This window comes from Ranitomeya variabilis, chromosome 4, assembly GCF_051348905.1.
Source record: "Ranitomeya variabilis isolate aRanVar5 chromosome 4, aRanVar5.hap1, whole genome shotgun sequence".
Taxonomy (NCBI): domain Eukaryota; kingdom Metazoa; phylum Chordata; class Amphibia; order Anura; family Dendrobatidae; genus Ranitomeya; species Ranitomeya variabilis.
The window spans coordinates 760,586,120-760,658,208 of NC_135235.1; the positions used below are offsets into that span (position 1 = coordinate 760,586,120).

Sequence of the window (72,089 nt, forward strand, 5' to 3'; positions counted from 1 at the left end):
CCAGATGACAGACATCCTCTGAGAGACCGGAATATCCGAAATAAAATCCATGGAAATATGCGTCCAGGACCTCTTTGGGACAGGCAAAGGCAAAAGCAATCCACTGGCACGAGAACAGCAAGGCTTGGCCCGAGCACAAATCCCACAGGACTGCACAAAAGAACGCACATCCCGCGACAAGGAAGGCCACCAAAAGGACCTAGCCACCAAATCTCTGGTACCAAAAATCCCAGGATGACCCGCCAACACCGAACAATGAACCTCGGAAATAACTCTACTGGTCCATCTATCAGGGACAAACAGTCTCTCCGGTGGACAACGGTCAGGTCTATCGGCCTGAAACTCCTGCAGCACCCGCCGCAAATCAGGGGAGATGGCAGACAGAATCACCCCCTCTCTGAGAATACCAGCCGGTTCAGAGACTCTCAGGGAGTCAGGCACAAAACTCCTAGAAAGGGCATCAGCCTTCACATTCTTAGAGCCCGGATGGTTAGAAACCACAAAATCGAAACGGGAGAAAAACAGCGACCATCGAGCCTGTCTAGGATTTAGCCGCTTTGCAGACTCGAGATAAATCAAATTCTTGTGATCCGTCAAGACCACCACACGATGTTTGGCTCCCTCAAGCCAATGTCGCCACTCCTCAAATGCCCATTTCATTGCCAACAACTCCCGATTGCCAACATCATAATTACGCTCGGCAGGCGAAAACTTTCTAGAGAAGAAGGCACATGGCTTCATCACAGAGCCATCAGAGCTTCTCTGAGACAAAACAGCCCCTGCTCCAATCTCAGAAGCATCAACCTCGACCTGAAAAGGGAGAGAAACATCTGGCTGACTCAAGACAGGAGCCGAAGAAAACCGACGTTTCAGCTCCTGAAAGGCCTCAATGGCCGCAGAAGACCAATTCGTCACATCAGCACCCTCTTTGGTCAGATCAGTCAAAGGTTTAACCACACTATAAAAATTAGTGATGAAGCGACGGTAAAAATTAGCAAAGCCCAGGAATTTCTGAAGACACTTCACAGATGTAGGTTGAGTCCGATCATAAATGGCCTGGACTTTAACTGGATCCATCTCAATAGTAGAAGGGGAAAAAAGAAACCCCAAAAAAGAAACCTTCTGGACTCCGAAGAGACATTTAGAACCCTTCACAAACAAGGCATTGGCACGCAGGACCTCAAATACCATCCTGACCTGCTTCACATGAGATTCCCAATCATCAGAAAAGACCAAAATATCATCCAGGTATACAATTATGAATCTATCCAAATACTCTCGGAAGATGTCGTGCATAAAGGACTGAAACACAGAAGGGGCATTAGAAAGCCCAAATGGCATCACCAAGTACTCAAAATGGCCTTCGGGTGTATTAAATGCCGTTTTCCATTCATCGCCCTGTTTTATACGCACAAGATTATACGCTCCTCGAAGATCTATCTTGGTGAACCAACTAGCCCCCTTAATTCGAGCAAACAGATCGGACAGCAGAGGCAAAGGGTACTGAAATTTGACCGTGATTTTATTAAGAAGGCGATAATCTATACAGGGTCTCAGAGAACCATCCTTCTTGGCCACAAAAAAGAACCCTGCTCCCAATGGTGATGAGGACGGGCGAATATGCCCTTTCTCCAAGGACTCATTTACATAACTCCGCATAGCGGCATGTTCTGGCACAGATAAATTGAAAAGTCGACCCTTAGGGAACTTACTACCAGGAATCAAATTTATAGCACAATCAGAATCCCTATGAGGAGGTAGGGCACTGGATTTGGGCTCATCAAATACATCCTGGTAATCCGATAAAAATTCAGGGACTTCAGAAGGAGTAGAGGAAGCAATTGACACCAAAGGAACATCACTATGTACCCCTTGACAACCCCAACTAGACACAGACATTGATTTCCAATCCAATACTGGATTATGAACCTGCAGCCATGGCAAACCCAACACGACAACATCATGCAAATTATGTAACACCAGAAAACGAATATTCTCCTGATGTGCAGGAGTCATGCACATGGTCACTTGAGTCCAGTACTGAGGCTTATTCTTGGTCAATGGCGTAGCATCAATTCCCTTTAGTGGAATAGGGAACTGCAAAGGCTCCAAGAAAAAACCACAGCGCCTGGCAAATTCCAAATCCATCAAATTCAGGGCAGCGCCTGAATCCACAAAAGTCATAACAGAGTAGGATGACAGAGAACAAATCAAAGTAACAGACAAAATAAATTTAGGCTGTACAGTACTAATGGTGACAGACTTAGCGAACCTTTTAGTGCGCTTAGGACAATCAGAGATAGCATGAGTGGAGTCACCACAGTAACACAGTAAAAACACAACCCATTCTGACGTCTGTGATTTTGCCTTCATTTATGGTCAGAATCCTATCACATTGCATAAACTCAGGCCTCTGCTCAGAGAACACCGCCAGATGGTGCACAGGTTTGCGCTCCTGCAAACACCTATCAATCTGAATGGCCAAGGACATTGATTCATTCAGACCCGCAGGCGTGGGGAACCCCACCATTACATCTTTAAGGGCTTCAGAAAGACCCTTTCTGAAAATTGCTGCCAGGGCACACTCATTCCATTGAGTGCGCACAGACCACTTCCTAAACCTCTGGCAGTAAACTTCAGCTTCATCCTGACCCTGAGACAGAGCCAGCAAGATCTTTTCTGCCTGGTCTACTAAATTAGGTTCCTCATAAAGCAATCCAAGCGCCAGAAAAAACGCATCTACATTTAGCAATGCAGGATCTCCTGGCGCCAGAGAGAATGCCCAATCTTGAGGGTCACCACGTAACAAAGAAATAACAATTTTAACTTGCTGAGCAGGGTCACCAGAGGAGCGAGGTTTCAGAGCAAAAAACAATTTGCAATTATTTTTGAAATTCAGAAACTTAGATCTATCTCCAGAAAACAAATCAGGAATTGGTATTTTAGGCTCCAACATAGGATTCTGAACTACATAATCCTGAATGCTTTGTACCCTTGCAGTGAGATGATCCACACTAGAGGACAAACTTTGAATGTCAATATCTGCAGCTGAGTCCTGAACCACCCAGAGATTAAGGGGAGGAGAGAGGCAAAACACACTGCAGAGAAAAAAAAATGAGCTCAGAGCTTCTCTTATCCCTCTTTTGCGATGCATTAACACTCTTTGGCCAGCTGTACTGTTATGGACCTGGTGGTTAGGAACACTTGTAATGACCGGATAGGTAAACCTGAAATATAGGACAAGCTCTGGGGATGTGGGAACTATACTGACCGCAACCCTGATCCTATCACACACACTAAAGGCAGCCGTGGAGCGTACCTAACTCTCCCTAGACGCCTCTTCACAGCCTGAGAGCTAGCTACCCCTAGAGAGAAACAAAGCCTCACTTGCCTCAGAGAAATTTCCCCAAAGTAAAGACAGCCCCCCACAAATAATGACGGTGAGTTAAGAAGAAAATACAAACATAGGAATGAAATCAGGTTTTTTAGCAAAGGAGGCCCACTAATACTAAATAGTAAGAAGATAGCAAGGGAACTGTGCGGTCAGTATAAAATACTACAAAAATATCCACGCAGAGAATACAAAAAGACCCTCACACCGACTCACGATGTAAGGGTGCAATTCTGCACCCCAGAGCTTCCAGCTAGCAAGAAAATAGCATATAAGCAAGCTGGACTGAGCTTATCATATACAGAGAAACATTTTCCAAAAGCAATGAGCAAAAATGAACTAGCATGAACTTAGCTTCTCCAGGAGGAAACAGGTCACCAGTGAAATTCCAGAGAGATCTAAACCAATACTGAATACATTGACAGCTGGCAACAAGTAAAGATCTAGGTGGAGTTAAATAGGCAACCAGCATAGGAGAAAAAGAGGCAGCTGGGAGCCCAGCTAAAGACCAGCAGTATCACTCAAAGCCACCAGAGGGAGCCCACGAACAGAACCCAACAAAGTACCATTCATGACCACAGGAGGGAGCCCGAGAACGGAATTCACAACAGGTTTCTACTGTTTAGGTACATCAGGGGCTCTGCAAATGCAATGTGACGCCTGCAGACCAATCAATCTAAGTCTGCATTCCAAACGGCGCTCCTTCCATTCCGAGCCCCGATGTGTGCCCAAACAGTGGTTTACCCCCACATATGGGGTATCAGCGCACTCAGGACAAATTGTACAACAATATTTGGGGTCCAATTTCTCCTGTTATCCTTGGGAAAATAAAAAATTTGGGGCTAAGAAAATCATATTTGTGGAAAAAAAATTTTTTATTTTTACGACTCTGCATTATAAACTTCTGTGAAGCACTTGGGGGTTCAAGGTTCTCACCACACATCTAGATAAGTTCCTTGGGGGGGGTCTAGTTTCCCAAATGGGGTCACTTGTGGGGGGTTTCTACTGTTTAGGTACATCAGGGGCTCTGCAAACGCAACATAACTCCCACAGACTATTCTATCAAAGTCTGCATTCCAAAACAGCGCTCCTTCCCTTCCGAGCTCTGCCATGCGCCCAAACAGTGGTCCCCATATGGGGTATCAGCGTACTCAGTATAAAATGCACAATAAAGTTTGGCATCCAATTTCTCCTGTTACCCTTGTGAAAGTAAAAATTTTGGGGTGAAAATATCATTTTTGTGTAAAAAACATGATTTTTTTATTTTCATGGCTCTACATTATAAACATCTGTGAAGCAGTTGGGGTTCATAGTGCTCACCACACATCTAGATTAGCTCTTTGGGGGGTCTAGTTTCCAAAATGGGCTCACTTGTGGGGGGGTGTCTACTGTTTAGGTACATCACGAGCTCTGCAAATGCAACATGACGCCCTCAGACCATTCCATCAAAGTCTGCATTTTAAAACATCACTACTTCCCTTCCGAGCCCCGATGTGTGCCCAAACAGTGGACCCCCCCCACATATGGGGTATCAGCGTACTCAGGACAAACCAGACAACAAATTTTGGGGACCAATTTCTCATGTTACCCTTGAGAAAATAAAAAATTGCGAGCTAAAAAAATCATTTTTGAGATAAAAAAAAGGATTTTTTATTTTCACGGCTCTCCGTTATAAATTTCTATGAAGCACTTGGGGGTTCAAAGTGCTCACCAAACATCTACATAAGTTCCTTAATGGGTCTAGTTTCCAAAATGGGGTCACTTGTGGGGGGTTTCTACTGCTTAGGTACATCAGGGGCTCTCCAAACGCAACATGGCGTCCGATCTCAATTCCAGCCAATTCAGCATTGAAAATGTCAAATGGCACTCATTCTCTTCCAAGCTCTGCCGTGCGCCTAAACTGTGGTTTACCCCCACATATGGAGTATCGACGTACTCAGGAGAAACAGCACAACAACTTTCGTGGTCTAATTTCTCCTGTTATCCTTGTGAAAATAAAAATTTGGGGGCGAAAAGATCATTTTTGTAGAAAAAAAATTTTGATTTTTTATTTTCACAGCTCTACGTTATAAACTTCTGTGAAGCACCTGGGGGTTCAAAGTGCTCACCACACATCTAGATAAGTTCTTTAAGGGGACTAGATTCCAAAATGATATCACTCGTGGGGGGTTTCCACTATTTAGGCACATCAGGGTCTTTCCAAACGCGAAACATGGTGTCCGATCTCAATTCCAGCCAATTCTGCATTGTCAAGTCAAATGGTGCTCCTTCTCTTCCAAGCTCTGCAGTGCGCCCAAACAGTGGTTTACCCCCACATGTGGGGTATCGGCGCATTCAGGAGAAATTGCACAACAAATTTTGTGGTTTGCTTTCTCTTTTTACACTTGTGAAAATAAAAAAAATTGGTTCTGAAATTTAATGTTTGCAAAAAAAAAGTTAAATGTTAATTTTTTCCTTCAAAATTGTTTCAGTTCCTGTGAAGCACGTAAAGGGTTAATAAACCTCTTGAATGAGGTTTTAATCACCTTGAGGGGTGCACTTTTTAGAATGGTGTCAAATTTGGGTATTTTCTGTCATGTATACCCCTCAAAGTGACTTCAAATGTGAGGTGGTCCCTAAAAAAAAATGGTTTTGTAAATTTTGTTCTAAAAATGAGAAATTGCTGGTCAAATTTTAACCCTTATAACTTCCTAACTAAAAAAAAATGTTGTTTCCAAAATTGTGCTGATGTAAAGTAGACATGAGGGAAATGTTATTTAATAACTATTTTGTGTGACATATCTCTCGGATTTAAGGGCATAAAAATTCAAAGTTTGAATATTGCAAAATTTTACATTTTTTGCCATATTTCTGTTTTTTTCATAAATAATCGCAAGTAATATCAAAGAAATGTTACCACTAACATGAAGTACAATATGTCACGAAAAAACATTCTCAGAATCAGTGGGATCCGTTAAAGCGTTCCAGAGTTATAACCTCATAAAGTGACAGTGGTCAGAATTGTAAAAATTGGCCTGGTCAGTAAGGGGTTAAAGAGAACTGTGTATAATAGTGCAGAGCGGAGATGTCTTAAAGGGAACCTGTCAGCAGGATTGTGCTCAGTGACTACAGACACTGTCAGGTCGGTGCCGTTATACTGATTACACTGATACCTGGTGATGAAATCCGTCTTGTGGTTTTTGATTAATCTGTATTTGTAGTTTTTAGTTAATGAGATTCTCGTGCTCTGGGTTGGGGCTGTGGGCGGGGCTTTATGTGGTGCTCTGGGGCGGGGCTTTATGTGGTGCTCTGGGGCGGGGCTGTGGGCGGGGCTTTATGTGCTGCTCTGATTACATATTCATCTGTATTGGCTTATGACAGGTCGCTGATCCCTCACTACAGTGACTGACAGCCCAGCTGCCTTTGGATCCTAGACTCTGTGGCATGATGCGTGGTCCAGATCACTGCCATGGAGACCCGATGTCGTCATGATGACATCAGGGTCTCCAGACCTGAGAGGCTTCCTGTCATGCGCAGTGATGATCAGGAAGTCTCTCAGGTCAGTGTATAGAAGGAGAATGTTGTGGTCTAGAGGTAAAATGGTGATCATGGTAATACGGCCGGACTACACCAGCGATAAAGCAGCCACAGCCGGTGACTGAGGAGAATCTGTGACTTCTCTGCATTTAGTGGTCACTACTCACCTGGGTAGTCATATGTGGGAATCTCCTCTTTACACCACTCATCCCCCCTCACATTTGTCTCTGTAGTATTAATATGGGTCAGATCTTCACCCTGAAACAAATATCATAAAAGTCACCGACAGATGGAGAAGTCCCATCTATGATCAGCTCTAATCCTGCCATCTCCACCGTTCTCATTACACAAGTATAAAACATATAATACTGGTGGATAAAACAAGACTGAGCAGAAGACCTTCACCGGCGTCTACACATCATAGGGGAGATCTCCTGACACCTTCTCTCCATCTACCTGATGATCCTGAGGAGCATTGGGATCTTCTTGGTTACAGTCCTGTGGAAGAAGAGGACGGGGACATCTCTCTGGTGTCCTCTTACTGGATAGATCTGGAGGAAACACATACAGGGAGTGAATTCATTCTTTACATACAGATAATTATAGGCCGTGTGTATTTAGTCCTGTCTATTACCTGGAGATGTGAGGGGCTGGGGAACCTCCATTATGACGTTCTTGTACAGATCTCTGTGTCCTTCTAAATACTCCCACTCCTCCATGGAGTAATAGACGGCGACATCCTGACACCTTATAGGAACCTGACACATACAATGATACCGTCATCCCCGATCCCTTCATAGTGTTACTGTATAATGTCCCAGCATTCCCAGCAGTGTCACCTCTCCAGTCAGCAGCTCAATCATCTTGTAGATGAGTGCTAGGATCTTCTGGTCATTGATGTCCTCATGGATCAGTGGGTGAGGTGGAGGCCCCATGATTGGGCTCAGGGGTCTTCCCCATCCCTCAGACACAGGGTCCTGACAGCGATCACTAGAGGTCTTCTTCACCACTATGTATTCCTGGTAATGGAGAGACACATTAATAAATCTCTCTACAGACATTTCCAGAGTCCTCACCTCTCCAGTTCTGTCCATCTGTTATTGCCATAGATAAGAATGATGTAATGTGACGTCATCAGCATCTCTCACCTCTCCAGTAAGCCGGAAGAGGATCTCTAGGGTGAGGTGTAATATCCTCTCCGCCATCTTGTCTCTGTCCATATCCATCTTTGATGGGTAAATCAGGAAAATTCTCTTTTGTAGAAGATCTTCACTGAGAGGATCCGATATTGTAGAGACCTGAATGAGAAGATGAGCCGATGTAACATCATAAGAATCCTGTAATAATACAATTACTGGAGATAATAAGGGAAACATATGAGGAGATTTATTATTTTACAGTATTTAGTTTCCTTCTTTCCATCTACTAATAAATCCTATATATTTAGGCCACAGACAACAAGCAGTTTCCTCCTCGGAGTCGGCAGCTGAATACGTTTCTCATAGAGTCATCTTCCATAACGCTAATTCTCGTCTCATTTACCGACCCTGAAATCGGCATTAGTAATACTGCAGGAGATATTCATTACACACGACATGAGAAATAACTACTTCATGATGAGGACGACATCTTCATCTTCTACTACGGCTCTAGAGACATATTTGGCCAGAGTCGGTCACTGACCATCACCACCGGCCGTCTATATGAAGGTTTCCTGTCTTCCCCGCACTGTGTTCTTTTATCACGTTAGATCTCAGCTCTGATTCACACACACAAGTTTGTTTATAGCCTAGGAAAGGGGGTAATACCCGTGGAGCTTCCCAGACTAGTAATATCAGCTCACAACTGTATACTTAGCCTTTAGTGGCTATAAAAATGGGGGACTCCTCTAAAAAAGTGAAGTAGTTTGCCCCTATATTTAATAACCAGCAAAGCTATGCAGACAGTTGCGAGTTGATATTAATAGCCTAGGAAGGGGCAATAAATACTGTGCCCACAGGCTAAAAATATCAGCTCTCAGCCGCCTGGAAAAAGCACATCTCTAAGATGCACCAGTTCTGGCACTTAACCTCTCTCGCTTCCTACTTGCCCTTTAGCTGAAATTGTGATGATGGGAAGGAGAGGGTAACAATACCACACCCCACTGAGCCCTATCAATTCATAGGTATCATAGCAACCAAGTGGGCTATCGTTTTGGATGATACACTCCTGCCTATCCAACTATCGTATGGTAAATATCTCATAGATCCTGGGTTCATTAGTATTTGCACCAAGAATGAGGCTAAATGAGAATTTATTAATTAACTGTCGGTGGTCGGAGGTAGTCAGTGAGGTGGATGGTACCATATTGTGCATGTAGGGGGCAGTATTGTGGGAACATTAGAAAGTGGGGGGATGGCAGTACTGTGGGGACATTATACTGTGTGTGGGGGTATGGCGGTACTATGAGAAGATTATACTGTGTGTGTGGGGGTATGGCGGTACTGTAGGAACATTATACTGTGTGGGGGTATGGTGGTAGTATGAGAGCATTATACTGTGTGTGGTGGGATGGAGGTACTATGAGAACATTATACTGTGTGTGGGGGTATGGTGGTAGTATGAGAACATTACACTGTGTGTGGTGGGATGGAGGTACTATGAGAACATTATACTGTGTGTGGGGGTATGGCGGTACTATGAGAACATTATACTGTGTGTGGGGGTATGGCGGTACTATGAGAACATTATACTGTGTGTGGGGGTATGGCGGTACTATGAGAACATTGTACTGTGTGTGGGGGGATGGCGGTACTGTAGGAACATTATACTGTGTGTGGGGGTATGGCGATACTATGAGAACATTATACTGTGTGTGGGGGTAAAGCATTACTGTGAGAATATTATACTGTGTGGAGGGTATGGCGGTACTATGAGAATATTATACTGTGTGTGGGGGTATGGCGGTACTATGAGTACATTATACTATGTGTGGGGGTATGGTGGTACTATGAGAACATTATACTGTGTGTGGGGGTATGGTGGTACTGTAGGAACATTATACTGTCTGTGGGGGCATGGAGGTACTGTAGGAACATTATACTGTGTGTGGGGGTATGGCGGTACTATGAGAACATTATACTGTGTGTGGGGATATGGCGGTACTATTAGAACATTATACTGTGTGTGGGGGTATGGCAGTACTATGAGAACATTATACTGTGTGTGGGGGTATGGAGGTACTATGAGAACATTATACTGTGTGTGGGGGTATGGCGGTACTATGAGAACATTATAATGTGTGGGGGTATGGCGGTACTATGAGAACAGTATACTGTGTGTGGGGGTATGGCGGTACTATGAGAACATTATACTGTGTGGGGGGATGGCGGTACTAGGAGAACATTATACTGTGTGGGGGGATGGCGGTAGTGTGAAAATACCTTTTTTACGAGAGATGCCAGTACTGTGGAAACATTATACTGTGTGAGCGGCATCATATATATTACATAAGGGGTGTAAAAAGGAGACTCATAAAAAAGCCTCCTCAGGGCTGTGCTGCATTTGTACAGACTGCTATCTGCCGTCCAGACGGGACCATGTGACACCAATGGGAAGAGGGAGGGTTTCCGGAGGGAAGAGTCTAGAGGGTGCACCTGGTCAGGAGACCTTGATGGCGCAGTTACTGATATTATAAAGGCCGGAGCCCCAAAGGCAGAACAGATTTGGCGCCAACAAAGGAAAGGGGTGCGGGGAAGAATCTGAGGTACCAGCTCCTGGTAAAGTGCCCGAGGCAGCTGGGTGTGGGGCAGAACCTGCTTACAGGGCATAATGGGGGCATTACACTGTGTGGGGCCAAGAAAGGGGCCCTGTACTAGGAGAACAATCCGCTCCTCACTTCCTGTCCTCCATAGTTGGCTCGTATGTATCTATTACAGGAAACAGAACAACAACGTTATGGTTCTTATAAAGGGGCAACAACAACCCCAAAAGAGTCTCCTCCGTGCAGAAGGGGTTAATGTCCCCGGCTGCGCTCAGTACTGGGGAATCTCCACATACCTCCACCTGCAGAGCCGCACTCCACAGATATGGCTGCTCTGTGCGCACAGGACCTGTGATGAGGTCACAGGGGGAGGAGTCAGGGGTCACGTGATCCGCAGTGAAGACGCTACATGGAGACTTCTCCTCAGTCAGTGACATTCCCGCCATTATTCGCCCTCACTACTGGCACAATCACCTCGCGCCGCCTTTTCTACACAATGTTCTGTGTGGAATGTAACGTGTGATTTCTCTGGAGACAAATAGACCCCACACATGAGGGGATTATCACCGGTTACCGGACGTCTAGTATATGGCGGCATATGATTGTGCTATCGCCTCCACACCAGGGGCTAAAATGCCGAAATCTCGCTTATTTACCCCCTTCCAGTGTCCGGCTAAGGGCTCATACTCATTTGTGTGAGAAACGGACGAGTGCAATCCGATAAATAAAATCGGACTGCACTGGGACCAATGTTACTCAATAGGTGACGGCTCATTTGCAAGTTTTTTTTCAGCCAAAATCGGACTGAGATAAAACTCCCAACATGCTGCTGATTGCTGCGATTCTCGGACGAGAATGTCCTTAGAAAAGCCGGTAATTCAGTGCGGTGTCCAGTAAAATCGCACTGACCGGTTACAATAGAATAGATAGATACACATAGAATAGGTAGATATATATACCGTATATACTCGAGTATAAGCCGACCCCCCTAATTTTGCCACAAAAAACTGGGAAAACTGATTGACTCGAGTATAAGCCTAGGGTGGAAAATGCAGCAGCTACCGGTGAATTTCAAAATTAGAAATAGATACTCCATACCATTCATTATGGCCCCATAGATGCTCCACATAACTCTGTGCCATATATACAATGCTCTGCACCGTTGCCCCATAGATAGCTGTGCCATATATATAATGCTCTGCACCGTTGCCCCAATGCTGTGCCATATAGTGCTCTGCACCATTGCCCCATAGCTGTGCCATATAGTGCTCTGCACCGTTGCCCCATAGCTGTGCCATATAGTGCTCTGCACCGTTGCCCCATAGCTCTGCCATATAGTGCTCTGCACCGTTGCCCCATAGCTCTGCCATATAGTGCTCTGCACAGTTGCCTCATAGCTGTGCCATATAGTGCTCTGCACCGTTGCCCCATAGCTGTGCCATATAGTGCTCTGCACCGTTGCCCCATAGCTCTGCCATATAGTGCTCTGCACCGTTGCCCCATAGCTCTGCCATATAGTGCTCTGCACCGTTGCCCCATAGCTCTGCCATATAGTGCTTTGCACCATTGCCCCATAGCTGTGCCATATAGTGCTCTGCACAGTTGCCTCATAGCTGTGCCATATAGTGCTCTGCACCGTTACCCCATAGCTGTGCCATATAGTGCTCTGCACCGTTGCCCCATAGCTCTGCCATATAGTGCTCTGCACCGTTGCCCTATAGCTCTGCCATATAGTGCTCTGCACCGTTGCCCCATAGCTCTGCCATATAGTGCTCTGCACCGTTGCCCCATAGCTCTGCCATATAGTGCTCTGCACCGTTGCCCCATAGCTGTGCCATATAGTGCTCTGCACAGTTGCCTCATAGCTGTGCCATATAGTGCTCTGCACCGTTGCCCCATAGCTGTGCCATATAGTGCTCTGCACCGTTGCCCCATAGCTCTGCCATATAGTGCTCTGCACCGTTGCCCCATAGATGCTCCACATAAATCTGTGCTGCTGCTGCTGCAATAAAAAAAAAAAAAAAACACATACTCACCTGTCTTGCTTGCAGCTCCTCTGCGCCATCTTCCCGGCGTCTCTCTGCACTGACTGATCAGGCAGAGGGCGGCGCGCACACTATATGCGTCATCGTGCCCTCTGCCTGAGTGAACAGTCAGTGCAGAGAGATGCCGGGAAGATGGAGACAGCGCCCGCCGTGTGGAACGCAGACAGGTGAATATGCGATACTTACCTGCTCCCGGCGTCCCGCTCCTTCCCCCGGACAGCTGGTCTTCGGTGCCGCAGCCTCTTCCTCTGTCAGCGGTCACCGGCACCGCTTCATTAGAGAAATGAATAGGCGGCTCCACCCCTATGGGAGGTGGAGCCGCCTATTCATTTCTCTAATGAGCGGTCCCACGTGACCGCTCAGGGGAAGAGGCTGCGGCACCCGGAGACAGTGGGACGTGCAGGGGGAGCGCCAGGAGCCCCGGAAGCAGGTAAGTATATGACAGTGCTCACCCACCGACCCCACCACCGATCATGACTCGAGTATAAGCCGAGGGGGCACTTTCAGCCCAAAAATTTGGGCTGAAAATCTCGGCTTATACTCGAGTATATACGGTATTTATATCACCAGATGGCGGCCCACTTCTAACGCATCGGGTATTCTAGAATATGTATGTCGTTTATTTATGAAGATTTAACCCCTTCACCCCCAAGGGTGGTTTGCACGTTAATGACCGGGCCAATTTTTACAATTCTGACCACTGTCTCTTTATGAGGTTATAACTCTGGAACGCTTTGACGGATCTTGGCGATTCTGACATTGTTTTCTCGTGACATATTGTACTTCATGTTAGTGGTAAAATTTATTCGATATAACTTGCGTTTTTGTGAAAAAAATGGAAATTTGGCAAAAATTTTGAAAATTTTGCAATTTTCCAACTTTGAATTTTTATGCCCTTAAATCACAGACATATGTCACGCAAAATACTTAATAAGTAACATTTTCCACATGTCTACTTTACATCAGCACAATTTTGGAACAAAAATTTTTTTTTGTTAGGGAGTTATAACGGTTAAAAGTTGACCAGCAATTTCTCATTTTTACAACACCATTTTTTTTTAGGGACCACATCTCATTTGAAGTCATTTTGAGGGGTCTATATAGCAGAAAATACCCAAGTGTGACACCATTCTAAAAACTGCACCCCTCAAGGTGCTCAAAACCACATTCAAGAAATTTATTAACCCTTCAGGTGTTTCACAGGAATTTTTGGAATGTTTAAATAAAAATGAACATTTAACTTTTTTTCACACAAAATTTATTTCAGCTCCAATTTGTTTTATTTTACCAAGGGTAACAGGAGAAAATGGACCCCAAAAGTTGTTGTAAAATTTGTCCTGAGTACGCTGATACCCCATATGTGGGGGTAAACCACTGTTTGGGCGCATGGCAGAGCTCGGAAGGAAAGGAGCGCCATTTGACTTTTCAATGCAAAATTGACTGGAATTGAGATGGGACGCCATGTTGCGTTTGGAGAGCCCCTGATGTGCCTAAAAATTGAAACCTCCTACAAGTGACAGCATTTTGGAAAGTGGACCCCCTAAGGAACTTATCTAGATGTGTGGTGAGCACTTTGACCCATCAAGTGCTTCACAGAAGGTTATAATGTAGAGCCGTAAAAATAAAAAATCATATTTTTTTCACAAAAATGATCTTTTCGCCCCCAATTTTTTATTTTCCCATGGGTAAGAAGAAATTGGACCCCAAAAAATGTTGTGCAATTTGTCCTGAGTACGCTGATACCCCATATGTGGGTGTAAACCATTGTTTGGGCGCAGGGCAGAGCTCGGAAGGGAAGGAGCGCCATTTGACTTTTCAATGCAAAATTGACTGGAATTGAGATGGGACGCCATGTTGCGTTTGGAGAGCCCCTGATTTGCCTAAACATTGAAACCCCCACAAGTGAAACCATTTTGGAAAGTAGACCCGTTAAGGAACTTATCTAGATGTGTGTTGAGCACTTTGACCCAACAAGTGCTTCACAGAAGTTTATAATGCAGAGCCGTAAAAATTAAAAATCATATTTTTTTCACAAAAATTATCTTTTCGCCCCCATTTTTTTATTTTACCAAGGGTAAGAGAAGAAATTAGACCACAAAAGTTGTTGTGCAATTTGTCCTGAGTACGACGATACCCTATATGTGGGGGTAAACCACTGTTTGGGCGCATGGCAGAGCTCAGAAGGGAAGGAGCGCCATTTTACTTTTCAATGCAAAATTGACTGGAATTAAGATGGGACGCCATGTTGCGTTTGGAGAGCCCCTGATGTGCCTAAACATTAAAACATCCCACAAGTGACACCATTTTGGAAAGTAGACCCCCTAAGGAACTTATCTAGATGTGTTTTGAGAGCTTTGAACCCCCAAGTGTTTCACTACAGTTTATAACGCAGAGCCGTGAAAATATATATATTTTTTTTTCACAAAAATGATATTTTAGCCCCCAGCTTTGTATTTTTACAAGGGTAACAGAATAAATTGGACCCCAAAGGTTGTTGTCCAATTTGTCCTGAGTACGCTAATACCCCATATGTGGGAGGAAACCACTGTTTGGGCGCATGACAGAGCTCGGAAGGGAAGGAGCGCCATTTGGAATGCAGACTTAAATGGATTGGTCTGCAGGCGTCACGTTGCATTTGCAGAGCCCCTGATGTGCCTAATCATTAAAACCCCCCACAAGTTACCCCATATTGGAAACTAGACCTCCCAAGGAACTTATCTAGATGTGTTGTGAGAACTTTGAACCCCCAAGTGTTTCACTACAGTTTACAACGCAGAGCCGTGAAAATAAAAAAAAAAAATTTTCCCAGAAAAATTATTTTTAGCCCCCCAAATTTTTATTTTCCCAAGGATAACAAGAGAACTAAGACCCCAAAAGTTGTTGTCCAATTTGTCCCGAGTACGCTGATACCCCAATAGTTGGGGTAAACCCCTGTTTGGGCGCACGGGAGAGCTCGGAAGGGAAGGAGCACTGTTTTACTTTTTCAACGCAGAATTGGCTGGAATTGAGATCGGACGCCATGTCGCGTTTGGAGAGCCCCTGATGTGCCTAAACAGTGGAAACTCCCCAATTCTAACTGAAACCCTAATCCAAACACACCCCTAACCCTAATCCCAATGGTAACCCTAACCACACCCCCAGCCCTGACAAACCCATAATTCTAATCCCAACCATAGCTTTAGCCCCAACCCTAACCCTAACTTTAGCCCCAACCCTAACCCTAACTTTACCTCCAACCCTAGCCCTAACCCTAGCCCTAATGGGAAAATGGAAATAAATACATTTTTTTAAATTTATTATTCTTCCCTAACTAAGGAGGTGATGAAGGGGGGTTTGATTTACTTTTATGACGTTTTTTATATCAGATTTTTATGATTGACAGCTGTCACACACTAAAAGACGCTTTTTTATGGCAAAAAAGTTTTTGCGTCTCCACATTTTCAGAGCTATAATTTTTCCATATTTTGGTCCACAGAGTCATGTGAGGTCTTGTTTTTTGCGGGACGTGTTGATGTTTTTATTGGTAACATTTTCGGACACGTGACAGTGTTTGATCACTTTTTATTCCGATTTTTGTGAGGCAGAATGACCAAAAACCAGCTATTCATGAATTTCTTTTGGGAGAGGCGTTTATACCGTTCCACGTTTGGTAAAATTGATAAAGCAGTTTTATTCTTCGAGTCAGTACGATTACAGCGATACCTCATTTATATCATTTTTTTATATTTTGGCGCTTTTATACGATAAAAACTATTTTATAGAAAAAATAATTTTTTTGGTATCGCTTTATTCTCAGGACTATAACTTTTTTATTTTTTCTTTGATGACGCTGTATGGTGGCTTGTTTTTTGCGGGTTAAGATAACGTTTTCAGCGGTACCATGGTTATTTATATCCGTCTTTTTGATCGCGTGTTATTCCACTTTTTGTTTGGCGGTATGGTAATAAAGCGTTGTTTTATGCCTCGTTTTTATTTTTTTTTTTCTTACGGTGTTTACTGAAAAGGTTAACTAGTGGGACAGTTTTATAGGTTGGGTCGTTACGGACGCGGCGATACTGAATATGTGTACTTTTATTGTTTGGTTTTTTTTATTTAGATGAAGAAATGTATTTATGGGAATAATATATATATTTTTTCTTTATTTAGGAATTTATTTATTTTTTTACACATGTGGGAAATTTTTTTTTTTTTACTTTTTTACTTTGTCCCAGGGGGGGACATCACAGATCGGTGATCTGACAGTGTGCACAGCACTCTGTCAGATCTGCGATATGCTGTGCAGGGCTGCAGGCTTACCAGCGCCTGCTCTGAGCAGACACTCGGTAAGCCACCTCTTTACCTGCAGGACCCGGATGCCGCGGCCATCTTGGATCCGGGACCTGCAGCGAGGAAGGAGGTAGGAGACCCTCGGAGCAACGCGATCACATCGCGTTGCTCCGGGGGTCACAGGGAAGATCGCAGGGAGCCCCCTCCCTGCGCGATGCTTCTCTGTACCGCCGGCACACCGCGATCATGTTTGATCGCAGTGTGCCGGGGGCGGTCCGTGACCGCTCCTGGCACATAGTGCCGGATGTCAGCTGCGATATGCAGCTGACACCCGGCCGCGATCGGCCGCGCTCCCCCCGTGAGCGCGGCCGATCGCGTATGACGTACTATCCCTTCGGTGGTCATACGGGCCCACCCCACCTCGACGGGATAGCACATCATATGTCAGAAAGGGGTTAATGACCGCCGATACGCCTTTTAACGGCGGCAGCTAAGGATACTTAAACCACAGCACCGTTAATTAACGGCGCTGTGGAAAAAGTGAATAGCGCCCCCAGAGTCGGATTTTCTCTGGGGTCTCGGTTGCCGGGGGTAGCCGAGACCCCAGAGAACATGATTCGGGGTTTTTTACTGTTAGAAAAAATAACTCTTCCTTACTTTTTCAAGTATGATACAGTGAGGATAGAGAAGAAAAGCAAAATTGAATTGTGTGGATAAAACAAATCTTGGTTAATGTCCATTCAAAAAGTGATTACAAAGATGAAGAAAAAGTAAATTATAAGTTCATAGCACACAAAATGAAGTATTAGATTATAAAGAGAAAGCAAGCATTGATCTTCCACATGGTCTTGTGGTATGATGTGGTCGTCCATGTGGAGATTCCCAAGAAATGAGAGATCTGAACCATACTGGAGCTGGGTCTTCCTTATATACGATTTTGACCCATAGACTGACATTGGTTACTATTTTCCCACCTCCTAACCACATATGGTGATCTACCGCTATGGCCATAGCTCGTACCATATTAGCAGAACCTAGTAGCTTCCAGAATATGCCTAATGGTTCTGTACATTACCTCATTCCATATTCCCTAAATATATTTGGTTTGTTAGTTACAAGTAACTTTAGTCGTCCACTTATAGCCTCAACTTGACAAGTGTCCTGTAGCTTTGACATACAGAGAACAAATGTAAGCCAAGATCCCAGAATAACTCACTACCACACACTACCTAGAGCTCTGGCTCATTAATTGAACTCTGTATATACGTTAAGTGATCAATAATAATATTTTATTGTTATTAAGATTTTACATTCCCCCCTGATTATGATTTGAGAAATATAATAATTAATCCTAATCTCTTTCTCTCACCATTCGTATCACATTCATTCTTTATTCTGAAAACCTTGTATAAACATCTGTCTTGAACGTCAGCTGAATTTTGAAGGAACAGATGAATGACCTTGGGGAGACCAAAACATCCAACACTGCGGAGACACCATCACATGTTTCTCAACGCAGTGATCCAGAACACTGCCCCCATCTCTTATGGGAAATATGCAAACGCATGTAAAGTAAGCTGCGGAGACACCATCACGTGTTTCTCAATGCAAGCAATGAATAGCCAGGCCTTTCTCCGGGAAGGAACAGCCACGGGAAGGGCAGCATCCAATAAAGGAGAATATCCAATAAAGGAAGACCACCTATGCCAAGCATGGTATCCATCCACAAACAGCTGTTTCGGGGTTTTTGCCTCTCATCAGTGTGGAGTAGGAAACTGGCTATTAGGAGCAGTGCCTGGTGAAAGGCTATGAAGGAACAGATGAATGACCTCGGAGAGACCAAAACATCCAACACTGCAGAGACACCATCACGTGTTTCTCAACGCAGTGATCCAGAACACTGCCCCCATCCCTTATGGGAAATATGCAAACGCATGTAAAGTAAGCTGCGGAGACACCATCACGTGTTTCTCAACGCAAGCAATAAATAGCCAGGCCTTTCTCCGGGAAGGAACAACCACGGGAAGGGCAGCATCCAATAAAGGAGAATATCCAATAAAGGAAGACCACCTATGCCAAGCATGGTATCCATCCACAGACAGCTGTTTCGGGGGTTTTGCCCCTCATCAGTGTGGTGTAGGAAACTGGCTATTAGGAGCAGTGCCTGGCGAAAGGCTATGAAGGAACAGATGAATGACCTCGGGAGACCAAAACATCCAACACTGCAGAGACACCATCACGTGTTTCTCAACGCAGTGATCCAGAACACTGCCCCCATCCCTTATGGGAAATATGCAAACGCATGTAATGTAAGCTGCGGAGACACCATCACGTGTTTCTCAACGCAAGCAATGAATAGCCAGGCCTTTCTCCGGGAAGGAACAACCATGGGAAAGGCAGCATCCAATAAAGGAGAATATCCAATAAAGGAAGACCACCTATGCCAAGCATGGTATCCATCCACAGACAGCTGTTTCGGGGTTTTTGCCCCTCATCAGTGTGGTGTAGGAAACTGGCTATTAGGAGCAGTGCCTGGTGAAAGGCTATGAAGGAACAGATGAATGACCTCGGGGAGACCAAAACATCCAACACTGCAGAGACACCATCACGTGTTTCTCAACGCAGTGATCCAGAACACTGCCCCCATCCCTTATGGGAAATATGCAAATGCATGTAGGATAGCTGCGGAGACACCATCACGTGTTTCTCAACGCAAGCAGTGAATAGCCAGGCCTTTCCCCGGGAAGGAACAACCACGGGAAGGGCAGCATCCCATAAAGGAAAACATCCAATACAGGAAAACCACCTATGCCAAGCATGGTATCCATCCACAGACAGCTTTTTTTTTTCCTTTTTTTTTTTTTTCCCCTCAGATGGGAAGTTCCACAGTCAGGTAGCCAAAACTATAAGGAACTCATCATCCAAAACAGCGTGCCACATACTTAGTGCAACCGCCATTCCCATCATCATTGGAAAACACACAAAAAAATTTTTTATTTAACAACCAAAAAAACACTTTAAGATACATTAACAAAATGTTTCCACTTTTTAGTCTTCCAAATTCCCTCTGCATCCACCTCCCCTCTCCTCCTCTGATCACACACAAAGCAAAAATACAATTTTCCCAAAATAATTTTTATTCAGTTTTTAACCTCAATATCCTTCCTTTTAAACACATACACATTCCTCACATCCCACAAAACCTCTTTTATACATGCCATCATCAACCACAATACTCTCTCCTTTTCCCCACACATACCCAATCCAAACATAAAAAGCTCAAAAGACAACAGATTCACCTCACACAGCTCCTTACACAAATGACCCAGACCTGCAATCACACTTCTAGCATACTGACAATTCCAAAACAAATGCACCACACTTTCACTCCCACCACATCCACTCCTCAGACACCTCTCACTCCTCACTAAACCCCGATTATTGAGAAACTCCCTCACCGGCAACACCCCATGCAATGACTGCCATACAATCTCACTCTGCCTATTTGTCATACCATTCACACGTACCTTCTTCCATACTTTCTGCACATCATCCCCTCTTACCATTTTAAAATCTGGCATGGACAGCCTATGGGCTCGTCCTACAATAATGTCACATTCCATCTCTCTACACTCAATCATCTTATATACAGCTTTCTTCTTTTCTAACAATCTCACATCCACATCACACAGTTCATACTTCACTAAAAATTTGTAAACCCACACATACCACACAGGAACCTCAAAAGCCACTGGGCTCCTAAGATCTCTTTCACGCCATTTCAAACAAAACAAGAAACTTCCAAACAAAAACCTGCACATACATGCATACTTCCCATCCATCCTAATCACACCTAGTACAAACACCATAATATTCACGCCAAAAAAAACATTCAAATTTGGGAAACCCAGTCCCCCCTTATCCAAACTCTTCATAACAATCTCTCTCCTCGCACGCTCCATACATGAATCCCAAAAAAAGACAAACAAAACCCTATTTAATCTTCTAATACACATGTGGCTTGGTGGAAACACCATCGCAACATACAAAAAAATAGGCAACACAACACTCTTAATAACTAAAATTTTACCAAAAAACGTAAGATCCCTCAAACTCCAAAAATTAAACTTACGCTCCACTCTCTCTTTCACATCCACCCAGCTTTCCTCTCTATCCAATTTCTCTGAAAATTTCACACCCAAATCCTTTATCGATCCACTCACCACATTCACTCCAACATCATCGCTCAGACTCCTTCCCCCAAAATTCTTACACTCACTCTTCTCCCAATTCACTTTAAAAGCAGATGCTCCACAAAACATAGAAACCAACAACTTCACACGCCGTACCGAACACTCTGAATCACACAGCACACACACATCATCCATATAGCCACTCATCTTCCACTCTCTCCCCCCACCCCCGGGTACTTGCACACCCCGAATCACCTTATCTTTTCTTAACAAACATAACAAAGGCTCAATTGCGCAAATAAAAACGATAGGGGACAAAGGACACCCCTGCCGAACACCCGAAAATACATTTACTCTCCTCCCCACATTTCCATTCAACAACACACAACTGTAAATATTCTTATACAAACTTCTCACTCTCTCAACAAACTCAGAAGGAAATCCCATCTTCACCAACACACTAAACAAAAAAACATGCACCAATCTATCATACGCCTTCTCAAAATCCAAACTCAACACATACACCCCTTTCTTACGATTCATGCGGTCCCACAAACTATCTCTCAATATACACAAACTTCCATGTATTCGTCTTCCAGGTACCGCACAACATTGCTCCTCACCCACCACACTCCCAACCACGCCACGCATCCTGTTAGCCAAAAGTTTCGCATAAATCTTATAATCACAATTCAGCAATGTGATCAGCCTCCAATTTTTTTGATTTTTCAAATCACCTTTTTTTGGCAATAACACAACCACCCCTGCACGCATACCATTTGCCACCTCTGCATTCGCCCACATATACTTACATACATCCACAAAATCCTTCCCAATCACATCCCACATCACACGATAAAATTCCACCGGTAGACCATCCTCCCCCGGCGTTTTATTCAGCGCCATACTGCACACCACCTTCCATACTTCTTCACCCGTCACATCACCCATCAAACTTTCCCTTTCTATCCTATTCAAACTATTTTCCAAAACACTCAACACCTCACCCTCCAAACCTTCATCCCTCCATTTCACAGCATACAAATCATTATAAAACTTTGCCACTTCCTCACACAAGTCCGCGCCACTAACTTCATTTCCATCCATCCCATTCAAAACACTCATACTCTGTCTCTTCCCAAAAACTTTCTTAAAGAAAAACCGCGAACACTTCTCATTCTTCTCCAAATTCTCTAATTTGGCCCTATACACAATACTCCTCCCTCTTTCTAACAAAAAATCATTCACTTCTTTTTTCACTTTCACTAAATCTTCACTCACATCCATCCCTCCCGTTCTCAACTTATACAACACACTCAATCTTGCATTTAAAAAAACAAACCTTTCTCTCTTTGCAGCCGCACACTTGTACCCGAGTTTTTTAAAAAAACTCTTAATTTTCCATTTAACCCAATCCCACCATTCACACACATTTCTGAAATCACTCCTGCACCCACACCACTCTGCATAATGTCTTTCATACTCCTCTCTCACCCCCCTCCTTCCAGCAAACTCACATTCAACTTCCACACTCCTTTCCCAGCCACCTCATTAACATGCAAATCCAATTCACACTTCATACACACATGATCCGAAAAAAACACCCTCTCCTGTGCATAACTAACAGGAATCAGATTTTTTGAAACAAAACAATAGTCCAATCTAGACTCCACCCTCCCACTGTCAGAAAAAAACGTATTTAACAATGGAGTTATCTTGTATGCCCGCTGCATATCTTTTAAACCAAAATCACTCACCATATCCATTAACACTTTCCCTGACGCATCTACATTCACACTTCCCACATCACAGTTCATATCACCCACTATCACAACAGGCACTCTTCCTGGAATAAAAAACTTAATTTTTTCAAATAAAACTCTACGCTCCTGTTTATCCACAGGCACATATACATTAATAACGCAAAAACGAACATTTCTAAACTCAAAATTAGCCAACACACACCTTCCAACCTCAATCACCATATAGTCACACAAACTCACATCATTTCCCTTCACCAAAAAACCCACACCATCATTTTTATTACAGGCACTCCCTGACCACACAGACGCACCATGGGGCCATTCACTCCCCTTCACACTATCCACAATCCCACACTCCTGCAGACAAAAAATTCCTGCATTCTGGGTTGCAAAAGAATCCAAAATGGCTGCCCGCCGCAACCTGCTTTTAAAGACCCTCACATTTTGTGATATGATTACAAAACCCATCACATACACAAAAAAATACTAAAAAAACAACCTACGAACATGACATTACTCAACTTACATGAAAAACACAAAAAAACATTTTTAAAGGCAAATGCTATATACAAAACCACCTAGCTACTGAAATAATAGCACATATCTACACAGCACCGCCACTGTCCTCCTCCACCATCTGCGCTGAGCAGCTTTCAGAGCCGCTGACCTCCATACACTCCTTCACACGCGCCTTCTTCTGTCCAGCCTTCCTCTGGGGCCCTCCACCTTCATCACAGAATTCCCCACCACCCTCCCTGGGACACTTTCGACCTCCAGGCTCCTCTTCTGAGGAAAAAACGCCAATGTTTTCTGGATCAGAATCAAGAATCAACGACGCAGCCATCTCCTCCGCCCCAAAAGTGTCAAAATCCATCAAACCACCCAACTCCTCATCTTTGGTAACTGGGGCCTCCTTTTTTTTCTTTTTATTTTTAACCATAGCACGCTCTTCTTGCCTTGCAGCTCTCCAGAATAACTTGTCCTCCAGCTCCTCCTTCCTCCTTTCAGCCTCCTTGTCCTCCTGCCGTCTATCCCACCATCTCTCAACCATGGAGGGCGGAATTACCTCAGCGCTTTGCTGCGCAGATGCCTCGCTTTCCTCCCGCTACCGCTCCTCCTCCCGTTTCTTAACCTCCTCCTCTCTCTTTTTTTCCTCCTCCTGCCTCCGCTCCTCCTTACGTTTCTTTTCTTCCTCCTCCCGCCTCTCCTCCTCTCTAGTTGGCCTCCTTGGCACACCATATGGACAGTCCTTATACAGGTGCCCTGTATTACCACACTGGTCACATTCACGTGGCATCGGACACTGAGCCGCCGCATGGCCTTCTTGCTTGCAGTTGCGACAAACCATGCTCTTCTCACACGTGTTCTGTAAGTGCCCAAATTGGGAACACTTCCTGCAGTATAGAGGCTGCCCTGCATACGACAGAAAGCCCCTATGACCCGCCACTGAAAAGTTCGCCGGGGGATGGGTAAAACCTCCCAAACAGCTTGGGTCTTTCCTCAGTTTCACACGAAACACATATTTACAATTAAAAATGCCCAAACAATTTCTCTGTTTCTCTCCACCTTTCACATATTCGCAGTACTGAGCCAGGAACTGCTCCAGCAGCCTTACTTCTGTGTAAGGATTATACACGGTAACAGTCACAATTTTCTCCATGAGCCCAAACAGAGGCTCCACCCGCACTCCCCCCAGGCAGGGGTCACCATCATGGCTTCTTAACCACTCGAAGACAGTTAGACAGCAAGGCTCACTCACAAAGGTAACGTCATATATACCTTGGTTGTGAAATTCATTCACACTGAAAATGTCAGTCCGATGAGCTCCAGCCTTTCCCTCCAGCAGGTCACGAACCACATACACCACGTTGTTTTTGGCACCATCCTCCACGACCAAACGAATTGAATTCTTGACAAACATCTTCAGTCTTCACTGCCGATACGAATACCGCAGACGAAAATAAGCAGCACGCTGCAAAGAAATACTCGCACCCTCTGACTGCGACACAAGATCGCAGCCAAAAGGCCGAGAGGCACTCCTACCCACAGACAGCTGATTCGGGGTGTTTGCCCCTCATCAGTGTGGAGTAGGAATCTAGCTATTAGGAGCAGTGCCTAGTAAAAGGCTGTGAAGGAACAGATGATTGGCCTCGGGGAGACCAAAACATCCAACACCGCGGAGACACCATCACGTGTTTCTCAACGCAGTGATCCAGAACACTGCCCCCATCCCTTATGGGAAATATGCAAATGCATGTAGGATAGCTGCGGAGACACCATCACGTGTTTCTCAACGCAAGCAGTGAATAGCCAGACCTTTCCCCGGGAAGGAACAACCATGGGAAGGGCAGCATCCCATAAAGGAAAACATCCAATACAGGAAAACCACCTATGCCAAGCATGGTATCCATCCACAGACAGCTGTTTCGGGGTGTTTGCCCCTCATCAGTGTGGAGTAGGAATCTGGCTATTAGGAGCAGTGCCTATTAAAAGGCTGTGCTTGGCATAGGTGGTTTTCCTGTATTGGATGTTTTCCTTTATGTGATGCTGCCCTTCCCGTGGTTGTTCCTTCCCGGGGAAAGGTCTGGCTATTCACTGCTTGCGTTGAGAAACACGTGATGGTGTCTCCGCAGCTATCCTACATGCATTTGCATATTTCCCATAAGGGATGGGGGCAGTGTTCTGGATCACTGCGTTGAGAAACACGTGATGGTGTCTCCGCGGTGTTGGATGTTTTGGTCTCCCCGAGGCCAATCATCTGTTCCTTCACAGCCTTTTACTAGGCACTGCTCCTAATAGCCAGATTCCTACTCCACACTGATGAGGGGCAAACACCCCAAAACAGCTGTCTGTGGATGGATACCATGCTTGGCATAGGTGGTTTTCCTGTATTGGATGTTTTCCTTTATGGGATGCTGCCCTTCCCGTGGTTGTTCCTTCCCGGGGAAAGGTCTGGCTATTCACTGCTTGCGTTGAGAAACACGTGATGGTGTCTCCGCAACTATCCTACATGCATTTGCATATTTCCCATAAGGGATGGGGGCAGTGTTCTGGATCACTGCGTTGAGAAACACGTGATGGTGTCTCCGCGGTGTTGGATGTTTTGGTCTCCCTGAGGCCAATCATCTGTTCCTTCACAGCCTTTTACTAGGCACTGCTCCTAATAGCCAGATTCCTACTCCACACTGATGAGGGGCAAACACCCCAAAACAGCTGTCTGTGGATGGATACCATGCTTGGCATAGGTGGTTTTCCTGTATTGGATGTTTTCCTTTATGGGATGCTGCCCTTCCCGTGGTTGTTCCTTCCCGGGGAAAGGTCTGGCTATTCACTGCTTGCATTGAGAAACACGTGATGGTGTCTCCTCAGCTATCCTACATGCATTTGCATATTTCCCATAAGGGATGGGGGCAGTGTTCTGGATCACTGCGTTGAGAAACACGTGATGGTGTCTCCGCGGTGTTGGATGTTTTGGTCTCCCCGAGGCCAATCATCTGTTCCTTCACAGCCTTTTGCTAGGCACTGCTCCTAATAGCCAGATTCCTACTCCACACTGATGAAGGGCAAACACCCCGAAACAGCTGTCTGTGGATGGATACCATGCTTGGCATAGGTGGTTTTCCTGTATTGGATGTTTTCCTTTATGGGATGCTGCCCTTCCCGTGGTTGTTCCTTCCCGGGGAAAGGTCTGGCTATTCACTGCTTGCGTTGAGAAACACGTGATGGTGTCTCCGCCGCTATCCTACATGCATTTGCATATTTCCCATAAGGGATGGGGGCAGTGTTCTGGATCACTGCGTTGAGAAACACATGATGGTGTCTCCGCGGTGTTGGATGTTTTGGTCTCCCCGAGGCCAATCATCTGTTCCTGAAACAGAGCACAGACAGAGTTCATGCAAATAAAAGCATAATGAGGAAGTTTTCTGCCAGACAAAATCATTGGATTAAGAGAGCAGCTGCCAAAATACCATTACAAAGCAGCAAACAGTTATTTAAAGCTGCTGATGCGTCTGGAATCCCTCGAACCTCAAGGTGTAGGATCCTTCAAAGGCTTGCTGTGGTGCATAAACCTACTATTCGGCCACCCCTAAACAGTGTTCAGAAGCAGAAATGGTTGCAGTGGGCCCAGACATACATGAAGACTAATTTTCAAACAGTCTTGTTTACTGATGAGTGTCGCGCAACCCTGGACGGTCCAGATGGATGGAGTAGTGGATGGTTGGTGGATGGCCACCCTGTCCCAACAAGGCTGCGACGTCAGCAAGGAGGTGGAGGAGTCATGTTTTGGGCTGGAATCATGGGGAACCAGCTGGTAGGGCCCTTTAAGGTTCCTGAAGGTGTGAAAATGACCTCAGCAAAGTAAATAGAGTTTCTGACTGACAACTTTCTTCCATGGACTAAAAAGCAGAAACGTACCTTCAGGAACAAAATCATCTTCATGCATGACAATGAATACCTCTGAGTAATTGGCTGCTATGGGCATAAAAGGAGATAAACTCATGGTGTGGCCACCATCTTCCCCTGACCTGAACCCTATAGAGAACCTTTGGAGGATCATCAAACAAAAGATCTATGAGGGTGGGACGCAGTTCACATCAAAACAGCAGCTCTGGGAGGCGATTCTGACTTCATGCAAAGAAATACAAGCAGAAACTCTCCATAAACTCACAAGTTCAATGGATGCAAGAATTGTGAAGGTGATATCAATGAAGGGCTCCTATGTTAACATGTAACTTGGCCTGTTAGGAGGTTTTGGAGTTGAATAGCTTTTTTGTTCAGTGAATGTGACCTCCTAATGCTGCAAATTCCACAAATGAGCATTTTCAGTTCTTTAAAACATATCAAATGTTTAGAAATTCTACTGTGCCTAATAATTTGGAACAGTGCATTTTGAGTTTGTATTCATTTTGGAGATTATACTGTTATCATTGGGAGGTTTCTTCAATAAAATTCGATGTATACTCTAACGGGTGATGACTTTTATTAGACTGACTGTCATTTGTACCGACCATTTAGGAAAATCCGAGAAAAATGTCATTTGCATAATAATTTGGAACATAGTGTAATGACCGAACATGATGCTCCATACTGTATATTGGCAGCACATGATACTTCGTACCATATAGCGCCACACATAAATACTCCTACACACGCAGCTGCGCTCCGTACACTTTGCACACACGGCTCCGCTCCGTACACACGCACTCTGCTCCATACACCTCGTACACACGCGGCTCCGCTCAATACACCTCAAAGACATTCAGCTCCGCTCCATACACCTCGTACACATTCAGCTCTGCTCCATACACCTCGTACATATTCAGCTCCGCTCCATACACCTCATACACACACAGCTCCGCTCCATAAACCTCATACACACACGGCTCCACTCCGTACACCTCGTACACATTCAGCTCCGCTCCATACACCTCGTACACATTCAGCTCCACTCGATACACCTCATACACACACTGCTCCACTCCATACACCTCGTACATACATGGCTCTGCTATATCCACACTGTAAACACCTCCTGACCCCACACATAAGGCAGCTTACTTACCTCATCCAGCAGCACCATGGCAAGTTGGCCACCAGCACAGCCGAGTCCTGCAATTCACGGAGGTCCCAATCATGTGACCCCTGACTCCTCCCCTACTGTGACTTCATCATAGGTCCTGTGCGCACAGAGCAGCCAATATGTGGTGTAAGGCTCTGCGGGTGCAGGGATGACCGGCTGATACATTGCACACCTCCCAACCAGTGCAGGACATACTTGTCCTGGCCGTGACAGCGGGGGAGACTGTCAAAATCGTGACAGTCCCGCTGGATCTGGGACGGTTTGGAGGTATGCAAATAGAGGAGGTGGCTGATGGTGCTTCCACTCTTGAACTTGTATCGATAGCCAGACTCTGTAATTATCTGACTGAGGGGGTGCAAGCCTATGCAGAATAGCAATGGGGACAGTGCATCACCTTGGTATATGACGCATTTGATGGTCACTTGTGCTAGTTGTCTTGAGTTGACTTCCAATGTTGTTCTCCATTGCCCCATTGAGTTTCTGAGGAAGGTTCCTAATTTCCTGTTGACACTGTACAGAGCCAAACATTCACAGATCCATGTGTGTGGCATTGAGTCATAGGCTTTCCTGTAGTCAATCCAGGCTGTGTGGAGATTCGTCTGTCTGGATCGTGAGTCTTGAGCGACTACTCTATCTACTAGGAGCTGGTGCTTAGAGCCTCTGGTTTCAGTCCCAATGCTTTCTGAGCTGGATTCATGTACTGGTTCATATGGTTCTAGTGCTTGGTGGCTATGACGCCTGACAGAAGTTTCCATGTTATTGTAAGGCAGGTTAATGGGCGGTATTTGGATGGAACTGGTCCTTTGTGAGGATCCTTCATGATCAGCACTGTTCTTCCTTGTGTTAGCCAAGAAGGGTCGTGGCCTGGTTCTAGCAGTTGGTTCATCTGCTTTGCCATGCGTTCATGTACCGCTGTGAATTTCTTTAGCCAGTAGGTGAGGATCATGTCTGAGCCAGGTGCTGTCCAGCTCTTCATGTTCTTGACCCGCTGTTGGATGTCTGCTTCTGTAATGGAGACAGGTTCTTGGTCTAAGTGGTTGCTGTGCTTCATTCTCAGATATTGCAGCCATATTGCACTGCTGTTGGTTTTTTTTTATACACAGGATGGTTCTTTGGAGAACAGGGCATTTATCTTCTTGGCCTCAACTTCTCTAATGTATCTCCCTAGTCTTGCAGCAAGTGCTGTGAGCCTTTGTTTTGCAGTCTCTTCAGTTGGGGTCATGCCAGTGCAGCGCCCCAGAGTCCTGGTCGTTGCAGTACTGTGGCTCCGCCGCTAAGGGGAGCTATGGTACGTCTGATGGCACTGAAGGAGTTCATCTGACCAGGTATCACAGACACCAATACATTTCACAGTCGGGCCACCAGGGGGAGCTAAGGGTTCTATTCACTAGGCCACTCCTCACATACTGGTAAAACTGGGGGTCAGGAAGGAAGTTAGGGAGAAAGCTGACTGGGTTGGAACCAGGCAACACCTTGTGGCAGAGGGTGTTGCAGGGGAAGATTCGGTAGGGTCCCTGTCAGGGGTGGGATCCTGACAGAGGCCTGGCTACTAGAGCGAACGTCAAGGGACCGTGCCTGCTCAGCATAGCGGCGGTGCCCGAGGAGGGATTAGAAGCGAGATAGATTGTGCTGAGTGAGAAACGAGATCAAAGCAACAAGGAGAATACCAGTAGGAGTCGTGCTGTAAGACCGAGGCAACATCCTACTGAGGCGCACAACCGGCAGCCGGAACGCCGAGGAAGTATTTATAAACCTAGCTTCAAGCAATACTTCAAACCAACGGCAGGACAGTCAGTCATAGGCAGGCTGTCTCACCTAAATCACCTACGAAGACATAGGGGGCAACCTGTGGAGAGGGGCGACTCTAGGGTCCCGGAAGAGCTCCGAGCCCACCCGTCATACGGGTGCCGTCCTAACCATAACATCGGGAGGGACGGAGGATTAGCAGAACATCATCTAATCGAGTTGTGAGGGAACATGAGAAACAGACACAACAGTTGTGGGGACTTTCCGTAAGCACAGCAGGGAAAGACCACAACACATAGCGCTAGCAGGAAGGCACAGATTTCCACCTGTGAAGAGAACTCTGGAGGTGCCATTGGACCGGCCGGACTTGCGCAGCCTGGTTGACCAGATTCTGGACTGAGGACCCAGAGATCTTCAGTAAAGAGGTAAAGAGACTGCAACCTGGTGTCCTTGTTATTTACCGCGACCGGCACTTTACCACCACACCACCATTATTCACCACCCTTTCACCGGACGTCTCCCACTGACTGACAGGGCCACGGACCGGGCCTAGCCACCGTGACCACGAACCCCCCAGAACAGAGACCCAGAGGCCCGGTACCGGGTACCCCTCGACCCTGCGGCAGTGTGGGGGCGCCGCAACTTGGCATCACGAACAGGATCTACTTAAGCCTGAAGAATCAGGTCATGTGTGCCTTGGAACTGTGATTTATCGTGCTTGGACTGTGCTTTATTGAGAGAACTGTGTGTTGCCACTTTCCGCCAGAAGTTACCGCCAAAACCGCCGCCATTGCAGCGCTGAGGAGAAGCGCAGGAGAAGAAGAGGGGCGTGGAGTGGGCGTAGATAAGCTGGAGAGCGCGAAGGACAATGGCCACCCAGTCTAAATATTTCTGCACAGTGAGGACGTGTCCGTCAGCAGCAGAGATCCACCTCCTGATCCTCAATGGAGGGCGGAGACCGAGAAAACTACACCGCCCACGGAGGAGAGAGCGGGAAAGAGACCAGGAAGCGACCCATGTGGAGGACGCCATGGCCAGCAGCTCTGAACCCGAAAGTGGGGTTGAAGCGGACGTCTCCCCCAACTACCCGGATGAGCGCAGCAGCCAGTTCTCCGTGGACAGCACTGAACTCCTGCAGGTCGAAGTGGAGAGCTTGCTCGACCAACTCCTTCAGTTGAATGGGAAGGCTCGGGCTCCGCACCCGGTGGCGCCGGACAGCCATATTCCAGCATCGGATCTTGCACTGCTGCGGAGGTCCCCACCGACATCGCCAGACGAACCCGCCGCGGAGGAGAAGCCTGCATCGGCTGGTGAGTCCGCCAACCCTGTCCCGCCGGCCGAGAGCTTGCTAGTAGGCCCAGTAGCAGCACCCCCTCTCCCGGGGACCCATAAACTCCAGCGCCTGTTACCATGGGAGGAGGCCACGGGCATGGAACACCACATGCGAGCCCCGATCGCACCCACTCCCCTGCTGTGTGAGGTTCACGCGGAGCGCACAGTGTGCCGCTGGGTGAACCCTGGATCCAACCTTATGGGGTTCCCCAGGGTGAAGACCCAGGAGGGAGAGATGGTACAGGCCCTAAGCTGGGAGGAATATCAGGTCCAGCTAGAGCAGCAGTGGGAGGAAAAACAGAAAGAATATCAGGCCGGGCTAGAGGCCTACCACCAAAAAGACCTGACGGTCAAGGACCGGGCCCGTAAGGACCCCACCGCTCACCAGGCCCCGCGCAGGCAGGGTACCGTCGTCACCTTCAGGCTTCGCAGAGGTTGGGGCTTCATCAGAGAACCGGGCTTGTATGCAGAAGTGTTCGTTAATCGGAGAGATGTCGAGTCCCACTTGAGGGAGGGTCACCCGGACCGGGACCTCCACCCAGGGGATGCAGTTACCTACACCCGGCACTTTGGGGAGAAAGGATGGTTCGCTTTAAACGTCCACAAGAAGATATATCCCGTAGCCAAGGTGCCCCCTTGTGGTCGGCCCACGATCACCGCTGAGACCACCATGGTCACTCCAACAGGCACGATTGTGAAGACCACGACCTGTCGCGTTATGACCTCCACCGCTGTCGTGGCCACGCAGGTACCTCCTCAGGTGACACGCGTGTCTACTGCCCCAGAACTGAAGACTGTGGGTACACAGACTCCCAGCTGGGATAACAGACCCCCTTACGCAGTACCGGGCGGTTCGCAATACCCAAAGGGGTTGCCTCCGCCGGTGCTGCCCCCTGAATGGTTCAAATAAACATTTTAGTAACCTGAACATGTAAATAGTTCTTCATTAAACGGTTTGTTCCCTGATTCCTTTTGCTGCTAAACCCGTCCAGGGTTAACTCTTAAAGGGATCCCTTTGTTGACCCGGGATCCCTATTGTTTTGTTTGTTTTTGTTTTTCTATTTTTTTTGTTTCCTGTTATCAAGAACTGCCGCAATCATGAACAGTGCATGATACAAACTGCTTGTAAATAGTTTGCACCTTCTTAAAGGTGCTCCCTACTGGTTTTACTTAAAGAGAGACTCTTTGCGAAGATACCGCACCGGAGCCTTTGCTGAGTACGGACTGGTAGCTTGAGAAGATGTGCTACCTCCTAAAGACTTGGTCCCCTCTTAAAGGGGATGTTCACGTGTTGCACTTAAAGAAATGGTATTGCTTTAAGACAGACAGATAGCAATAATGTCTTGACAAGAAGAAAGTGATGATGATGCTTACATGTAGAAGTTATATGTATCCAACTCGTTGAAAGAAATGTTTAATGATGTGTTTTGAAGTGAAAGTTAAAAGAAAGATGCAGCAGACCCGTAGGGGTAGACATAGCGTCCTGCATACATGTCAGTAAGAAAGTAATGAAGGAAGTTTAATGTTTAATAATGTGATAGAGAATGAGGACAGGAAGTGAACCCGTAGGGGTTAGTCAGTGAGTCTTCCTAAGGGCCATATAGAGATGGCTCAGTAATTTCAAACCGAAGGTAATGTTATGTTCTATACTGTGTATAGTAGTTGAAAAGGCAGTAGGCCCGGGCTGAAAGGGGCGGTCCTGTAAAGAAAGGAGAGGCAGCAGGCCTGGAGCAGTTAGGACAGGCGGTCCTGCAGATTTAACAAAGGAGAATGAAAGAGAAAAAGTTAATTAATATTATAATGTTCAGCATAAGTCTTTACTGGATAGGAAATGTACGTCCTTAAAGGCAATGTTAACTTATTATTCAAAAGTTTGCACTAAGTAGAATACCCGGTTGGGTAACAGGAGTTATTTATAGCCTGTAATTTATACTGTTTAACCATGTTTGTAACGTTCAAGTGTCCTCACCTCCCTAAAGGGAAGCTCTGTTCAAGCCTACTTATCGTTATTGCATTTTCAAAATTTTATGTCTTTTTGCTAACCTGTATTGTTGTTTTCTTCCCAGTCCCGGAGTACTGGATTTAACCGGGGGGGGAGTGCAGCGCCCCAGAGTCCTGGTCGTTGCAGTACTGTGGCTCCGCCGCTAAGGGGAGCTATGGTACGTCTGATGGCACTGAAGGAGTTCATCTGACCAGGTATCACAGACACCAATACATTTCACAGTCGGGCCACCAGGGGGAGCTAAGGGTTCTATTCACTAGGCCACTCCTCACATACTGGTAAAACTGGGGGTCAAGCAGGAAGTTAGGGAGAAAGCTGACTGGGTTGGAACCAGGCAACACCTTGTGGCAGAGGGTGTTGCAGGGGAAGATTCGGTAGGGTCCCTGTCAGGGGTGGGATCCTGACAGAGGCCTGGCTGTTGTGAATTTATCTTTTTGGCTCCCTCTAGTGGTTACTAGTGATTTGACTCTGGGAATGTCTGCCATCCCTTGTATGCTCACCTGGGTCGTTAGGTCAGGGGTGTTGCTATATAAGCTCCCTGGACCTTCAGTTCAATGCCTGGCAACGTTGTAATCAGAGCTAATCTGTTGTGCTCTTGTCTACTGATCCTGGTTCCTGCTAAATTAAGCTAAGTCTGCTTTCTTGCTTTTTGCTATTTGTTTTTGTTTGCATTTTTGTCCAGCTTGTACATATCTGTATCCTAACCTTGCTGGAAGCTCTAGGGAGGCTGGAGTTCTCCCCCCGGGCCCTTAGACGGTTCGGGGGTTCTTGAATCTCCAGTGTGGATTTTTGTTAGGGTTTTTGTTGACCATATAAGTTATCTTACTACATTCTGCTATTAGTAAGTGGGCCTCTCTTTGCTAAACCTAGTTCATCTCTGTGTTTGTCATTTCCTCTTACCTCACCGTTATTATTTGTGGGGGGCTTGTATCCTACTTTTGGGGTCTATTCTCTGGAGGCAAGAGAGGTCTTTGTTTTCCTCTTCTAGGGGTAGTTAGACCTCCGGCTGGCGCGAGACATCTAGCGACCAACGTAGGCATGTTCCCCGGCTACTTCTAGTGTTGGCGATAGGAGTAGATATATGGTCAACCCAGTTACCACTGCCCTATGAGCTGGATTTTTGTACGTCGCAGACTTACTTGTTCCTCTGAGACCCTCGCCATTGGGGTCATAACACCTGGCTACTAGAGCAAACGTCAAGGGACCATGCCTGCTCAGCATAGCGGCGGTGCCCGAGGAGGGATTAGAAGCGAGATAGATTGTGCTGAGTAAGAAACGAGATCAAAGCAACAAGGAGAATACCAGTAGGAGTCGTGCTGTAAGACCGAGGCAACATCCTACTGAGGCGCACAACCGGCGGCCGGAACGCCGAGGAAGTATTTATAAACCTAGCTTCAAGCAATACTTCAAACCAACGGCAGGACAGTCAGTCATAGGCGGGCTGTCTCACCTAAATCACCTACGAAGACATAGGGGGCAACCTGTGGAGAGGGGCGACTCTAGGGTCCCGGAAGAGCTCCGAGCCTACCCGTCATACGGGTGCCGTCCTAACCATAACATCGGGAAGGACGGAGGATTAGCAGAACATCATCTAATCGAGTTGTGAGGGAACATGAGAAACAGACACAACAGTTGTGGGGACTTTCCGTAAGCACAGCAGGGAAGGACCGCAACACATAGCGCTAGCAGGAAGGCACAGATTTCCACCTGTGAAGAGAACTCTGGAGGTGCCATTGGACCGGCCGGACTTGCGCAGCCTGGTTGACCAGATTCTGGACTGAGGACCCAGAGATCTTCAGTAAAGAGGTAAAGAGACTGCAACCTGGTGTCCTCGTTATTTACCGCGACCGGCACTTTACCACCACACCACCATTATTCACCACCCTTTCTCCAGACGTCTCCCACTGACTTACAGGGCCACGGACCGGGCCTAGCCACCGTGACCACGAACCCCCCAGAACAGAGACCCAGAGGCCCGGTACCGGGTACCCCTCGACCCTGCAGCAGTGTGGGGGCGCCGCACCTTTGTACTTGTCCAGCTTGGTCTTAAGGTACCGTTACACTAAACGACTTACCAACAATCACGACCAGCGATACGACCTGGCCGTGATCGTTGGTAAGTCGTTGTGTGGTCGCTGGGGAGCTGTCACACAGACAGCTCTCCAGCGACCAACGATCAGGGGAACGACTTCGGCATCGTTGAAACTGTCTTCAACAATGCCGAAGTCCCCGGGTAACCAGGGTAAACATCGGGTTACTAAGTGCAGGGCCGCGCTTAGTACACACAGTCAGTGCGGGAAGCTGACGGCGGGGGACGTGACAGACATCGGAATGTGCGTATGTAGTGTTATTTTTTTTTTTTTTTACTTTTACAATGGTAACAAGGGTAAATATCGGGTTACTAAGCGCACCCTGCGCTTAGTAACCCGATATTTACCCTGGCTACAAGTGAACACATCGCTGGATCGGCGTCACACACGCCGATCCACCGATGACAGCAGGTGATCAGCAACTAAAAAAAGGTCCTGACCATTCCCTACGACCAACGATCTCCCAGCAGGGGCCTGATCGTTGGTCGCTGTCACACATAACGAGATCGTTAGCGGGATCGTTGCTACGTCACCAAAAAGCGTGACGTTGCAACGATATTGTTAACGAAATCGTTATGTGTGAAGGTACCTTTATTTTTGATCTTTACACACCTCTGTATTTCTGATAGTTGGCCGACTTCCCTTCGTGGCTCCTTGATCTTTGTCTACAGTCTTCTTTTCCAAGGGGAGCACGTACTTCTGTTGTTCTTGCTGGTTATATAACCAAGCATTTCAATGATACAGCATAGATCAGTTTATTAGTTTGAGTTATGGTGGTGGTCTTTATTGATGCAAGAGCTGCTCTATTGGCATCCTCTAGCATACTGGTCTGGTGGTGTTTCTTTGCTAAGCCTTGGCTGTCGATTTCTGGTATTGATGGTATTTAGTTTATCTAAGATATTCTGTTTCAGACCAGCTGCAGTGCTCTCTAGTTGCAGGGTTGGATCAGGATCTTCTGGAAGAACAACACGTGCAACCCCCTGGTGTTCATGCGGGGTGGATCTGCAGTGCAGTTGATCCATCTCAAGTTGTGGTAATAGCTTTCTCTTTATGATATTGAAATGTTGGGTAGAATAGTTTCTCAGTTAGTGGACATGCAGTTCTTGTATCCATCCAGAGTTTCCTCATAGGCTTCATATATCCTCTCCCATTTGGTCTGCTGTTATAGTAGCATTTCATCAGATCCAGGTTCTCTTGCCTTGTCCATGTATGGTTTGGTTCAGTAGCCCATGTATCATCAGATTGTCTTGGTTCCTCGACATCTGACACGGACCTTGTTAATCCAGGTGACGTCCGAGCCGGCATGACTCTCTTTGCTCGTGACACTCTCATGTTTATTGAGGTAGGCACCATAGTGTTATGGACCACTACTGGTACATGATGTCCAACAGCGCAGAGCCAGGATTTGAACCCCAGTCTCCCACATTGGTGGCTGTGATTTTACTAAACACGTCACATGTATTGCCGGCATCTATTATATCTTTTACCGAATGTTACTGACTTTTTCCGATGTTAAGAAAAACGCTCGTGTTACCGATCATGAATCCGAATGTACCATATTTGTGCTGAATTTATGTTTGGTGATCGTTTTCAGAACATATTCCCTCATCTCTAATTATGGCCACCACAACCTGCTACACAAAATAAAAAAAAACACTCAGTATGGAGGCATATACAGTCCACCAAAACCCCAGTATAATGGCCCCTAACAGCCACACATTCAGTATGAGAGTCCCAACAGTTCTTCTCTTAATATGATGCCCCCACAATTCCTGATATAAAACCACACTACTCAGCCAACCCGGTTCCTGAGGTGCGCTGCTCTGGTCTGTGCGGTGTGAGGACTGAGGCTCCGTACTACAGGTGTGATGTAGTGACGTCATTGTGCCTGCAGTGCACGGAGTCTCAGACTCAGAAGTGAAGGCTGAATGGTGGATCAGGAGCTTTCCACTCCCTGATTCACTAATCTATTCAGCTGTATCACCGTCATGGGAATGTCGATATCGCTGAAATTGTGATGATGGGAAGGAGAGGGTGACCAATACCACACCCCACCGAGCCCTGTCACTTCATAGGCATCATAGCAACCGAGTGGGCTACCTTTATGGATGATACACTCCTGCCTATCCAACTATCGTATGGTAAATATCTCATAGATCCTGGGTTCATTAGTATTTGCACCAAGGATGAGGCTAAGTGAGTATTTATTAATTGTCGGTGGCCAGAGGCAGTCAGTGAGGTGGATAGTACCATATTGTGTATGTAGGGGGCAGGACTGTGGGAACATTAGAAAGTGGGGGGGATGGCAGTCCTGTGGGGACATTATACTGTGTGTGAGGAGGATGGCAGTCCTGTGTCTGTGGGAAGCCACTATTGTGGGAACAAAATACTGTGTGTGGTGGGATGATGGTACTGTGGGAACTTTATACTGTGTGTGTGGTGGGATGGCGGTACTATGAGAACATTATACTGTGTGTGGGGGTATGGCCGTAATATAGGAACATTATACTGTGTGGGGGTATGGCGGTACTATGAGAAAATTATACTGTGTGTGGTGGGATGGAGGTACTGTAGGAACATTATACTGTGTGTGTGGTGGGATGGCGGTACTATGAGAACATTATACTGTGTGTGGGGGTATGGTGGTACTGTGAGAACATTATACTGTGTGTGGTGGTATGGTGGTACTATGAGAACATTATACTGTGTGTGGGGGTATGGCGGTACTATGAGAACATTATACTGTGTGTGGGGGTATGGCGGTACTGTGAGAACATTATACTGTGTGTGGGGGTATGGAGGTACTGTAGGAACATTATAATGTGTGTGCTGGGATGGAGGTATTATCAGAACATTATACTGTGTGTGGGGGTATGGTGGTACTGTGAGAACATTAAGCTGTGTGTGGGGGTATGGCGGCACTATGAGAACATTTTACTGTGTGTAGGGGTATGGCGGTACTGTGAGAACATTATACTGTGTGGGGGTATGGCGGTACTATGAGAACATTATACTGTGTGGGGGTATGGCGGTAGTGTGAAAATCCCTTTTTTACGAGAGATGCCAGTACTGTGGAAACATTATACTGTGTGAGCGCCATCATATATATTACATAAGGGGTGTAAAAAGAAGGGTCATAAAAAAGACTCCTCAGGGCTGTGCTGCATTTGTACAGACTGCTATCTGCCGTCCAGACGGGACCATGTGACACCAATGGGAAGAGGGAGGGTTTCCGGAGGGAAGAGTCTAGAGGGTGCACCTGGTCAGGAGACCTTGATGGCGCAGTTACTGATATTATAAAGGCCGGAGCCCCAAAGGCAGAACAGATTTGGCGCCAACAAAGGAAAGGGGTGCGGGGAAGAATCTGAGGTACCAGCTCCTGGTAAAGTGCCCGAGGCAGCTGGGTGTGGGGCAGAACCTGCTTACAGGGCATAATGGGGGCATTACACTGTGTGGGGCCAAGAAAGGGGCCCTGTACTAGGAGAACACTCCGCTCCTCACTTCCTGTCCTCCATAGTTGGCTCGTATGTATCTATTACAGGAAACAGAACAACAACGTTATGGTTCTTATAAAGGGGCAACAACAACCCCAAAAGAGTCTCCTCCGTGCAGAAGGGGTTAATGTCCCCGGCTGCGCTCAGTACTGGGGAATCTCCACATACCTCCACCTGCAGAGCCGCACTCCACATATATGGCTGCTCTGTGCGCACAGGACCTGTGATGAGGTCACAGGGGAGGAGTCAGGGGTCACGTGATCCGCAGTGAAGACGCTACATGGAGACTTCTCAGTCAGTGACATTCCCGCCATTATTCGCCCTCACTACTGGCACAATCACCTCGCGCCGCCTTTTCTACACAATGTTCTGTGTGGAATGTAACGTGTGATTTCTCTGGAGACAAATAGACCCCACACATGAGGGGATTATCACCGGTTACCGGACGTCTAGTATATGGCGGCATATTGATATGGAAATATTTGGGTTGGATAAATTTATCCCTCTGTGTGTGCTGCGGCCGCTCCCAATTAGACTGAGTATTTTGAGCGCTCAAAGGAATGAGACTGCAACACCATTGTGTCAGAACAACATTCCATCAATACTGAAACTTTATTGTACATACATAGTTTTATATTTTCACATAGAAAGGAGTGGTTAGGGGTTGTCAGGGGTGGTTAATTAATTACCATATTGCCTAGCTCTTCTGTCATTGGTTATCTAAACATATATGGAATATTGTGATTAATGCTCATATGACTGCTGATTAAGCTGATTAAGCAAGTAGAATTGAGCTCTCTGCATGTAGGACAGAGTTGAGACATCTGACACTGTTGGTCTGCCGTTTCAGCAAGATTCAGCTATATTCTAGACATTATTTCAGACATCTGACCCAACTTCCGCTTTTGAGATGGAAAACCCCATATGATCTGTCTGGGTTATATCAGTGTCAGACATTTTAAACCACTGATTATAATGTATATATTAGCTGTGAGCATATAAGTATATATATGATTGTAGAGGAGTATACATGCAAGTGAGATCTACATGATATATATATTTCTATCACAAGCCCCCCTTAGATATCACTTGCCTTAATCTAGCCTCCTGTCCCAAAGCGCTGCAACTCTTTTGTGCTGTCGGCGAACTGACACAAGCCTAACGCCTGTGCCCCACTCCGTACAGACTTTTCGCAAATGGGCAGTCAGGAGATCTGTCCCTAACGGGGGTTCGTTGCAATCAGTCTCTTAGTCAATAGCATGTGTAGTGAGCGATGTGTAGTCTTTATCAGGTAGGTCATCTTTTCGGTCAGGCCGCAACATCATTCTGGCTTGGGTGTCATCTTCTGGTAGGGGAGCTTTCCTGCCATGCGATGAGTGGATCCAAGTGGGTCTTCCCTACAGTTTCACAGAGTTTGGTGTCATCAGCAGCACTTGAGCAGGACCATCAAATCTGTGATCGAGTGGTGTTCTCCTTACAAACTTTTTCACCAACACCCAGTCTCCTGGCTTCGAGGAGTGCGTACCGGACACTGAATCTGGATCTGGAAATGAAGAAAAAAAACTCGAGAATGGATGTTAGCAAGTTTCTTGGTGATTTCAATTACATAAGCAGACAAAGTATCATATTACATAGTCAGCTGCTGAGGGAAAGGATACCCCTAACCTGGGACTAGACACAAACAAAATTTCATATAATGACAGCTTTTCTGGGCCTCTGGGAGTGTGCCTAACACTGAGTAGTGTGATTGGGAGTGTGTAGGCCTAAGTCTGACCCTACTGCTGACTAGATCTCTCGTGTGAGGTTTGCTGTGAATGCGGGTCCCTGGTCACTCTCTATCACTTCTGGGACCCCATAGCTGCATATCTCGTCTCTGAGAGTAGCTTCTTTGCAGTAGTCTTTGCTGACTGATTCCTCACTGGGAAAGCTTCTGGCTGTCATCCTGAGAACATGTCCACGACCACAAGGGCACATTCGAATCCTCCACTTGGCGGAATTTGGATGTGGTCTATCTGGATCCTCTGGGAGGGGTACGGTGTTCTGGCAAGATGATGTATGGGAACTTTCTCCATTCTTCCAGGGTTGCATTGGCCACAGGTCAGACAGCTGTTTATGAACTTGGCTGTTAGGGTGGAGATTTCTGGGGCGAAACAGTAAGCACCAATCGGATCATTCATCTGTGCCTTTAATCTGTGTGTGGGCCCATGTGCCCACTGGACCACCATAGGGTACATGCTTCGGGGTACACCGGGTTTGTAGTCCATTTAGTATACCCTTCCTTCTTCATGTGTTGCTCACTTCTGCATCCAGCATTCCTTCTTGTCCTTTGGGGCTTGCTCTTGCAGCTTTTTTGAGCAGTACCCAGGATGTCATCTTGTCAGGTTTCCTGTCTTCAGCCGTCCTGTAGCAGCCGTCCGGCTCTACGACCTCTTCCACTTGTCCATATTGTCTTCCCTTGACTGTTTCTTTGGCTGCCATATCCGCCTTGTTGTTGCCTCGTGCCTCTACTGTGTTTAGTTTTCCATGCGCTTTGACTTTTAGTATTGTCACCACTTTTGGAAGTTGAAGTGTGTTCAGCAGGTCCTTAATGGCTCCATTGATGCTTCACGGTTGTTCCGAAGTCGTGTGCTATGCCATGCAAGTACCTTGAATCGGTATACATTTTCTCGGTCTTGTCTTCTGCCATCTGGTAGGCCTTCATCAGCGCTATCAGTTCTGCTTCCTGGGCTGACAGACTGGGCGGCAGACTTCTGGACCACAGGATCTCTTGATTGCTGGTCACTGCACATCCCGTGTGGAATCTTCCTTCATCATCTGTGAATCTGGAGCCATCCACATAGAGGATCAACTCTGGGTTGGTCAGTGGCTCTTCTGCCACCTTGGGTAGTCCTGCTGTTTCCTGTTGCATGATGCTGAAGCAATCATGGTCATACGTCCGGAGCAAATTCAGATCCCATGCAGACTTTTTATCTGAGGGTCCATATCTGTATCCCCCCTTGGGAGTGGGAGTAGAGTGGACGGGTTGAGGACTGTGCATCTGGAGATGGTGACATTGTTGGGCAGGAGTAGAGAGCACTGGAGGCGAAGATGCCTGGCGGTGGAGAGATGTTTTAGCTGGGTTTGGTTGAGGATTGCTGAGATGTCATGCAGAGCCAGGATTTCCAATGGTTTTTCCACTGATGTCAGTAGTCCTGTCCAGGAGGGCGTGTGCTGCAACTGCTGCTCTCATGCGGGAGGAAGAGGCTCCCCTTGCAACTGGATCCAGGCAAGCTGAAAAGTAGTCCGAAAGTCTCTGCTTTCCCCCCTGAAGCTGTGTCAGGACTCCAGTAGCAAGGCCTTCTCTTCTCATCAAGTAGAGACGGAATGGCTTCTTGTAGTCAGATAGGCCTAGTGCTGGCGCTGAGACTACAAAGCCTTTTAACTTCTTGAACGAACTGAAGGCCACATCTGTCTGGAGGAACGGGGTCACGCTGACGTATTCACACAGAGGCTGCATTAGGACGGAAGCATCAGGGATCCAGGCTCTGCAATACGAAACTAGACCAAGGAAGGCCTGTAGCACCTTTGGAGTTGTCGGAGGGACCATCTTCTCCACTGTGGTCTTCCGGTCATCTGTCAGGTGTTTCGCCTGGTGAGCAATACAGTGTCTCTGGAACGTAACTTACTTCAGACACCACTGGACTTTGTTCATTGAGATCTTGCAGTGCTGCTCCGCCAGGTAGAGTAGGAGATACAAGGAAAGGGCTTTACACATGTCAAAGTCAATTGCACAAAGGAGTAGATTGTCCATGTATTGTAGCAGGGTCACTTCTGCATGTTCTGCGACCCAGTTGGTGAGGACTGTGGACATTGCTTTGGTGAACCGTGAAGGGCTGTTCTGGGCCCACTGTGGCATCACTGTCCATGTGTGGTGTCCCCCCTGGTGTATTAAGGCAAACAGGAACTGGTCTTCCGGATGAACTGGAACACTGGAGAAAATGTTAGCCAGGTTGTTCACTGTGAACACTTTTGCTGTGGCAGGCACATTTGAGAGCAGAGTGTGCGGATTCGGCATAATTGCAGTTTCAAACACCGTGGCGTCATTCACAGCTCTCAGGTCATATACCATTCTGAACTTGGCTGGCTCTCCTTTTACAGTCTTTTTCTTGACAGGGAAAAGCGGGGTATTGCAAGGCGATGTGCGAGGAACAATGATTCCTATTTCCAGGTAGACCTTCAGTTGGTCAGAGGCAGCTTGACTCTAGGCCTGGCCTGGGCCTTACGAGGGTACGGGGGTACATGGCTTGAGTGACACCCGTACTGGGGCAACTTGAGGTTTTCTCACGTGCTGGGGTCCCTTAGACCATAGACTTTCTGGTACTACGTCCAGTACCTCCTTGAGTAGGCCTCATCGGTTGCTTAATGTTCTTGTAGGGCCGCCAGCATGACTCTTCTTGGGTCAGGGATGAAGAAAGTGTCACTGTCCCATCTTCGTGGAACACTGTGGTTGCCTTCAGCTTCTGCAGTAGGTTCGCTCCCAGCAGGTTGAGTGGCAGGTCCTTTACACCACAAACTGGGACAGGATAGAGTGTCCTGGCTGAGTGCACACGCTCAGTGGCTTTGTAAGCTGAGAATGTCTGACTTGACCACCAATGCCCATGCGAGACACAGAGGATTCTGATAGGCAGGTGGGATCAGCGAGTTCCATACGTCTTATCACAGTTGCACCGGTGTGCAGAAGAAAAGTTCTGACAACGCCATCCACTTTAAGGATAATTTGAGATATTGGTCTTGCAGATGAAGTTTTATATGTCAGGAGCGTAGTGTCTTGAGGACCTGGCTTGCTTGCCTCTGTCCTATGGACGGGGTACTTCACTGCTTTCTTCACTTCTTCCTTGACCTGTTTCTCTGGACCAACTCTTGGGTTGCATGGGTCCAGTCTCTTCGGGGGCGTGGGCACCCTTCACTGGTTCTGGAAATGGCCAAACTTGCCACAGATGTAACACTTGACACTTCTTCTGTCTTTGTAGGGTGGTTGCGCTTCCAGGTCAGTGGTCACCATGAGAGGGGCTGTCTTCTGCACCCCTGGTTGGGACTCAATCCCTTTGGCTACTGTGGACAACGGCATGATGGGTACTGTAGCGGCAGCTGGGTCCGGCCTGCTGATTGAAGCTGCGGTGGTAAGACGGGGCCTGCAGGTGCATTCGTGGTGAGGCCCGGGGGTGCCATGAGACCGGCGGCTGCATCCAACCCAAGGTCCTGGGGCATTACAGGGGCTGCGGCTGCATCTGCCGTCACTTCTTCCCCCTGCTCCAACATAGCTTCTCCCCTTTGCTAACCTTATTGAGGTCGGTGTCTCCTCTCTGGAGTCTGCAGCGGTTCTTCCGGTGTGTCGATCGGCACTTTGTAGCGTCTTCACCTCTGGCTCCCCTTCTGGTGTTCTCAGCAGCACGGCACCCTTTTCCTTCTTTGTGCTCTTTTGTGGTGCTATAATGGTGGCAATTTTGGTGACAATCGGCAATAAACAGTCTCCTAGGCGCACATAAAACATTTTTTCTGGGTCAGTCCACTGCTATTGACCTGTTCCTAGGCCTAGCCACTATCAGTGGTTTCCTGATTGGCTGTCTCAGTCCATGCCCAAAGACCTGTGTATCTGGTCATGAATGGTGAAGCCCAAGTCTTGGAATACTTGCATTACTCTGCCATGAAACTTCTTCACAGACTCTGTCCTTTCCTGACTCATGTCATGTAAGCTGAGGGCCTGTCCGGCCAGCCTGCCTTTGGCCCACTCTCTGAGTTGTTCAATTAGCTGTGGCCCTGACTCCCAAGCGTGTACGTTTGATTCTGCTGGAAGTTTGAATTGTTCCTTCATGATTGGCCAGAGTGCATCACCTGCTTCTATTTTCATTCATGGCCCAGAGATCATTCCAGGTGGCTGCATATTTTCACTGGTTCTGCTACATTCTTCGGTAAAATGGCATGGGATGCATCCCTGGGTCTGGAAGATTGTCACCTGACTTGAAGTGCAGTGCACATAGTGTAATGGTAGTGCCTCTATCTGCCCTTGCATTCTGGGTGCCTGTGGGTTTCTTTTCCTAGTACTGGACAGCATGTATGATGTTCCCTCTTCATCTTCATCAGAGGAATAGTTGTGATAGCTTGTACTGGGGTCATACACTGACTGATATTGGACTTAGAAGATGCTTTTTTATGTGAGGATGTCTCCCCCCTTGCTGAAGCTATGATGGATTAGGCTTATAGTTTCATGTTGGTGTGAATGTAGGCAGCTCTGACCGGTGCTGAAGCTGTACATTATCAATACATGGTGATATTAGTCCTCCCCCCTCTGCATCCAGGGCTGAGCTGTCTGCTACCTGATGTGTCTGGGGCTGCCCACTGTAGGGGGGGGGCTTTCACCTTCTTTCCCCGATATCACAATTGGCAATGGTGGGACTGTGCCAGGGGCATAGAAAGGGAACCTTGTGCGGTAAGCACCATATTGTTTGAATTGGGCGTTGGCCCAGCTGGCAACGAAGAGGAAAAAAGAGGAAGAAGAAGGAGGGGTTGATGAGTGAGACAAAGGAATAGTAGGAGGGGAGAGAGAATGTGGAGAGAGAGGGAGGAGAAGAGAGGAGAGAGAAGGAGGGGAGAGAGAGGGTGAGGAGAAGAGAGGAGAGAGAAGGAGGGGAGAGAGAGGGTGAGGAGAAGAGGAAGGAGAGATGGGTGTGGAGAAGGAAAAGAAGGAGGAGAAAGGTGTGGTGGGGGAGTGGAGAAGGAGGGAGGAGAAGATGGAGGGTATGGAGGGATGTTTTAGCTGGGTTTGGTTGAGGATTGCTGAGATGTCATGCAGAGCCATGATTTCCAATGGTTTTTCCACTGATGTCACTAGTCCTGTCCAGGAGGGCGTGTGCTGCAACTGCTGCTCTCATGCGGGAGGAAGAGGCTCCCCTTGCAACTGGATCCAGGCAAGCTAAAAAGTAGTCCGAAAGTCTCTGCCCGCATCCTCCACCAGGAAGAGGAGAGGAAAGGAGAGAGAGAGAGAAGAATGCAGAGAGAAAAGACTGACAACAGAATGAGAACAATAGAGTGGAGCAATGATGCCTTCTCCCTGTAGGGAGAGACGGGGTGCACCACATACTGTGCAAAAATAACTACCTATACCATGGATCTTGCTAAAAGCAGACTGCGCAGATCCAATATATCCCATCTTATACACACAAAAATCACTTCCTGGTTTGCTCACATAACTTTCTGTACCACCTAAACGATGTAAGCTCTGCTGTGCTACTTCATACCATGTATTGGCATTCAGCAATCTAACATCAGCTAACTTCCCTTATTTTCCCTTCTACGTCATGCCACTCCGCAGCTTGAAATCTGCCATTCTAATGAATTTCACGTACTTTATACCTTCCAAAAATCTTCACATACTTAACACCTTCGTGTTCTGCCACTAACTAGGGGCTGTTTTCTCATTAGGAAGTAAAAAGACTTTCCTGTTGCTCGTCCACTTTATTCCCCGTGGCAAAAGCATAAAAATGAAAAACACACAAAAATGAAAAAAACAGTGCTAAAAAAAACTTCTAAAAATGAGTATTTAAAAACTCAAAAAAAACCAAACCAAAACGATAAGAAAAAACGTCCATAACTTAGTTCACAACCAAAAACTCAAAATTTTGATACAAAAGGGAAGGAAAAAAACTTTTTTCCAAAAAAAAGTAAAAAAGGTAAAGAGATTGAAGAATGAGGAAAACTTAATTAAAAAACTTTAAAATGCCGCAAAAAGAAAAAGACCCTTTAAGAGAGTAAAAAAAAATTAAAAATTAAAACGGCTTTTCTCTTCTCCTTTTTTTTTTCTTTTAGAATCTCTGCGCTCAAATACAGTCAGAGACACACTTCCTATTTTTATTCAGTATGCTATTGCAATAATATCAAATGTCACTAAAATCACGTATCTGAAAACACGTATGTCACATCAAAAATGATAGATACAATTTAAATTTCACTTCTTCACAAAAAAACTACACATAGCCAGCATTGCAGCTGAAAACAGTCAGAAAAAAAAAACAAAAAAAAACACAGATGTGACAGTGTGATTTACAATACATCTCTGCTCGCAGCTGAAAAAAAGAGGAAGTTCAAGAGAGAGGAAAAAAAACCAAAACTCTCTTTTACTATTTCATGCTTCTTAAAGCGGCAATAGTACATGACACAAACAGAAACAGATAGACAATCCGAGAGATGCCCTTTTAAATTCTGTGACACATGCAGGTTGCGCTGGGAACAGACTACTGCCAATCGCACTGGACGCACCTGCGCCCGGGCCGCCTGAGTGAGTGAGAAGCACAACAAGCGGGAAATCTACCACCCCGGTCCGGACGTCCTAACTGGATCGCCGGCACTACGGGAATCTGCAGTAGCCCTCTAAGTTATCACTACCCGTGCCTGGAACATGGGACTGCCCCAGGACTACCTGTCCTTCCTATGCACGGGAATCCTGCAATAACTTATCGAGCGATTTGACCTCCTGCGGTCTATTACCCAGCCACCAAAAACAAAAGTCACTTTTTCCTTCTCTCGGATTTTACACAAACACATAACACATACACGGCACACAGCAGACACCTCCCAGGGTTTGGATTCATGGCTACGGATTTTTTACACTACCTGGGAATTGGTGACCACACCTGACCGGCAAGAGGCATAGACCCGGACTGGGCACAGGGGACTTTCAGGTAAGATGATAACATTTTCTTACCTTACTTATGGAGCTGCGCAGTCTCCTGCCCCTGTGCCAAGGCCATGGCTACAACCTCCTTCTTTCCGGTCAGTAGTGGGTCCACGTGTGCGTTTCATCCATGCCTCGCTGTTGGGGGCCATTAATGATATGGAAATATTTGGGTTGGATAAATGTATCCCTCTGTGTGTGCTGTGGCCGCTCCCAATTAGACTGAGTATTTTGAGCGCTCAAAGGAATGAGACTGCAACACCATTGTGTCAGAACAACATTCCATCAATACTGGCAATTTATTGTACATACATAGTTTTATATTTTCACATAGAAAGGAGTGGTTAGGGGTTGTCAGGGGTGGTTAATTAATTACCATATTGTCTAGCTCTTCTGTCATTGGTTATCTAAACATATATGGAATATTGTGATTAATGCTCATATGACTGCTGATTAAGCTGATTAAGCAAGTAGAATTGAGCTCTCTGCATGTAGGACAGAGTTGAGACATCTGACACTGTTGGTCTGCCGTTTCAGCAAGATTCAGCTATATTCTAGACATTATTTCAGACATCTGACCCAACTTCCGCTTTTGAGATGGAAAACCCCATATGATCTGTCTGGGTTATATCAGTTAGTGTCAGACATTTTAAACCACTGATTATAATGTATATATTAGCTGTGAGCATATAAGTATATATATGATTGTAGAGGAGTATACATGCAAGTGAGATCTACATGATATATATATTTCTATCACAATATGATTGTGCTATCTCCCCCACACCAGGAGCTAAAATGCCGAAATCTCGCTTATTTACCCCCCTCCAGTGTCCGGCTAAGGGTCATATATGGCCATGCCCCTCTCCAGTCACTGTGGGGGTTTGGTAATAGGATGGAGGGCGGCGTCCATGCTTGGACTTCAGAGAGAGTAATAAAATCACAGCTCACCTTCCCTGTACTTTACCCCTTACACCTGACCTGTTTAGCCAATTACCTGGAGATAAATGGTTTTACAGACTTAACGTGAGGGGGGCATATAACCTTATACGTATCGCCATGGTGACGGATGGAAGACCGCACACAATACACCTGAGGGGCAGATTGAACATTTGTTGCTGCCATTCGGGGTAACCAATGCTCCAGCAGTCTTTGAAAATGTCATTAATTATATTTTCTCACTGATTGGTAGATTTGTGGTAATTTTCCTGGATGATATATTGAGTTCCTCACGTACTCTGGAGGAGCATGGTGAGCATGTCAGACAGGTTCTCCAGGTTCTACGTGACAACTATTTATTTGCTAACCTGGAGAAATGGCAATTTGTGGTACAGCAGGTCCAGTTCTCAGGACATTTGGCTTCTGCATTGGGGGTTCAGATGGACCCCGTTAAGGTCCAAGCAGTCCTTGATTGCTTCTAACCAAGTAACCTGAAAGCGTTACAGAGATTTCTTGTAGTCGAGATACTGAGGAACAAACAAGCGAAAAATAGGGTCTTATCTGATAACAAGATATAGTGAGAATAGAGGAGTATTACACTCACCTGATAGGGTATGTTTCCACGGTCAGGAAACGCTGCTTTTTTGACGCTGCGCAGAGCTGCAGCGTCAAACAAGCAGCGTCCAGATGTTCCAGCATAGTGGAGGGGATTTTATGAAATCCCGTCTCCACTATGCGTGGAAACCCGCACGCGGCGGCCCTGCGACTCCGGACATGCTGCGCGTCTTTTCAGATCGCAGCATGTCCGTATGCCTTGCGGGGACGCAGCGTCCCCACAAGGCATATCACAGGGCCCTATGGGAGAGAGCGATCATCCCGGATGTGAAGAGTTAACACATCCGGCATGATCGCGTCCCAGAAAGGGGGCGGGGCTTAGCGCCGAGCGGCTTCGCCGCTGCGACGATACCGCCGGCCATCCTGACTGTGGAAACATACCCTTAGAGTGGCACCTCAGCAACATGTTCAATGCATAAATCAGCTGCTGCAGGACACAGGGCCAAAGACCGAGCAGAATAGCTGATCCGGGTGTAATGTGTCTGGACCTGCACTGCTGATGAAGACCATAAGATATGGAGATTTCCTTAAAAACGTTTATTCACATAGGTTTTCACAATCACGCAGGACCTCTTCCTCAGGACAAACCTGATAGCGGATGAACATGTCAAGCTTGGAACGTTTTATATGAAGTCTTATGGGCAAAAAATCCAAACAAAGCACGAAATGTCAAAGTTCATGAGAAAGTCCGTCAAACAAAGATAAATTATGGTTCACGAAAAAAAAAACAACATTTACATAAATTAATTATATTAAAAAGTACTTATGAATGAAGTGAGGTCACCTAAAAGAAGGAATAAACCTGTATGTGATGTGAATGAGAAAGTTCTGGCCAGTAAGTAAATAATTTATAAATGGTGTTATTGAGTTGTGTCAGTAGTTTCCTATATGAGATGTGACCTGGTGTTCTGGAAGGTTCTGAAGTCACAGGTATAGTGGTGTAAAGCTGTGCACCACTAGAGAACTTGATGGATCAGCATTGGAATGAAAAAATAGGATTATTGGAAAAGAATCCATTGACCCAGAAGACAAATCCGTAACCCAATGGTTAATAAGTAATAAGAATGAATGTCAGCCTGGGGTGTTACATAGTGAGAAATGGAAGTGCTGACAACACAAGAATGTGACTGAATCTTGTATGTGACGGCTGTCTATTCGAAGAGCGCGTGTTGGTTCCTGATCGCGGCTGTTCTGGTAACAGGAGACATAAACCTAGTGAGCATGTATCGGGGTCAGCTACTATGGTGGAAGCTGATAGAATGTGTAGTGAATGGGAGTGAGGGATAATGAGGGAGGTGTTGATGAGGTGAATAATGCGATACAAAGAGCGTCGGCTGATCACTCAGGCTACAGAATGGAGGATCCATTGGAGGAGCACTCTGGATGCTAGAGACAATGAAAAAACTGGGGGAACGAGCTACACTAGTGATGAGCGAGCATACTTGGTAATGGTCGTTACTGGCCCGAGCATTGCTGTACTCGGGAGCACCGAGCATTTCCGGGTTTGCTCAGCAGGAGTTTGGGTCCCCGCCCTGCATGTTTGGCGCTCTTTAGAGAGCCAATAAACATGCAGGGATTGTCTGCCACGCACTGTAATGCCGTAGCCATGTTGGTTGTGGCATTACAGTGATTGGCTGGCCGCACAGCATCATCAGGTCTATAAGAGACCTGGCACTGTCCTGCTCGTCACATTCAGCTCCGGATTCAGACAGTGTAGGGAGAGCTTCTGCAGAGATAGGGTCAGATGTGGGGGGTTTTCAGTTAGTGAGGGTCTACTATCACAGAATCCACAAATCCAGCTAAACCAACAGTCCTTCTAAGGACTAAATACGGAGTATATAGATTGCAGTGCTAGGTAGGCAGGGGAGTGTATGTGGCTCTCTACATATCAGTACAAGGCCTGCAGGCACTGTATGTGGGTATATAGATATCACTGCATACATCAAGAGGGTCTATTCCATCACTATCTGCTGCTGCCTATTACATATATACATAGCCCCAGGTATCAGTGGCCAGGAATAATTACCGTATTTTCCGGCATATAAGACGACTTTTTAACCCCTGAAAATCTTCTTAAAAGTCGGGGGTCGTCTTATACGCCGGGAATCATCTTGTACGCCGGGTGTATATGGTGGGTGGGGGGAGTGATCCTGATGACGACGAGGGGGCGTCTCACAGGAAAGTGAGTATCCCCCATTACCTTATCGTAGCGCTGCAGCGTGGGGTCTCTGTGCTGGGAGCGGCGGCTGCTGTGCTGTGGGGCGGCGGCTCCTCTTCTGCAGTGTGGGGCCTCTGGCGCTGTGGGACGGCGGCGGCGGCGTATCTTCATGCAGTCGGGGCTCCTCCGGCATCTCCTTAAAGCCTGGAGCCCCCGCCGGCAACTCCATCGATACAATGTGGTGGCCTCCGGGAAAATGGCCGCTGCTCAGATTCAGATCTCGTGTCCCGAGATTTCGGGACGAGATCTGAATCTGAGCATGCGCCGCCCCCAGCGGCCATTTTCCCGGAGGCCACCGCATCGCACCTATTGAGCTGCCTCCGAGAAAATGGCCGCTGCATTGCACCGATGGAGTTGCCGGCGCGGCCTCCAGGCCTTACGGAGATGCCGGAGGAGCCCCAACTGCATAAAGATACGCCGCCGCCGCCACCCCACAGCACAGAGGCCCCACACTGCAGAAGAGGAGCCGCCGCACCACAGCACAGCAGCCGCCGCTCCCAGCACAGAGACCCCCACGCTGCAGCGCTACGATAAGGTAATGGGGGATACTCACTTTCCTGTGAGACGCCCCCTCGTCGTCATCAGGATCACTCCCCCCCCCCCCCAAAAGGCACATATTCACCGGCCCTATAAGACGACATACGGTGTATAAGAAGACCCCCGACTTTTAAGAAGATTTTATATTTTAACTGGCAAAGTTGGGGGGTCGTCTTATACGCCCAGTCGTCTTATACGCCGGAAAATACGGTATTTTTGCATCTTAATCCTGATTATTTTATTCCAAAGCAATCCAGAGCCCCTTTTTTTCCCCATTTGCTTGTTCACACTGCAGACTACAGCCAGATCCTTTCCATAGTTCAGTGTAAAATCCAGTTATTTTACACAGGTTTATCCGTCCCAGTGATCACATCTGAGTGCGCAGAAAATTCTGCCATTTTTTGTGGTACAGTAACTTTTTTTGGAGTGTCTTATCCAATTTCTTGACACGATTTTGCTGCCCAAAAAGTATTTAGCAACAGAGCAGATGTTTTAAACTGAGTCTTGTATGCCACACTGGGCTGCATTGAATTTTTTTTGTTGTGCTATTTCCTGCTTATTGACACAATTTTGCTGTCTGAAAAAAATATATACAGGCCTGATATTTGAAAGTGGGCTATCTATGTCACAGTCCTCATCTATCTGTGGGCTACAAATTGTGGCATTTGAGGCTTCCATTCACCTTTTTTGCTGTGTGTTACCCTAGTTCTATACACTATTTTGCTGTAAAAAAAAAAATACAGGCCACATATTTTACAGTGTGGTATCTCCGTTACACGCCTCATCTATATCTGTGGGCTACAAATTGTGGCATTTGAGTCTTCCATTGAACTGTTTTTGCTGTGTGTTACCCTAGTTCTGTACACTAGGGTTGAGCGAAACGGGTCGTTCATTTTCAAAAGTCGCCGACTTTTGGCAAAGTCGGCATCTCATGAAACCGAGCCGATCCCAGCGTTGCATCGGCCATGCGGTACGCGACTTTCGCGCCAAAGTCGCGTTTCAATGACGCGAAAAGCGCCATTTCTCAGCCAATGAAGGTGAACGCAGAGTGTGGGCAGCGTGATGACATAGGTCCTGGTCCCCACCATCTTAGAGAAGGGCATTGCAGTGATTGGCTTGCTGTCTGCGGCGTCACAGGGGCTATAAAGGGGCATTCCCGCCGACCGCCATCTCACTGCTGCTGATCTGAGCTTAGGGAGAGGTTGCTGCCGCTTCGTCAGAAGCAGGGATAGCGTTAGGCAGGGTCCACTAACCACCAAACCGCTTGTGCTGTAGCGATTTCCACTGTCCAACACCACCTTCGGTGTGCAGGGACAGTGGAAGCTACATTTTTATTTTTTTTTCTCAGCGCTGTAGCTCATTGAGCTGCCCTAGAAGGCTCCCTGATAGCTGCATTGCTGTGTGTACGCCACTGTGCAAACCAACTGCTTTTTTCAAAGCACAAATCCTCTTGTTCCTTCCTTTCTGCACAGCTATCTTTTTTGTTTGTCCACACTTTTTATTTAATTTGTGCATCAGTCCACTCCTTATTGCTGCCTGCCATACCTGGCTGAGATTACTGCAGGGAGATAGTAATTGTAGGACAGTCCCTGTTTTTTTTTTTTTTTTTTGTGGGAGATTAAGATTGGCATTTCTGCTAGAGTGCCATCCCTGTGTGTTCCATCTCTCACTCAGTGGGCCATAGAAAACCTATTTATTTTTTTGCTTGATTTGGGTTCTAAAATCTACCTGAAAAAAAATCACTACATCAATCAGTGGGAGAAAAATATTGGCCTCAGTCAGGGCTTGTGTGCCACTCCTGACTCCTGTGTGTGCCATCTCTCACTCAGTGGGCCATAGAAAGCCTTTTTTTATTATTATTTGGTTTCTAAATTGTCCCTGAAAAAATCTTTTTATCTTATTTGGTTTCTAAAGTCTCCCTGAAAAAATAAAATAAAAAATAAAACAGTGGGAGATTAATATTGCCCTTTCTGCTTGTGTGCCAGTCTTGACTCCTGGGTGTGCCATCTCTCTCTCTCAAATTGTGGGCCATAGAAAGCCTATTTATTTTTTTGCTTGATTTGGGTTCTAAAATCTACATGAAAAAAAATCACTACATCAATCAGTGGGAGAAAAATATTGGCCTCAGGGCTTGTGTGCCACTCCTGACTCCTGTGTGTGCCATCTCTCACTCAGTGGGCCATAGAAAGCCTTTTTTATTATTATTATTTGGTTTCTAAATTGTCCCTGAAAAAAAACATTTTATCTTATTTGGTTTCTAAAGTCTCCCTGAAAAAAAAAAAAAAAAATAGGTGGGAGATTAATATTGACATTTGTGCTTGAGTGACAGTCCTGCGTGTGTGGCATCTCTGTGATTTGGTGCCACAGAAAACAGAGTGTGTAACATTGTGCCTGATTTTCCTTGTGGTCTCACCAACCTGTTAAGGGATATTGAAATCATTCTGAAGTTATAGCTCACCGTGTAAGTTGTTTGACAGCAACAAATAAAGTTACTTTGGTTAAGTTTTTAAAACAATGAGGAAGTCTGGTGCAAGAGGTCGTGGCCGTGGGCGTTCATTGTCAGCTGGTAATGATGGTAGTGGTAGTGGAGCATCAGGTGGTCATGGGGATAAAAATATTCCACCTAAGTCTGGAGCTGTGGAGCCAGTTTCGTCGTCTGGCTACACAAGGCCTCGAACGCTCTCTTTTCTGGGAGTAGGAAAACCGCTTTTTAAGCCGGAGCAGCAACAGCAAGTTTTGGCTTACCTTGCAGACTCAGCCTCTAGCTCTTTTGCCTCCTCTTCTGAAACTGGTAAATGTAAAAGCAGCGCGTCGCTTGTGGATGTTCACGGTCAGGGACAAGTCGCTTCCTTGTCCTCTTCAGCAAAAACTACAACAAGAGAGAAGGATGCAGCAGGCGACACAACGGGTCACTCCATGGAGCTCTTTACACATACCGTCCCTGGCTTAGAAAGTGAAACATTTAACAGGCCATGCCCATTACAAGTATATTCTGACATGGAGTGCACTGATGCACAGCCACAGCCAGAGTACTATGCTGCTCCTTTGACTCAGACCACAACATTGCCCTCTCAGGGTACTGATCCACAATCAGACCCTGATGAGACTATGTTGCCCCGCCACGAACGCTATACCACCGACCGACACGGTGACACAGACGAAGTTGCACACGAGCTCGAAGAGGAGGTAATAGATGACCCAGTTGTTGACCCCGATTGGCAGCCATTGGGGGAAGGGTGCAGGCGGCAGTAGTTCAGAAGCGGAGGTGGAGGAGGGGCCGCAGCAGGCATCAACATCGCAACAGGTTCCATCTGCCGGGCCCGTATCTGGCCCAAAACGCGTGTCAAAGCCAAAACCTGTTGGAGGACAGCGTGGCCATCCGGTTAAAGCTCAGTCTGCAATCCCTGAAAAGGGGTCCGATGCTAGGAAGAGTGCAGTCTGGCATTTTTTTAAACAACATCCAATTGATCAGCGCAAAGTCATCTGTCAAAAATGTTCAACTAGCTTAAGCAGAGGTCAGAATCTGAAAAGTCTCAATACTAGTTGCATGCATAGACAATTAACCACCATGCATTTTCAAGCCTGGACTAACTACCAAACGTCCCTTAAGGTTGTAGCACCCTCGGCCAATGAAGCTAGTCAGCAACGCAACATCCCTTCCGTCACTGTAAGGACACCATTTTCCGCACCACCGGCAGTATCTGTGCAGGTTTCTTTGCCAGCCAAAAGCAGTCAGGGTCAGGGAATCACCAGTTTTGTAGGAGGAAATATTGCATCTAGGGCACCGGCGGAAACAATACCGTCTCCAACCGTCTCAGTCTGCCATGTCCACCGGCACACCCGAAAGTTCCACGATCTCCAGCTCTCCAGTCCAGCTCACCCTACATGAGACTCTGGTTAGAAAAAGGAAGTACTTATCCTCGCATCCGCGTACACAGGGTTTTAACGCCCACATAGCTAGACTAATCTCGTTAGAGATGATACCCTACCGGTTAGTTGAAAGCGAAGCTTTCAAAGCCCTGATGGAGTACGCTGAACCACGATACGAGCTACCCAGTCGACACTTTTTTTCAAGAAAAGCCATCCCAGCCCTGCACCAGCATGTTAAACAGCGCATCGTCCATGCACTCAGGCAATCTGTGAGTACAAAGGTGCACCTGACTACAGATGCATGGACCAGTAGGCATGGCCAGGGACGTTATGTGTCCATCACGGCACACTGGCTGAATGTGGTGGATGCAGGGTCCACAGGGGACATCAATTTCGGGACAGTTGTGCCTAGCCCACGGTCTAGGAAACAGTTGGCTGTAGGCGTTCGCACCCCCTCCTCCTCCTCCTCGTCCTCCTGCAGAAGCTACAGCTCTTCCACAGACCTCAGTCGGCCAACCACTCCATCGGCAGATGACACTGTTGCACACCAGTTGTCCCATTATGGGCCAGCTACTGGCAAGCGTCAGCAGGCTGTATTGGCTATGAAGTGTTTGGGCGACAACAGACACACCGCGGAAGTTCTGTCCGAGTTCTTGCAACAAGAAACGCAGTCGTGGCTGGGCACAGTAGATCTTGAGGCAGGCAAGGTAGTGAGTGATAACGGAAGGAATTTCATGGCTGCCATCTCCCTTTCCCAACTGAAACACATTCCTTGCCTGGCTCACACCTTAAACCTGGTGGTGCAGTGCTTATTGAAAACTTATCCTGGGTTCTCCGACCTGCTCCTCAAAGTGCGTGGACTTTGCTCACATATCCGACGTTCGCCTGTACACTCCAGCCGTATGCAGACCTATCAGCGGTCTTTGAACCTTCCCCAGCATCGCCTAATCATAGACGTTGCAACAAGGTGGAACTCAACACTGCACATGCTTCAGAGACTGTGCCAACAGAGGCAGGCTGTTATGTTTTTGTGGGAGGATACACATACACGGGCAGGCAGTAGGATGGCAGACATGGAGTTGTCAGGTGTGCAGTGGTCGAAGATACAAGACATGTGTCAAGTCCTTCAGTGTTTTGAGGAATGCACACGGCTGGTTAGTGCAGACAACGCCATAATAAGCATGAGCATCCCCCTAATGTGTCTGCTGATGCAAAGTTTGACGCACATAAAGGATCAGGCGTCTGCACCAGAGGAAGAGGAAAGCCTTGATGACAGTCAGCCATTGTCTGGTCAGGGCAGTGTACAGGACGAGGTAGCGGGCGAAGAGGAGGTGGAGGACGAGGAGGATGATGGGGATGAGTATATTTTTAATGCGGAAGCTTTCCCGGGGGCACTGGAAATTGGTTTGCTTGGCAAGGCCGGGTTCTGGTTTTTTGAGGGACACAAGTGACGTAGATTTGCCTGAAACTGCCCCTCAACCAATCACAACCGGAGATTTGACAACTGGAACTTTGGCCCACATGGCGGATTATGCCTTACGTATCCTAAAAAGGGACACACGCATTACGAAAATGATGAACGATGACGATTACTGGTTGGCCTGCCTCCTTGATCCACGCTATAAAGGCAAATTGCAAAATATTATGCCACATGAGAACTTGGAACTAATATTAGCAACCAAACCATCAACTCTTGTTGACCGTTTGCTTCAGGCATTCCCAGCACACAGCGCACGTGATCGTTCTCACACGAGCTCCAGGGGGCAGCAGACTAGGAGTGTTAGGGGTGCACACATCAGAAGTGGCGTTGGACAGAGGGGTTTTCTGACCAGGTTGTGGAGTGATTTTGCTATGACCGCAGACAGGACAGGTACTGCTGCATCCATTGAAAGTGACAGGAGACAACATTTGTCCAGTATGGTTACTAACTACTTTTCATCCCTTATCGATGTTCTCCCTCAACCGTCATTCCCATTTGATTACTGGGCATCAAAATTAGACACCTGGCCAGAACTGGCAGAATATGCATTGCAGGAGCTTGCTTGCCCGGCAGCAAGTGTCCTATCAGAAAGAGTATTCAGTGCTGCAGGTTCAATATTAACCGAAAAAAGGACTCGTCTGGCTACCCAAAATGTTGATGATCTAACATTCATTAAAATGAACCACAACTGGATTTCGAAATCTTTTGCCCCACCTTGCCCGGCCGACACCTAGCTTTCCTATGAAAAGCTCTTGCCTGTGAATTACTTTTCTAATGTCTAATTTGCTGCAGCTGATTGTCCAGCATACGACATGTTTACACCTCCCTAAATGGCCAAACTCCCCACACGGGGCCGTGGTATCGCGACTTGGCGCAAGCACCCATGAGACTGCTGTTTGTCTGAAGAGGTGGGTGTGCTCGCTTTTGGTCGATGGCATTGCTACTGGGTCCCTCATAGTACAATAAAGTGTCTCTGGCGGTGGTGGTGCGCACCCAACGTCAGACACACTGTTGTAACATGAGGGGCCCTGGGCCTGTACCGCCGGCCACAAGAGAGTTCACCCATCCCCAGGTCAAACATTGCTCTACCACTTCCACAGTTATCTCTCACACTTCCACCAATGTTTAGTCTATGCGCTGACATACTTCCACACCTGCCACTGACAATACCATTGTGTTGACATGTATGATGGTACTTAACATAGTCAGGGGCAGTGTCCTCTGTTTACCACAGTAAATACTTTGCGCTAAATTAGTAGGTCTGAAACAACGCAGAGGATCCCACCCCTGAACCTAATGTTTGCACCCTTTAGTGTTTTTGTTTTGTTTTAATGCGAGACATTCACATTTATTTGTTGTTTTTGACTACTAACTGGCAGACACTCATTACAATCGGCCTCCGTTGACCAGACCACTGCTGCCCGTGTACCCCTGGAACCTATTTTACAGTGCCTACAGCCAGCCCATTTTTTTATGTTAGGCCTTCGAAGCCTGTCTCCGGTCCCTCCTTCCACTAGGCCTCCACTGACCAGACCACTGCTGCCCGTGTACCCCTGGAACCAATTATAAAGTGCCTACAGCCAGCCCATTTTATTATGTTAGGCCTTCGAAGCCTGTCTGCGGTCCCTCCTTCCACTAGGCCTCCACTGACCAGACCACTGCTGCCCGTGTACCCCTGGAACCAATTATAAAGTGCCTACAGCCAGCCCATTTTATTATGTTAGGCCTTTGAAGCCTGTCTGCGGTCCCTCCTTCCACTAGGCCTCCACTGACCAGACCACTGCTGCCCGTGTACCCCTGGAACCAATTATAAAGTGCCTACAGCCAGCCCATTTTATTATGTTAGGCCTTCGAAGCCTGTCTGCGGTCCCTCCTTCCACTAGGCCTCCACTGACCAGACCACTGCTGCCCGTGTACCCCTGGAACCAATTATAAAGTGCCTACAGCCAGCCCATTTTATTATGTTAGGCCTTCGAAGCCTGTCTGCGGTCCCTCCTTCCACTAGGCCTCCACTGACCAGACCACTGCTGCCCGTGTACCCCTGGAACCAATTATAAAGTGCCTACAGCCAGCCCATTTTATTATGTTAGGCCTTCGAAGCCTGTCTGCGGTCCCTCCTTCCACTAGGCCTCCACTGACCAGACCACTGCTGCCCGTGTACCCCTGGAACCAATTATAAAGTGCCTACAGCCAGCCCATTTTATTATGTTAGGCCTTCGAAGCCTGTCTGCGGTCCCTCCTTCCACTAGGCCTCCACTGACCAGACCACTGCTGCCCGTGTACCCCTGGAACCAATTATAAAGTGCCTACAGCCAGCCCATTTTATTATGTTAGGCCTTCGAAGCCTGTCTGCGGTCCCTCCTTCCACTAGGCCTCCACTGACCAGACCACTGCTGCCCGTGTACCCCTGGAACCAATTATAAAGTGCCTACAGCCAGCCCATTTTATTATGTTAGGCCTACGAAGCCTGTCTGCGGTCCCTCCTTCCACTAGGCCTCCACTGACCAGACCACTGCTGCCCGTGTACCCCTGGAACCTATTTTACAGTGCATAGAACCTATTTTTTTATTTTATTTAATATTAATAAAGCCATGATGGACTACGCTGTACCACGCTATGAGCTACCCAGTTGACAATTCTTTTGCGAGAAAAGCCATCCCACCCCTCCACCAGCATGTTAAAGGCCGCATTGTCCTTGCATTCTGTCAATCTATGAGTACAAAGGTACACCTGACAACAGACACATGGACCTGTAGGCATGGCCACGGAAGGTTACGTGTCCTTTGTGGCGCAATGGGTTAATGTATTGGATGCATGGTCCACACAGGGGACAGCCTGGTAAGTCTGTCTGCAGTCCCTAAATCAAGTTGTCCTCAAATGAATAAATCTGAGCTTCCACCTTCTGGCTCTCATTAAGTGCTGTTTTTTTTTAAAAAAAATTGGTGTTTAGGGCCTACTAACGGTGTCTGCCCCTGCCTGGTGTTTGTCCCCAACTGAATACAGCTGAGCTTCTACCTTCTGGCTCTTATTAAGCTTCTTTTTTTTTTTAATTGCTGGATGGGGCCTAATACCTCTGTTTGCTGCTCCATGGTGTTTGTCCTCAACTGAATACAGCTGAACTTCAACCTTCTGGCTCTCATTAATCTTTTTTTTTTTTTTTTTTTAAATTGGTGTTTAGGGCCTACTAACGGTGTCTGCCCCTCCCTGGTGTTGCCCTCAACTGAATACAGCTGAGCTTCAACCTTCTGGCTCTCATTAAGTGCTGTTTTTTTTTAAATTGGTGGTTAGGGCCTACTAACGGTGTCTGCCCCTGCCTGGTGTTTGTCCTCAACTGAATACAGCTGAGCTTCTACCTTCTGGCTCTCATTAAGTGCTGTTTTTTGTTGTTGTTTTTTTAATTGCTGGATGGGGCCTAATACCTCTGTTTGCTGCTCCATAGTGTTTGTCCTCAACTGAATACAGCTGAGCTTCAACCTTCTGGCTCTCATTAATCTTTTTTTTTTTTTTTTAAATTGGTGTTTAGGGCCTACTAACGGTGTCTGCCCCTCCCTGGTGTTGCCCTCAACTGAATACAGCTGAGCTTCAACTTTCTGGCTCTCATTAAGTGCTGTTTTTTTTAAAAAAAAAATTGGTGTTTAGGGCCTACTAACGGTGTCTGCCCCTCCCTGGTGTTGCCCTCAACTGAATACAGCTGAGCTTCAACCTTCTGGCTCTCATTAAGTGCTGTGTTTTTAAAAATTGGTGGTTAGGGCCTACTAACGGTGTCTGCCCCTGCCTGGTGTTTGTCCTCAACTGAATACATCTGAGCTTCTACCTTCTGGCTCTCATTAAGTGCTGTTTTTTTAAAAAACAAATTGGTGTTTAGGGCCTACTAACGGTGTCTGCCCCTGCCTGGTGTTTGTCCTCAACTGAATACAGCTGAGCTTCTTCCTTCTGGCTCTTATTAAGCTTTTTTTTTTTAAATTGCTGGATGGGGCCTAATACCTCTGTTTGCTGCTCCATGGTGTTTGTCCTCAACTGAATACAGCTGAGCTTCAACCTTCTGGCTCTCATTAAGTGCTGTTTTTAAAAAAAAAAAATTGGTGTTTAGGGCCTACTAACGGTGTCTGCCCCTGCCTGGTGTTTGTCCTCAACTGAATGCAGCTGAGCTTCAACCTTCTGGCTCTCATTAAGTGCTGTGTTTTTAAAAATTGGTGGTTAGGGCCTACTAACGGTGTCTGCCCCTGCCTGGTGTTTGTCCTCAACTGAATACATCTGAGCTTCTACCTTCTGGCTCTCATTAAGTGCTGTTTTTTTAAAAAACAAATTGGTGTTTAGGGCCTACTAACGGTGTCTGCCCCTGCCTGGTGTTTGTCCTCAACTGAATACAGCTGAGCTTCTTCCTTCTGGCTCTTATTAAGCTTTTTTTTTTAAAATTGCTGGATGGGGCCTAATACCTCTGTTTGCTGCTCCATGGTGTTTGTCCTCAACTGAATACAGCTGAGCTTCAACCTTCTGGCTCTCATTAAGTGCTGTTTTTAAAAAAAAAAAATTGGTGTTTAGGGCCTACTAACGGTGTCTGCCCCTGCCTGGTGTTTGTCCTCAACTGAATACAGCTGAGCTTCAACCTTCTGGCTCTCATTAAGTGCTGTGTTTTTAAAAATTGGTGGTTAGGGCCTACTAACGGTGTCTGCCCCTGCCTGGCGTTTGTCCTCAACTGAATACAGCTGAGCTTCTACCTTCTGGCTCTCATTAAGTGCTGTTTTTTGTTGTTGTTTTTTTAATTGCTGGATGGGGCCTAATACCTCTGTTTGCTGCTCCATAGTGTTTGTCCTCAACTGAATACAGCTGAGCTTCAACCTTCTGGCTCTCATTAATCTTTTTTTTTTTTAAAAAAAAATTGGTGTTTAGGGCCTACTAACGGTGTCTGCCCCTCCCTGGTGTTGCCCTCAACTGAATACAGCTGAGCTTCAACCTTCTGGCTCTCATTAAGTGCTGTTTTTTTAAAAAAAAAATTGGTGTTTAGGGCCTACTAACGGTGTCTGACCCTGCCTGGTGTTTGTCCTCAACTGAATACAGCTGAGCTTCTACCTTCTGGCTCTCATTAAGTGCTGTTTTTTAAAAGATTGGTGGTTCCGGCCTACTAACGGTGTCTGCCCCTGCCTGGTGTTGTCCTCAACTGAATACAGCTGAGCTTCTACCTTCTGGCTCTTATTAAGCTTTTTTTTTTTTTTTTTTTTTATTGCTGGATGGGGCCTAATACCTCTGTTTGCTGCTCCATGGTGTTTGTCCTCAACTGAATACAGCTGAGCTTCAACCTTCTGGCTCTCATTAATCTTTTTTTTTTTTAAAAAAAAAAATTGGTGTTTAGGGCCTACTAAAGGTGTCTGCCCCTCCCTGGTGTTGCCCTCAACTGAATACAGCTGAGCTTCAACCTTCTGGCTCTCATTAAGTGCTGTGTTTTTAAAAATTGGTGGTTAGGGCCTACTAACGGTGTCTGCCCCTGCCTGGTGTTTGTCCCCAACTGAATACAGCTGAGCTTCTACCTTCTGGCTCTCACTAAGTGCTGTTTTTTTTAAAAAAAAAATGGTGTTTAGGGCCTACTAACGGTGTCTGCCCCTGCCTGGTGTTTGTCCTCAACTGAATACAGCTGAGCTTCTACCTTCTGGCTCTCACTAAGTGCTGTTTTTTTTTTTTTTAAATGGTGTTTAGGGCCTACTAACGGTGTCTGCCCCTCCCTGGTGTTGCCCTCAACTGAATACAGCTGAGCTTCTACCTTCTGGCTTTCGGCCTATAGTATCAGATATTAAACTGCATTTGGCCTACTAGTGTGGTTGGGCCCTTGAAACAGTGTCTGCTGCTCTTGGGTTTGCTACTCCACTGAACAAAGCAATGCCGCCTGTTTAGTCCTGTTACCAATTTTGAACTGCATTTAGCCTACTTTATTCTTTGGCCCTATATCTGTTTCCTCCTCATCCTGCCCATTGCCCAGCCACTGCTAGATGAGTCTGCTGGTACATTGACCTAGACCACTACATTCCCCTTGCACTCTACACAGCCAGAATCTGACCCTGCTGAAAGTAAGGTTCCCCTTCCCGCATGTTATACCACCTTACACAGGGACAAAGAGGAAGGTGCAGATTAAAGTGCAGGTTCCTTCATCAGGTGAGGGGGGCATACTCGTTGGCGACGTCACTGGCACAGGGCCCCTCAGAGTACGCAAAAGTGTCGCTGCTGGTGGGAGGCGCCCCCGCCATGCAAATGGAGCGCCCCCACACTGCCGCAGGGCCGAGGGGTACCCGGAGCCGGGCCTCTAGGTCTCAGTCCTGGGGTTGTCACGGTGGCTAGACCCGGTCCGTGGCCCTGTCTATCAGTGGGGGACGTCCGGTGCAATAAGTGGTGTAGTAACGGTGTAGCGGTGCAGTTGTGGGGTGCAGGTCGCGGTAAATAACGAGGACACCAGGTTGCAGTCTCTTTACCTCTTTACTGAAGCTCTCTGGGTCCTCAGTCCAGAATACGGCTCACCAGGCTGCGCAAGTCCGGCCGGTCCAATGGCACTTCCAGAGCTCTCCTTGCAGGTGGAAATCGGTGCCTTCCTTCTAGCGCTATGTGTTGCAGTCCTTCCCTGCTGTGCTTACGGAAAGTACCCCACAACTGTTGTGTCTGTTTCTCGTGTTCCCTCACAACAACTTAATTCGCAATGATCTTCCTCGTCCCTCCAGATACTATGGTAGGAACGCACCCGTATGACGGGGAGGCTCGGAGATCTTCCGGGACTCTATCTGCGCCCCTCTCCTGTTGGTACCCCCCTTTGCCTTCCTGGGTGATGCGTGAGACAGTCCGCCTCAAGCTAACTGCCCTGCCGTAGGTCTGAGGTATGGCTTGAAACTCTTTACCTCCTCGGCGTTCCGGCCACCGGTAGTGCGCCTCAGTAAGGTGCTGCCTCTTTCAGCACAACCCTCACTGGTATCTCCTTTCGCTTGACTTCGTTTCTCACTCAGCACAATCTATCTCGCTTCTAGTCCTTTCTTGAGTCCCGCCGCTTCCAGGAGCCTGCGCGGACCCGTTACGTTCTTTCAATGCCAAGCCTCTGCCAGGATCCCACCCCTGGCAGAGACCCTACAGTCTCTCCCTTCACAACACCCCCTGCCACAGGGTGTTGCTCCGTTCAATCCCGTCAGCGTTCTCTCTAACTTTCTGCCTGACCCCCAGTTTACCCATTATGGTGGGGAGTGGCCTAATGAATAGCACCCTTAGCTCCCCCCGGAGGCCCAGCTGTGAAATGTATTGGTGACTGTGATACCTGCTCAGAGAACTCCTTCAGTGCCATCGAACGCACCATGGCCCCCCTTAGTGGCTGAGCCATGATACTGCAACGACCAGGACTCTGGGGCGCTGCACTCCCCCCTGGTTAAACACAGTACTCCGGGACTGGGAAGAAAAACAACAATACAGGTTAGCAAAAAGACATACAATTTTGTTGAGTGCAAATAACAGTAAGTATACTTAAGTAAGCTTCCCTTTATGGGAGGTGAGGACACTTTTAACGTTACAAACATAATCAACATTATAGATTACAGAGCATAAATAACTTCTGTTATCCAACCGGGTATTCTACTTAGTGCAATTTTTAGAACAATAACTTAACATTGCCTTTAAGAAACTCACACTCTTAGTTTATCAAAGGCCTTCCTATAATCACATTATAAGGCATTTCAACTTTACATTCTCCTTCTTGTGAACCTGCAGGACCGCCTGTCCCTACGGCACCAGACCTACTGCCTCTCCTTTCTTTTACAGGACCGCCCTGTTCAGCCAGGGCCTACTGCCTTTCGCTACTATACACAGTATAGACATAACATTCCTTTCATTTAAAGAACTCTGAGCCCGCTCTACTCGGCTCCTTTAAGGACTCACTCTCTAACCCCTACGGGTTCACTCTCTGTCCTTAGTAACAAAGTAACTTTTCAATGGGGACGCGGGGTTTACCTTCTATCCTCACCTTCATTATTACTTCTTTTACTTTCAACTATGCAGGCTTCTACATCTACCCCTACGGGCTCTCTGCATCTTTCCTTTCTACAAAACATTATTCAGATTTCACATTTCAACAACTTCAACACATATAACTCGGCATGTAAAACAGTTACATTTCTTTTCAAGGCATCATTATGGCATTACTGTTCTGCAACAGTATCTCTCTCAAGTTCAGTTTCTCACATCCCCTTTAAGAGGAGACCAAGTCTTTCTGAGGTAGCTCGTCTTCTCAGCCTACCAGTCTTATGCAAAGTTCCAGCCCGGGATCTTCACAAAGTGTCTTTAACTAGGACTAGTAGGAAAGGTTTCTTCGCAAAGTGTCTTTAACTCAAACAAATAGGGCAAATATCTTCGCAAAGTGTCTTTGGCTAAAACCAGTAGGGAGCACCTTTAAGAAGGTGCAACTTTTTACAAGGGAGAGTTTGAATCATGCGCAGTTCATGATTTCTGCAGTTTTTTTAAACTTGTGCAAAACTTTGAGAACAACAATAGTGGCCCCGGGTCAACAAGGGGTCACCTTTAACCCTAAACGGGTTTAGCAGCAACTTGGAAGAACAGTAACTATGTACATTTTCCATGGTATCGAGGTTTATTCTTCTTCTGGTGGCTTGGGCTCCTGCCCCCCAGCCACTGTAGCACGGACACCAGCGGCAAGCTCCGCAGGGACCACCTGGTCGCCTGCTGTCTGAATTTGAAGCCTAACTCTGTCGGCAAGTTCAGGAGCTGCTACAAAGCGTACAGTAGAAACAGTAACAAGATCTGGCAGCCCTGGATTGACCACAGTTGGGGCCGCAGGTGCCATTCTCTCAGACTCGCATCGCTGAACTTTCCGGGCACGCCATCCTTGTGTGTTCCAGTGGCGGGTATATGTCACCTGATCCCCCTCCCGGAGTGGTTCACCTTCTCGATCACAGCAGGGGGTCTCCACATCGTAGCCGGCAACGAAGATGCCAGTAGGTAGACCCGACTCCCAAATGGAACCCCACCCCTTCTTTGGGTGGAATGCCGCCACCGTCCCTCGCCTGACAGCATCCGTCCCATCATAGATCATTTTTTTGCTCTGCAGTTCCCGTCTTTCAACTTCGGTGCGTTGTCCCCAATGCTGGAGCACGCATTGTTTGTATTGGTCCCAGGTAAGTATCGCAATAGTGAGACCTTCCATTGGAATCCCATCCTGCTCGACCCAGGGAACATCCCATCGGAACATCACCCCTCCTGGGTCCATTTCTATGGGCTCTCCCCACCTGGTTGGCAATGGTGGTAACAACTTCCCCAACGCACCGGGGGTGAGAACCGCTCGGTCGATTGTAAACGCGGGGTTACTGTTGTGGGGAGGATTGGTCGGGAGAGCAGAACCGTCCAGGGGAGTAGGGGCGCCGCCCATACCTGCGCCTGATGTGGTTCCATCGGTGCCGCTCCGGTCCGTTAACAAAGATGCTGGAATCTGCTGCAGCCCGGACCGGGGCTCCTCCAATGGGATGCTCGGATTCGGCTCCGCTGGCTGTGGTTCCCCCTCCTCTAACTCCGAGGTCGGGATTGGTGAACGTAACTCCGCTGTCGGGTCCGCAGGCTTCCGGTCCATCTCCGGTGAAGAAGGGCAGGCCGGAACTGCTTCTTCCTCGCTCAGGCACTCGCCGTTCATCATCGCCGCCTGATAGTCGCTGGCAGTGCATGCACCTAACTCCGCCATTTCTCTGAGGTCGGGCTTCTCCATCACCCGCTTCCCGCCATTGCATCTCAGGGGGTTGTCTTCTGTTTTGGGGCAGGTCATCTCTTTGCAGCCAGAAGTGCAGGGGGCGGTAGCCATTTCTCGCGCCACACTGGGAGTCTCCGCCCATAACACACCCTCCTTCTCCTGGGGTGTAGCAATGGCGGCGCCTTTTGGCGGGAACTTCTGGCGACCAATGGCGCAGCACAATCTTGCAATAAAGTACAGTCCAAGCACAGTAAATCACAGTCTCTAGGCACACATGACCTGATTCTTCAGGCTTAAGTAGATCCTGTTCGTGACGCCAAGTTGGAGCGCCCCCACACCGCCGCAGGGCCGAGGGGTACCCGGAGCCGGGCCTCTAGGTCTCAGTCCTGGGGTTGTCACGGTGGCTAGACCCGGTCCGTGGCCCTGTCTATCAGTGGGGGACGTCCGGTGCAATAAGTGGTGTAGTAACGGTGTAGCGGTGCAGTTGTGGGGTGCAGGTCGCGGTAAATAACGAGGACACCAGGTTGCAGTCTCTTTACCTCTTTACTGAAGCTCTCTGGGTCCTCAGTCCAGAATACGGCTCACCAGGCTGCGCAAGTCCGGCCGGTCCAATGGCACTTCCAGAGCTCTCCTTGCAGGTGGAAATCGGTGCCTTCCTTCTAGCGCTATGTGTTGCAGTCCTTCCCTGCTGTGCTTACGGAAAGTACCCCACAACTGTTGTGTCTGTTTCTCGTGTTCCCTCACAACAACTTAATTCGCAATGATCTTCCTCGTCCCTCCAGATACTATGGTAGGAACGCACCCGTATGACGGGGAGGCTCGGAGATCTTCCGGGACTCTATCTGCGCCCCTCTCCTGTTGGTACCCCCCTTTGCCTTCCTGGGTGATGCGTGAGACAGTCCGCCTCAAGCTAACTGCCCTGCCGTAGGTCTGAGGTATGGCTTGAAACTCTTTACCTCCTCGGCGTTCCGGCCACCGGTAGTGCGCCTCAGTAAGGTGCTGCCTCTTTCAGCACAACCCTCACTGGTATCTCCTTTCGCTTGACTTCGTTTCTCACTCAGCACAATCTATCTCGCTTCTAGTCCTTTCTTGAGTCCCGCCGCTTCCAGGAGCCTGCGCGGACCCGTTACGTTCTTTCAATGCCAAGCCTCTGCCAGGATCCCACCCCTGGCAGAGACCCTACAGTCTCTCCCTTCACAACACCCCCTGCCACAGGGTGTTGCTCCGTTCAATCCCGTCAGCGTTCTCTCTAACTTTCTGCCTGACCCCCAGTTTACCCATTATGGTGGGGAGTGGCCTAATGAATAGCACCCTTAGCTCCCCCCGGAGGCCCAGCTGTGAAATGTATTGGTGACTGTGATACCTGCTCAGAGAACTCCTTCAGTGCCATCGAACGCACCATGGCCCCCCTTAGTGGCTGAGCCATGATACTGCAACGACCAGGACTCTGGGGCGCTGCACAAACACACCGCCGTACTTTGAGGGGCCCTGTGCCAGTGCCAATGCGAATGAGTGGGCCCCCCCTGCTTGCTCAGGATCACAGCACTTGCAACGTTGAAATACTTACCTCTCCCTGCTCCACCGCCGTGACGTAGTCCACGTTTCCTGGGCCCACTAAAACCTTGAACCAGCCCTACCCCCCACAACTTTTGCCAAATGACCCCCAAGTTCCAATGCCCAACTATTATTATAAAGTTAATTAAGATTGACAAGCTTCAGAAACAAGAATGGATGTTTTTGGCATTAAAATGGGCACTGTAGGTGTTTTCCTGGCCTCCACTCACTGCCGACTATGCTTCCCCATTGACTTGCATTGGGTTTCGCGTTTCGGTCGATCCCCGACTTTTAGCGATAATCGGCCGACTGCACTCGACTCGACTCTGGACAAAGTCGGGTTTCACAAAACCCGACTCGATCTTAAAAAAATGAAAGTCGCTCAACCCTACTGTACACTATTTTGCTGTAAAAAAAAAAAATACAGGCCACATATTTTACAGTGTGGTATCTCCGTGACACGCCTCATCTATCTGTGGGCTACAAATTGTGGCATTTGAGGCCTCCATTGAACTGTTTTTGCTGTGTGTTACCCTAGTTATTGACACCAGTTTGCTAAAAAAAATTGTTACCTACAGGCCAGATATTTTAAACTGTGGTTTTCCCACACATTGATCACATATAAGTTCGCTCCAAATTCAGCCATTTGTAGTGAGTGTGGAAAATATTGTAGTCCATTTAATATGGGCAAGGCATGTAGCAAGGGATGGGGAAGTGGACATGATGGTGCATGCAGAGGTCAAGGCCATGGACAAGCTGAAAGTGGGCACCACACCCACATTTGCTGGCTCGACCTTCCTGTCCCAATTACTAGGAAACCGCAGCAGGACAGCAGTATTGAAACCAGAGCAGTGTGAAAAGGTTGTTGTTTGGATAGTGGATAATACTTCCAGTCCGTTTTTCCACCACCACCAGCACCCTGTCTTCCACATGGTCAAGTCTGAGTAGCCGTGAATCTGGACCGCATATTCCTCACCCTGATTCTCCTTTCTCGAAACCATGCTGAGTGCCTAGAGACAACTGATCCCACACTTAGACACTCTGAAGAGCTGCTCACTTTTCCGTTTATAGATTCAGGCCTCTCGCCCGGTCCACTTGAAGTGGGGCAAGACGAGATTCCATGTAGTGATGCCCAAATGTTTGCGCAGGCACGGTCACATGAAGTCAACAGTGGGAACGTGTCACAAGAGGTGGACGATGATGAGACACAATAACCAGAAAGTCAGGAGGAGGACCAGGGTGCGGAAGTGGAGGATGAGGTGGTGGATGATATAGTACCTGACCCAACCTGGCAGTAGGACATGCAGAGCGAGGACAGCAGCACACAGGGGGAGGGAGGCACAGCACCCCAACAGGCAGGAAGAAGCAGTGTGGTGGCTGCAGACAGAAGGTGGGCAACTGTTCCCCGTAACACCAACATAACGGAAGTTGCCAGTCCAACTGTTAGGTCTTCATGAGTCTGGTTGTTTTTTAAAGACTCTGCCGATAACCCCAAACAGGCCATTTGCACCACCTGCCATGCCCGCATCAGCAGGTGTAGGAAAACTACCAGTCTGATCACCACCAGCATGATCAGGCATATGGCAGCAAAGCATCCGACTTTGTGGGCTGAACCCCAGGCTCCAGCAACAGTGTCTGCTGGTGACACCACTGCTTCTTCCACTGTTGTGCGTGCAAGCCAATCCCCTGTCAACTGTGCATGCGAAGATACCTCCTGCCCTGCATCTGTCGTTGCCCACACTCAACTAGCACCATCATCAAGCACGTCAACGTCCTTGTCCCAGCGCAGCCTTAAAGGGAACCTGTCACCTGAATTTGGCGGGACCAGTTTTGGGTCATATGGGCGGGGTTTTCGGGTGTTTGATTCACCCTTTCCTTACCCGCTGGCTGCATGCTGGCCGCAATATTGGATTGAAGTTCATTCTCTGTCCTCCGGAGTACACGCCTGCGCAAGGCAATATTGCCTTGCGCAGGCGTGTACTACGGAGGACACAGCATGAACTTCAATCCAATATTGCGGCCAGCATGCAGCCAGCGGGTAAGGAAAGGGTGAATCAAACACCCGAAAACCCCGCCCATATGACCCAAAACTGGTCCCGCCAAATTCAGGTGACAGGTTCCCTTTAAGATGTCCATACTGGAAAGTCATTGGAACGCAAGCAGAAATACGCAGCCAACGCCCCACAGGCCACAGTCCTAAATTCACACATTTCTCAACTGCTTGCACTTAAAATGTTGCCTTTTAGGCTGGTGGAGACGGAAGCCTTCCGCAACCGGATGGCTGCGGCCATCCCAAGGTATTCGGTCCCCAGCCGCCACTATTTCTCCCGGTGTGCCGTCTCGGCATTACACAAGCACATGTCCCACAACATTACCCATGCCCTCAACAATGCTGTTATTTGGAAAGTCTTTCTAACCATGGACACATGGACAAGTGCTTGTGGGCAGGGATGGTACATCTCACTGACGGCACACTGGGTTAACATAGTGGAAGCCGGGACCCAGTCGGACCTTGTGATGGAACGCATACTCCCGATGCCGAGGATTGTGGGAGGAGGAAGAACAGGAGCTACTTTCATGCACTATAGATGGTACTACAAGCACTATTGTTATACTGTCTATTCAGCGTGGATGGCCTGACGACAGGGAGGAGGAGGAGGAGAGCATGGTCAGTTGTCCTCTTAGTGAAGACACAGAAGTCTTGCCTGTTGCCAGTCTGGCACGCATGGATGACATTATGTTGCCCTGCCTTTCCCGTGACCCTCGTATTCTCAAAATTTTGGGTGATATTCATTACTGGTTAGTGACATTTTTAGACCCATGCTACAAGAAGAACTTTCAATCTCTTTTTCCAGAGGCAGACAGGTCTACTAAAATGGTGCTTTACCAGAAAGCCCTTGTTGTGGAATTATTTAAAAAAATCCCATCTGTAAACGATGGCTGCAGAGGTCACAGTTCGTTGGGCAACCAAGAAGTACAGGCGAGAGAGACAGAAGTGCAATCCAGCACAGGCAGGGGAACAATGGCAAAGTTCTGGGACAGTTTTCTCAGACCCTCCCATCGCAGTGGCCATGAGGCGCGGGGTACTGTCACAAGGAGTGCAAGTTTTGGAAGATGCTGAGGGAGTACCTTGCTGACCGTACTAACGTCCTCCGTGATTCCTCTGTACTTTATAATTATTGGGTCTCAAAGTTGGACACGTGGCATGAACTGGCTCTCTACATCTTGGCGGTCCTTTCCTGTCCTGCCGCTAGCGTTTTGTCAAAGCTGGCTTTTAGTGCCGCTGGTTGCTGATA

General features: G+C 47.3%; 1 long non-coding RNA gene across 1 annotated transcript; it reads right to left on the reverse strand.

The window, feature by feature from the left end:
• Nucleotides 1-7,830: 7,830 nt before the first annotated feature.
• Nucleotides 7,831-49,248, reverse strand: LOC143769380 (uncharacterized). Its single transcript, XR_013214382.1, has 3 exons — nucleotides 49,176-49,248; nucleotides 8,056-8,205; nucleotides 7,831-7,926 (listed from the first exon to the last, which is right to left on the reverse strand). It is a non-coding gene; the product is annotated as an uncharacterized LOC143769380 (long non-coding RNA).
• Between the last annotated feature and the right edge of the window lie 22,841 nt (nucleotides 49,249-72,089).